A 72,089-nucleotide genomic window follows, 5' to 3' on the forward strand; every position below is an offset into this window, starting at 1 on the left:
CTCGAAGGCTATATACCACTGAAGGTAGATATAGCAGCAGAACTCACCTGTAACAAACGTAACACTTGAATACAGCAGTGTGACCTTGGTCAGAGAGAAACATCTTTGATCCAAGAAATGGTGAACAATTTAATTTATGTAGGCACTATCAACACCGGTTTCAAAGTGATTAGGACTCAATACATAGCGATTGGAAGCCAGATCACCCGCAGAATGAATATAATATTCATGTACTGATCAAAAACACTAGCATATTTCGATTCAATAAATCAAACAAAGAAATCTATTCCTGTCACACATAAAGACATGCATACATGTTTAATTTAACTTTGTTACCATTAACCCTTGAGAGATTATCATAAGCGACAAAGTATTTCCGTTAAGCGTGACTCAAATCCTACAAACGACATATGAGGATAACAATATTCGTTACATAAAAACAAAATAAAAACAATCAAACTTTGATCGGATACACTGTCAGTATAACAGTCATCATGAACTGCGATATGACCGATAATCGATAAACACATTGGTAAGCAAAATGCCTGAATCGAAATTGCTGGAGTGGCAAAATTATTCTCGAGTGTTGTCTCGATGCGTAAATCACGTACTTTTCACAAGAAACCACGTGTATTTGTTTCATCGTTCCATTGCCTAATAGTAATACTTCACCAATATCCCTAACTTATTGATTTTCTTCCATAGGCAATACGTCTGATCGCATAATATGAACGTGTTTTGATCAATGATAATTAATAGTACCTGGTTTTATCTTTGCTCCAGTAATTTTCAAAATTAGTGTAAATTGATTCATCACGGTCCAACAATGACTTTATTTCAATAACATAAGGATGGAAATGAGTTAATCAGTAAGGAGTGTGTATGATCGGTGAACAAGTGCTCGACATAGCTTGACAAGAGTACTTTTGATGAGGATCACGATTGATTTTCAAAAATCAATAATGTGGTTCCATTAAAAATCACGGTTTGCTGTAATGTAAACAACATTGCGGATGTGGGCACAGATTGCTATGGTAAATACGTTCAGGGTACAGTAGGGTTGAAGAAACAAACAAAATCCACCTTTGTCTGATGGAGATGACGTAACTAGCCATGTCACATAACCTGACTATCTGGCGCGTTGAGTGGTTACCAACGATACCCGTGACGAGATCCGGTTAGAATTGGTCTTCAGTTAACCTGTGCTTATCGGAAAAAGGCAGTGTAGAACACCGCTTATATCAACAATATATTCTGGTAAGGTTTAGGATGAAAGCAAATGAATTTTCAAACTCTTAATATGATTGTATCCTTAGTGTTCGAAATTTGTTGCTCATATCGTTCATCGTATTATGCACATAAGAGAAACCTGACTAACAAGGCTGATAGAAGTGATAGAAGATTATATGAAGGTAATCTGAATATACATGTGTAAGTATTTATCCGTATTAAGAGGAGACTGGCCTGTGAAGATCAGGGTTGGAATTAGTCTGCACCTCAACCCATGCCAGTAGTAAATGCATGACTAACGGATCAAATGGAAGCTTGCTGACTTGTTTCGACAATACGCCACCGTATCCCAATGGCGTAGATCATCGTTCATGCTGTTGATCACTTTCAACGAACAGTGAGTGAGTGAAATGCACTTGCACAGCAACATTCAAGCCATTCATTTGGTTAACAGCTAAACACAAAGAAGAAGGAGTATTTTAATCGAGCCGTTAAGAGTTTGATTACGTTTCTTTATCTACATCAGCTAAATCAGATATGTTTTAAATCAAAATTATGAACTTTAACATTCAACCAATGTATTTAAAAATATATTTTATGTTTTTAAACACACTCGTTGCAAAAATACGATATGCGTAACGGACTGATTTTAGGCAATCGATCCCTAGCTGATTAAACTGACCTGTTCCTATACTAACCCCGGTGGTATGATTTACAACATACCGCCAAGCTTAACAGGGGACTCGGTCTAAGTAACATTTCTGATGAAAGATGAAGCACACGCTCAATTTTAAGGCGAATATTTGACGAAAAACAATGCCGGGATGTACCGTCAATGGACAAATATATAGGACATGCGCCCATAAAATGTGGTCACATTGTTCGTTTTCAAACACGTATGGAGATATTTCCGCAAGGGCCTTATCTTGTGCCGCACATACAATGCATTTACCGCTAAAGATTGTACACATTAGTAAAACATTCAAATTGTCCCTTACATCAAAGCGACACACATATAAGATGAGACCCGTGCCGTTAAAATGTGCTCATATTGTCGGTTTCAAAACACGTATGGATGTTACATTTCAGAAAGGCGTCTTTTCCCCAGTACTATACCATCATATGCAGCTAAAGATTGTACATTATTAAAATAATCAACAAATTGTCCCTCTTACATTTACCTCACCCGATAGAAATGTGTTGATAGGCGAGAAATACGGCCGTATTCAGTGGTGGTAGGAACATGTTTCACCACGACACCATTGTCATTTAGGGTTTGCACACTTTGAAAAAACCTGCCATCACTTCTAGGCATTTTATCCAGTTGAGCAAATCAATATGTTTTGGTGTACGTCAACAAAACTGAGTACTGAGTGACGAAAGAGTACAGTCTCTTGCATCTTATGAATTAAATTGATTCTTCGGTTCCAGATTGCAATACGTACAGGGATGAGACTCAATAATAGAAGAGGACATTAACGATCAAAAACGATCTAAAGATTCCGGAGCCAGCACCGTTATTCCCACCTGTAGTAAGCAATAATAAAAGAGTACCTGTAGAATTGACCATGGTCTTTAGTCCTTTTACAATGAAATCACATACCCCAACACCTATCTCTTTAACACTGGCACTTCACAAACCGCTTAAAGTAACTGTACAAACTAGTGTAACATCGGGGTGACAACCCAGACAATCCAGCGATCATCAGCATGAGCGTCGATCTACGCAATTGAGATACGATGACATATGTCAACTGAGTCAGCGATCCTGACCCACCCGATCCCGTTAGTCGCCTCTAAGACACAAGCATGATTTACGACAATCATGGGTTTCAGCGATCAATTCTAACCTGAACTCGCAGGTTGACCAGTTAAGGCTGGTAATGAAAGCATACAGTAATGAAAGTGACAGAGTGATACGGGCTGGCTATTGACATGTCAGTGCTGTACAATGCGAGAGAGTGATAAGGATTAATTTTAATGCAAAATTACGTCATATTAATAATTACAAATAATATAAGTCCCATTACGGCTTGTCTAGATAGTTTTGGGTCTTCAGAAATATTTGGGCGATGGTTGTCCTGAATTAGTCACTATGACAATACTAACGACTCCCCAAGTATGTAAACACATGTACTGGGGACCTGCTAAACATTAGCCATACTTTGAAAGACAAACACAAATCAAAACAGGAGGTGAGGTGAGGTGAAATTGGGTTTAACGTCGTGCTTGAGAATATTTCGCGTTCGGGGATCGAACTCCGACGACCTTCCGCTTCGGCGGACGTCAACCACTACACCACGGAGGCGGTATCAAACAGGAGAAGACAATCTCCTACCCTGATGCTAAACGCAAATACATCCTCGTAAAGTCATCTTCACGCTTCTAATATCTTATTCCGCAGCAGTATCCATAGGCACTGAAGAACTCTGTTATATAATATTTATTTCCTCCATTCTGAAGAGTGAGTTAAAATTAAGCCACATCGGCAAGATTTCAGCCATATTGTGACTATAAAAGCTATAAATTAAATACATACGCAAAAGTTAAGTTATAAAAACAGTCCCGTCGACGAAGACAGTAAAACGAATAGATTTTCATCACAGTTAAAGAATTAAACTAGCAAGTAACCTTTCAAATCAGACAAATAGTACGGCAGACAATACAATATAAAAAACGCTGGACATCATCAGCAACTGAAGGTTGATCACCATATGTTAGGGGACCATAGGGGACTTACGGTACCTTTGCTACCCGTATTGAACCCTAGTTGAATTTTACACCAGCCCTTCAGTCAGCTGGTGATTGTAGGTATATTTAGCCATAACTTAAAAGGACAAAAATGCTTCTGTTTTAAAATATTCGGCAACCTTAATTTACCTTGAAAGTTTTGGGACTCACGTCCCCACCGGAGGACAATAATTTACAATACTTCAACTCCAATCTGTTACATCGGCAATATTTCAGGTATTACACGTGACGACAGAAAGTTTTACCCGAGGATAAACATGCTTATTCCTTATGAAAAGCTACCATGGTAGGGCGTATGGCAAGTATATCATTTTATATTTATAACTATTTTGAGATCAATTCAAAATGCTAAATCTTTTTTTTCAACACCACAATATATAATCTGGCTAAAGATCGCCATCAGTTCACTCCCCGTCCCAAAGGTGATTTACACTATCCCCTCCTTCCTGGTAAGAGAATGGATGGAGTTTCTGCGTAAATGCAACACAGGCCCTAAGATACGTAAGTCACGCTTATTGAAGCGCAAATCTGACAAACATAACACATATTTCGTTTCGTAACGATTGGCTGTTACTTTGCATGTGCCGCACCAGCTCTTTAGCAATATTCCAATCTATATGCAGGCAGCGGTCTGTAATACGCTTTAAAACAGATGTAGAAGTATCGATGTTGCGAATCCCAATTTCTCATGTTATTGTTTTGATGGCCCAATAACTACAGACTTACAACTTCAAATCTAAATTTCAACTTTAAGTAGGATGATGTGCTCTTTAAATGTCTGTGGGGTCATAGATTTGTCATCTTCTGACGACTCTTGTCAACACTTTGCTGGGTAAGGAAGTTAGCAAGCCTGGAGAACCATTGGATTTGACAGCGAGGTGTTTTTGTAGGTTTTTTTCTTCTTGCACAGACAGGATGCCGAACCAACAGAGAAATCTAAAGTCAATATGCTTGAATATGTATTTTGTAAAGAAGTAAAACAAATGGTGGAAAAAAATACAACCCTTTCTTGGCACTTTCTCTCTACACAATATCTGGTATCGTCCTCCCAGTTTAGAACCATTGATAGTGGCTTAATACTTTCGTACTCATTAACAATTTGGATTCAGTTTGGCCGGATGGTGATTTGATTTAGATATAGAATAATATATTGTTTTGACTGTTTGATTGATATCCTGAACGACTGATTGATTTGTTTATTTTATTGATTATTTTGATCATCTGAATATATCCGATTCACAGATTCAGTACGCGAAGAGGACATTAATTGCGTTTATTGTATGACGCAAACAGGACCAACAAGTACGATATTTTGAGCGGACGCTCTAACTATCACTACACCACGGAGGCGGTATCAAACAGGGAGAAGTCAATCTCCTACCCTGATGCTAAACGGTAAATACATCTCAGCAAGTCATTCACGCTTCTAATATCTTATTCCGCAGCAGTATCCATAGGCACTGAAGAACTCTGTTTATATAATATTTATTTCCTCCATTTCTGAAGAATGAGTTAAAAATTTAGTCACATCGGCAAGATTTCAGCCATATTGTGACTATAAAAGTCATAAATTAACAATTACACACGCAGTTAAGTTATAAAACAGTCCTGTCGACGAAGGACAGTAAAATGAATAGATTATCACAGTTAAAAATTAAAAACTAGCAAGTAACTTTTAAAATCAGACAAATAGTACAGAAATTACAATATAAAAACGGGCTGGACATCACCAGCCACTGATGAAGGTTGATCACCATAAACTAGGGACCATGGGGACTTACGGTACCTTTGCTACCTGCATGAACCCTAGCTGAATTCTACATCATCTCTTCAGTCACTGGTGATTGTAGGTATATTTAGCCATAACTTAAAAGGACAAAAATGCTTCGTTTTAAAATATTCAGTAACCTTAATTTACCTTGAAAGTTTTGGGACTCACGTCCCCCACCGGAGGACAATAATTTTACAATACTTCAACTCCAATCTGTTACATCGGCAATATTTCAGGCATATCGTGATGACAGAAAGTTTTACCTTGAGGATAAACATGTTTATTCCTTATGAAAAGCTGTTGTCATGGTAAGGCGTATGGCAAGTATGTTATCACATTTTATATTTATAACTATTTTGAGATCAATTCAAAATGCTAAATCTTTTTTCAACACCACAATATATAATCTGGCTAAAGATCGCCATCAGTTCCGCTCCCTGTCCCAAAGGTGGATTTACACTATCCCCTTTCATGTTATAAATAATGTGAGCTGCAATGCAAACACAGGCCCTAAGATATGTAGTCACGCTTATTGAAGCGCAAATCTGGACAAACATAACACATATTTGCTCTTTGCACGATTGGTTGCATTTTGTATAAAGCCGCACTCAGCTCTTAGCAATATTCCACCTATATGGCAGCGGTCTGTAATACGCTTAAACAGACGTAGAAGTACGATGTTGCAGAATCCCAATTCCATGTTATTGTTTTGATGGCCCAATAACTACAGACTTACAACTTCAAATTTAAATTTCAACTTTAAGTAGGATGATGTGTTCTTTTAAATGTCTGTGGGGGTCATGGGGATTTGTCATCTTCTGATGACTCTTGTCAACACTTTGCTGGCTAAGGAAGCTAGTAAGCCTGGAGAACCATTGATTTGACAGCGAGGTGGTTTTTGTAGGGTTTTTTTCTTCTTGCACAGACAGGATGCCGAACCAACAGAGAAATCTAAAAAGTCAATATGCTTTGAATATGTATTTTGTAAAGAAGTAAAACAAATGGTGGAAAAAAATACAACCTTTCTTGGCACTTTCTCTACACACATTCAGTATCGTCCTCCCAGTTTAGAACCATTGATAGTGGCTTAATACTTGTACTCATTAACAATTTGGATTCAGTTTGGCCGGATGGTGATTTCGACTTTAAACAATATATATAATCATCTCTTTAGTTTTATTTGTGTTGAATGCTAAGTAATTGTTTTGTACTAGGAAGTTGATATTGGGCATGAAGTGTGCAGCGGGGCATGGGGACATCGCACGAGGTTGACCTGTTTGGTCATTTTGACAAGGCGTCCGGCTTCGGATGTGAAGGTCCCTGGTTCGAATCAGCACGGGACTCACAATATTCAGACTATTGGGATTATATTGATTATTTACCGACCGCCGCTAGACCACCACTAGACCTATTTATTTTATGTTTTTGTTTTGGAATATAGTAAACGGATTTATAGGTCTTGCTCTCGTACAGACTCAGTAATAAGAAGAGGACATTAATTATAGTTTATTGTATGAGGGCAAACAGGGACCAACAAGTACGATATTTTAACGTCTTTTGGTATGACGCGGTCGGGGATCCATGCGGATGCTCTTATCACTACACCACGGAGGCGGTATCAAACAGGAGAAGTCAATCTCCTACCCTGATGCTAAAAGGTAAATACATCTCAGCAAGCCATTCACGCTTCTAAATATCTTATTCCGCAGCAGTGTCCATAACGCTGAAGAACTCTGTTACAGTGAGTGAGTGAGTGAGTGAGTTAAAATTTATCGTCACATCGGCCATATTTCAGCCATATTGTGACTATAACATTTTATAAATTAACAATAAACGCAATTAAGTTAAAAGAGCCTGTAGACGAAGGACAGTAAAACGAATAGATTATCACAGTTAAAGAATTAAAACTAGCAAGTAACTTTTAAAATCAGACAAATAGTACAGAAATTACAATATAAAAAACGGGCTGGAGATCACCAGCCACTGGAGGTTGATCACAAAACTAGGGACCATGGGGACTTACGGTACCTTTGCTACCTGCATGAACCCTAGCTGGATTTACATCATCTCTTCAGCCACTGGTGACTGTAGGTATATTTAGCCATAACTTTACAATGACAAAAATGCTTCGTTTTAAAATATTCAGTAACCTTTAATTTACCTTGAAAGTTTTGGGACTTACGTCCCCACCGGAGGACAATAATTTTACAATACTTCAACTCCAATCTGTTACATCGGCAATATTTCAGGCATATCGTGATGACAGAAAGTTTTACCTTGAGGATAAACATGTTTATTCCTTATGAAAAGCTGTCATGGTAAGCGTATGGCAAGTATGCTATCACATTTTATATTTATAACTATTTTGAGATCAATTCAAAATGCTAAATCTTTATTCAACACCACAATATATAATCTGGCTAAAGATCGCCATCAGTTCCGCTCCCTGTCCCAAAGGTGGATTTATACACTATCCCCTTCATGTTATAAATAATGTGAGCTGCAATGCAAACACAGGCCCTAAGATATGTAGTGTCACGCTTATTGAAGCGCAAATCTGACGTAAACATAACACATATTTGCTCTTTGCACGATTGGTTGCATTTTTGTATAAAGCCGCACTCAGCTCTTAGCAATATTCCACCTATATGGTGGCGGTCTGTAATACGCTTGAACAGACGTAGAAGTACGATGTTGCGAATCCCAATTCCATGTTATTGTTTTGATGGCTTAATAACTACAGACTTACAACTTCAAATTTAAATTTCAACTATAAGTAGGATGATGTGTTCTTTTAAATGTCTGTGGGGGTCATGGGGATTTGTCATCTTCTGATGACTCTTGTCAACACTTTGCTGGCTAAGGAAGCTAGTAAGCCTGGAGAACCATTGATTTGACAGCGAGGTGTTTTTGTAGGTTTTTTTCTTCTTGCACAGACAGGATGCCGAACCAACAGAGAAATCTAAAAGTCAATATGCTTTGAATATGTATTTTGTAAAGAAGTAAAACAAATGGTGGAAAAAAATACAACCTTTCTTGGCACTTTCTCTACACACATTCAGTATCGTCCTCCCAGTTTAGAACCATTGATAGTGGCTTAATACTTGTACTCATTAACAATTTGGATTCAGTTTGGCCGGATGGTGATTTCGACTTTAAACAATATATATAATCATCTCTTTAGTTTTATTTGTGTTGAATGCTAAGTAATTGTTTTGTACTAGGAAGTTGATATTGGGCATGAAGTGTGCAGCGGGGCATGGGGACATCGCACGAGGTTGACCTGTTTGGTCATTTTGACAAGGCGTCCGGCTTCGGATGTGAAGGTCCCTGGTTCGAATCCCAGCACGGGACTCACAATATTCAGACTATTGGGATTATATTGATTATTTACCGACCGCCGCCATATCGCTGGAATATTGGTGAGTGCGGCGTTAAACAACATACACACCAATCTTTATTTGGTTATAAAACTTAACAAATATGTTTGCTGGACATATCAAAAGAAAAGTAATGTCTAATTTAGAAAAAAAGCACAGACAAATCACTGGCATGGAGCTTAAGAACACTACCACAATTCCCAGGCTTCGTCAAAGTTGTTGCCATGGAAACTCGAAGTATATATTTAAAACTATGCAAGCCTCCACCACTAGACCTATTTATTTTATGTTGTTTTTGTTTGGAATATAGTGAACGGATTTATAGGTCTTGCTCGTACAGACTCAGTAATAAGAAGAGGACATTAATTATAGTTTCTTGTATGAGGGCAAACTGAAAACACCAAAAAGGATTTTCAGGAAATGTCTTAGTTTATATCAGTAAATCAAGGAAATTGGGAGATTTAGGTCATGATTTGTGTTTAACACCGGTTTAGATATCCCCCACCCCCTCCACACATACACACACACACACACACACACACACCTTCCCCCGCCCAATGTACACACCTACCCTCACCCCACCCCATAAATGAATGAATGAATGAATGAATGAATGAAAAGAATAAAGACAAAGAAAGAAGACAAAAATGGGTAACATTATAATACAAAATACAATAATTATAATAATGTTTAAGAAAAACAAGACCCAAATCACGAAAAAGCAACAACAGCAGTGCAACAACAGTGCAACAACAGTCTTTTTATAATTACTAGTATCTGATTTCATGTTTTACCCATTGCGCAGATTATTCAGTAAAATTGTTGTCTTCTTTGGGCGTTTAAACGTGGGAGTGAAAAAAAGAAAACACCCACTCATTCCATCTGAAGCCCCCTCCCCCAAATAAGGAAAATCAATACAATAATAAACAAGAAAAAGTATAATAATTACATTAACGTAGGTGCATATCAAATAAAGATATAATATTGGACCGCTCATATTATACCACACTTAAGCGAGTGTGTTATTGAAATAAATGTGAACACGTGTCTTTGTCAGAACAATTCCAATACATGAAAGATAAGTCATTTCTGAATGGCAGGAATATGTTATGGGACATGGATTGAGGCTGTGGGGTAGCCTTGTGGGTAAAGTGTTTGCTCGTCTCGCCAAAGAGTCGGATTCGATTCCGCACATGGGTATTATGTGTGAAGCCCTTTTCTGGTGTCCCCATCGTGATATTGCTGGAATATTGTTAAAGCGGCGTAAAATCATACTCACTTACTCACTCACTCCAATGAGAGATTAGAATAAAACGTTCGAATTAAATTTGAAATTGAAAGAACCGTTTGAGTGAGTGAGTTAGTTGAAATTTATCGTCACATCGGCAATATTTCAGCCATATCGTGACGAGAACAATGAATTGTTATACATAGCAATTAATGGTAAATTATGAAAACCTGTCAACAAAGGACAGTAAATAAATAGATTATCACAGATATGAATTTAAAACAGTTTAACTATAGATAACAATACATAGAGCATAACACATAATTTTTATTCCTAATATAGGATATTAATGATAAGGAGTGAGTGAGTGAGTTATTTTTTAACGTCACATCGGCAATATTTCAGCCATATTAATGATACGGAAACACACTCGGTTAATAATCTCTTTTTGATATAATGGCATTCTTAAAATTACTCTTAAAAAAGAAGCAAATCTTATGTGAATTTATATTAAGAGAAGCGAGCATTCGCGTAAGAATACTTAGCGGTACACCAAGGTGAAGGTCGTTCATGACGGCGGCATATCGTTGTGACTAGTTCCTAATACAGTGCAAACATTACTCATGCTTAAAATTAACATCTTTCTGTCTCAAAAGAACAACAAAATCGGGCAGGGTTTTCTTTGGAGTGTTTCTACTTTCATTGCGGGTTATCACCCCATCAATATCAGTTTCTGATACCTTACGGAATCGATTCGTCTTCTGTATTGTGATCGATAGATCGTAATCCTTGGTTGGTACCTTTCTTAGACGATTGCCTGCCAGTCGTGCCTCATAATCCGTACCTTCAGTTTGAACGAATTACTCTGGTTCATGTTTTCCAGCGGCGGTGGTGTAGCCTAGTGGTTAAAGCGTTGGCTCGTCACGCCGAAGACCTGGGTTCGAATCCCCACATGAGCACAATGTGTGAAGCCCATTTCTGGTGTCCCCCGCCGTTGCTGGAATATTGCTAAAAGCGGCGTAAAACCAAACTCAGTCAGTCAGTCAGTCATGTTTTCCAAAGTCAGAACCTCTGACGTCAATTCTTACAGAATCACCAATTTTGAGAATGAAGGCTGCCATGTTTGTTTACAGACACATTGTAAACTCGCGACGACGTCATTAATGAAATCTTAAAACGTTTAGGATTCGCATGGCGTATATGCAGTTTCGTGTGAAAGCTCGTGTAGTTCGTTGATTTCCATAGTTATCAGATTTGGATTCAAGTTTATCAGATTGCTTTATTGTACCGACAGCACCCTCCATTAGATGATAAAATATAAAACAGGCTACAGACCGCCAACAACAGACTGAAGGCAGACCACCACACCAGGGACCATGGGGACTTACATTACATTTGCTTCCTACATGGACCCTAGCTGGATTTCACCATCCCTTTAGCTATGGGCAATTTTAGATAATCTAGCCACAAAAGTGTCAGACGTGTTCAATGGAACTGAAGAGGAAAGATGGGAAAATAAACATTGAAAGAACACATAATCGAAGATTCCCAAGTAAAAAGACGATGCTTACACATTTTACAGTAGTAAAGGAATCGTGTTCTCGGACCATTCATAACATTCGATGCTGACTGGCGTGATGTTCCAGTTTCGCGAAAATCAATAACTATAATAAATGCATTCCATAAGCCATCGGCCATCGAGTTTGACCGATTTTGAACAAAAAGGCTGAAACCTTTGTGAAAGCGACGGAAAAACTAGTTCATTAGATTGGAAGAATAAACGTTTTATCACAACGGATAGAGGCATTGACTTCCTAATACAAACCTAAGGAAACACTGCCATGAAGAGAATGTGAAACATTTGTCACGCGACCGAGGCGAAAATACTCAAGAAAACCATTCATATTCCACGAAAGAAAAGAAAACAAAAGACACCTCGGTGGCATTTTTATAGGCCAAGGTATGGTTGGTTTGAATGAATGGGTTTGAGACTGTGTAGGAGCTTATTATACAAGTATAATTTTTAATCAAGATCTCTATGTCTAAATTATTGTAATTCCCATATGACATTCCTCAAACTTTATGTGCATTGGAAATTTAGCTCCAAGTGTATAGTTATGAGAAATCGCGGGCTTTTCATCAGGAAATATGGTTGTTGAAGTATTGTGGTTTGAATGTTCACGTGTTTTGTTTTTTGTGTTTTTTTTGTGTTTGATTTTGTTCTTCCTGTATTTGTGTGTTTGTGTGTGTGTGTGTGCGTGCGTGAGTGCGTGCGTGCGTGCGTGCGTGCGTGTGTTAGTGTGTGTCGGGGAGAAGGGGTGTTTAGGTAGGGGACGTCGTTCGGTGACCAGCTGCATAGTGTTTAATGCCTGTGTCCAGAGCGCCCAACCCTTGTCGTCAGAATCGACATAGGTCCCAATGAAGCTACCGGTAGATTTGATGAGCAGTAACCAATTCGAGCCCACATCGATCCTCGGGAGGTTCTGGGAAGACGATTTCGTTTATGCCTGTCCCAAGAACAGACACAGTTCCCCACGACACAAGATCGATAATACCCGATACCTGCCGTAAGAGTGAGTGAGTGAGTGAGTTTAGTTTTACGGCACACTGAGCAATATTCCAGCTATATGGCGGCGGTCTGTAAATAATCGAGTCTCTCCCAGACAATCCAGTGATCTACAGCATGAGCATCGATCTGCAGTATTCTGCACAAATGGGAACTGATGACCTGTGTCAACCAAGTCAGCGAGCCTGACCACCCGATCCCGTTAGCCGCCTCTTACAACAAGTATGGGTTACTGAAGTTCAATATTCTAACCCGGACCTTCACGGGTACCTGCTGTAAGAGCCCACATGGGAAGTCTTGAGGTTCTGGGTAGACATGATTTCTTCACACCATGGATGTCTTGGGAGACTTCTAAACCGATGCGAGCCAAAGTGTGCATATGCTATTACAATCAAAACTTGAACATTGCAGACGTAAGACAAACAAGTCATTTTCTCCATTTAAAGACTATGTGACATTAGTGAAATTAGGCTGTACATACAGCAGTGTGTACGTGCCCAGAAGGAAGCATTAACAGGAAGCATAGTGTCTGCATAAAAAACAATCACCTACCAATCAAAAGTATCGTTTTAGTGACTTGTCCTTTGTTTGTTAACATAAGACTATGCTCGTTCATGTTTTTAGTTAACATATGATACCATTAATCTTCTTAGGTTTATTCTGTTCTTTAATCTTGCATTCTCTGCTTTGATTGCAGATTGTATTATCCTAATTCCTATGTATAGGATCTGTTCTGAGATACAATGAAACATGCTAATGGGTCATTCTGTGGAAAAATTTATTTGTATTTTTTGTATTTTTGACTTCATGTAAACAATATGTTTTTGCATGATTGGTATATTGCATCAACAGTGAAGTTTGGACAAGAATTTTCCACAAAATTAAATGTGACGTTTCAACTTTTAATCAAAATGTCATAACCGCAACGCGGAAAAAATACTGATTTTGGAAAATCTTTTCATAAATTTTGCATAAAAACAGCTATGAAATGGAACGACTTGCTAGTCGTCACATATGTGACTGTTTATAAGTATATTTGTGCAATAAATTGTCATTCTTCTAAAAAAAAATTAGTTTTTAGCATTAATATAAAACTATTCACACATTGAGATGTGACGTAAAACCAAACTGAGCTCAAACTGTTCAAACGCGAACAATCATTTACGGAAGTTGCAGTCTTGAGACTGTCGACCTGCTCCATTTACAGTGAACTATGCTAGGCTATACTATGTGTATGCTTGTGATTGATGCTGAGAATTAATTATGAGAGTTGATGATGATGTGAATTAAATATGAGTTATGTGAGTGTTAATATACTATGCATGTTATGATTGTGAAATCTCCAGTGAATAAAACTGCAAATAAATGGTATATATCTTTGCTTTTCTATGTTAAATACGGTACCCTATCACGGGGCTTAACAATTTTGTGATATACGCCAAAGCCACATTCCCCCGTTGTTCATCCGTGTCCTTTGCCAGGAACGCCACACGAAGTTCAACCTGTTTTTTCCTCAAATGTGGCTTTGCCGGGCTGTAACCAGGTGGCACACACACAACACAACGCTACTCGTGGTTACAGATGACAGCCAAGTTTACTTGGTACTGTGATGACAACCAGTAAGTCGGAATGTTCATTGAAACTAACTTGGATTAGTCAATTGTATAGAAGGTGGTTCCATGTTTAACCTTGCATGAAGCACAACCACTGGAGTGTACATTTGTTTTGATAAGAGCGCAGGCAAAATGGGAACACACCGTGTGGCAATAAGTCTAACATTCAATCATGCAGTCAAGGATCGGTCAAGGATCACGGGTCATTCTGGATAATGAAATCCTTATTACATCCCAGAAATGACCCACAACAAGATAAATCGTAGTGATCCTCCAGAAATTATCTGTGTGACTGCCAACAATTTATGTGTGACAGCCACCTCTAAAACAAAACAGACCACAGGAGGTAAGCTGACCAATCAAACTGAGGCAGAAGGACAAAAGAAGCTTGTGCAGAGAGTAAGCGTATGGGTCAGAACCTTGCCTGACACAGGAGGGTGGCTATTGTTAAATGAGTAATTACATAAGTGCAGGAATACATTTAACTCAGAGGGTTTGTTATATTTAATCTGTAAAGTTCAAAGCTGGCACCTTTAAACTATCCAATCATTATATACAAATACCTATTACTGAAATTTGTAAACCATCAAGCTAATAATACCTAAAACCTGACTTAGTCAAATGTATAACACCACTATTGATGGAAATGTGTTCAGGTGCAACAATACGACAAACAGAAGAGTTGAGTGGAGACAGTGGATAAATTTCAATCTTGTCAGATGTCAGAGTCGAGAGGCGTCGGTAAGCCATAATGTATTGCAAAGCTAAAGACAAAAATATAATTGCTTAACGTTGTACTTAAATTATCCTTGACTGGTCAATCACAAGGCTCTTATTTCTATATATTCCAGCAGTATTGTAAAATAATGTTTCATGATTTAATAGCTTTCGTGCCTTCACTTTAGCCTAAAACAGATTCATATTTATACAATGTTCATGTCAGCTGTTACTGGAGTAGCTATCGAACATTTGTGAGCCTTAGACGTTTGTAAATTGCATGCCAAAGGAAAGTCTACATCTGTATTAGATATTCTCTAAACGTCAAGTAATACAACGCCATTCATGGGCAAGAACATGACTGAAAACCATTTAATACTATTCAGAATTACGAATGGCAACTGAGCTCCCGTTTGTAGTCGATCATGCGCAGACAACACTGAATTGTGGGTAATGTCGCTTTCTCACTCTATCACCCTTCTCGCGCAATGATTTCGCTTTCTCGTCTCGTGCTATCGCTTTTTCGTCTCGTGCTATCACTTTATCGTCTTGTGCTATCGCTTTCTCATCTCGCGTTATCGCTTTCTCGTCTCGAATTATCGCTTTCTCTTCTCGTGCTATCGCTTTCTCGTCTAGTGCTATCGCTTTCTCGTCTCGTGCTATCGCTTACTCGTTTTCCCGCCTAAAGAAAGCGATGGCCCTAATCAGCCACCATAGCGGAGAGGTGATTCACTTTCTCACTTTATCGCTCTATCGCTTTCTCGCGCAATGATATCGCTTTCTCGTCTCGTGCTATCGCTTTCTTATCTCGCGTTATTGCTTTATCGTCTCGCGTTATCGCTTTCTCTTCTCGTGCTATCGCTTTCTCGTCTTGTGCTATTGCTTTCTCGTCTCGTGCTATGGCTTACTCGCTTTCCCGCCTTCGGCATCTAAGATTCCGGAGAGGAATTGTGTCCCTTGAGCGTCCAAAAGTCATGAGTGAGTGAAAATGTAAAGTCTTATCGGCAGTATCGCCAGTAACGACTCATAGGTTGGGTTTTACAAGCTGGTGAGTTTCACTTACATTTCAAACAAATTGGAACTTCCGTTTCATTTGCAGCTCAGTTTATTACATATACATCACATTCAGAGAGTTTTGAAGTATGTGACACTATAAATGAGCCGTATGTAGACAATCCTATCATAATTATCAGTTCTCGCTGTTTGGTTATAGGTGGAGGAATTAGAAATGAGGCATGGGAACTTAATCATTTATGTTTATGTCACTTTGTTGTATTTCAGGGTGATCAAAATACAGCTGTAGTTCCTGTAAATTAATAAAGACGATGAAATTTATTAACTGAAGATCTTCACCTACATGAACCTAAATCGCTCCTACCCAAAGATAGAGGAGACGCACGTGGCAGTAAAGCACCTTGGTACCTCAATGTAGTAACAGAACCATTCCACAGTCAATGGTGTAATCTTGGGCATCTTCATATCAGAGAAACTAAACTATACCACTTTCGAAATCTCCACCCAAGGTCTAGAAGTCCTGGCAATAAAAACAAAACTTAATAATAAAGAATTTACCATTATAAATGTATATAGAAGACCCACACATAAAATCACTATTAACGATTTAGAAATACTCTCCAAATTCATAAGCCCATATACCATTATCCTCGGAGATTTCAACGCACATCACCCACTGTGGGGCGCAAGACCTTTAACCGATATTATTGGGACCCGACTATCCGACTGGCTAGATAAATACAACTTATCCTCACTAAACGACAACCAACCCACAAGATACCCACTCTCCCACCTATAATCACCTACAGCCATAGATATCACATTTACCACACCTAAACTAACACAATATTGTACATTGGAGGTCCACAATGACACCTGGGGCAGTGACCACTGCCCCATAAAAATCACAATTACATCACACATACCCTCCACAACAACAAATACCACCAATAATACACAATCACCCCCCGCTGAACTTAAGTTCAACCTAAAAAAAGCAGACTGGCACAAATTTACCACACTTTGCAAACAACTAGACACAAACAACATTTATAGCGAAGACATAGACACATTCAACAGCAACTACACAAACGCCATTATAAACATCACAAAAAATGCATACCCACTATTCGGATCAACACCGCACTAAAAACACTCCCCTGGTGGAGCACAGATATCATAAATGCCAGAAATGCAAGAAAAAAGGCCCTTAATCAATCAAAAAGGGCCCGCTCAAAATAATATTTGGCAAAAAAAGTACGAAATAATACTAAACAACTTAAAAATCCAACATTGGCGAAAATTCTGTTCAACCCTCAGGCTACACAAAGCTAACATTCGGCAAATGTGGAATAAATTTAAAGCCATAAAGTCATTCCCCAAAAAATCATTTCACCACACCTTCCAGACATCACCACAAACAAAGAAGATAAGGCTAACGCCATTGCTGCCCACTTCTCGGCCACTGGTAGCTCCACCAACTACCCACCACAATTCCAAAACACCACAATTCCATTACACTTACACTCTTTAATCACATCTGGACATCAGGCAACATACCTACTTCATGGAAAACAACCAGGGTGGTACCAATCCTCAAACCCAGCAAACCAAATAACGATCCAGATTCATTCCGCCCCATCTCTCTCACTTACCACTTATGTAACACCCTCGAAACCATTGTAAACAACAGGCTAAAACACCAAATCCCAAATAAAATCCTTATAAAAGAGGACCAGAGTGGCTTCACTCCAAACCGACAAAATTTAGATCACATTTTACATTTGGAACAAGATATCAAAGTAGCACAGGCGCAGAAACAATACACAATGGCCATTTTCATAGATTTCAGTAAAGCATTCAACATGGTTTGGCACAACAGCCTCCTACAAAAACTCCAAAAACATGCCATACACGATGGAATTCTAAATTTCATTCACTCTTTCTTAAACGACAGACAAATAACAATCAAATCCCACAACACCATTTCGGATCCCTATCCTATAGAAAATGGAACCCCTCAGGGTAGCATATTATCCCCAACTTTATTCAATTTTATGATTAATGATATATTTCCAGAAAAAATGGCCTGAAATCTCAACTGCCAAATTTGCCGATGACATTTCATTTTGAACCTCTTCCAGCTCAGTAAAACAGGCATCCATTAAAATTCAAAGAATGTTAAACTATATTCAAAATTGGGCCCAAAAATGGGGGTTCAACATAAATGTAAAAAAAAACCCGTGGGCATATTATTCAGAACTCAACGAATGCAAAATTATACACCCAAACTACACTTGAAAAACCAAGAAATTGAGTTAAAAAAAAGAAGTCAAATTCCTAGGAGTAACTTTTGACCACCATATGACATGGACACCCAACATTCATGACTTGGTCAACTCATGTCAAAAAGATTTAAACTTAATGCGAGCCATCAGCAGCACAAACTGGGGTGCCGACAATCACACACTCATCAACATATATAAAACGCTCATACTGTCGAAAATGGACTATGCTGCTCGGGTCCTCCATAACCTCACCTCCAAATAACCTTCAAAAATTAAATTCAGTTCAATTCGAGGCCCTCAAACTTGCCACGGGCACGAGGAGTGGTACCTCCCTTAATACACTTCTCCTCATCACAGGCACTTCTTCAATCACCCATAGAATCAACCAAACCACACTCACTTACTGGGCTTGGGCCAAACACAAACCTATCTTCAAACTAATCACAAGCACATACAACAACACTTAAAAATCTACACTCAAAAAGTTTAAATGCAACCCAGCTAAAGCTCCTTGCCTCACCAACCTCAACAGTCTGCTACATGCACAACAGCTAAACACTATACAATACACACCTCCCATTACAAGCTACATCCACGACAAACCACCACTAAATACAGACACCACCCTAGCCTCCACTCTACCAAACTTGCCAAACAACACTGACATTCACACAAAACTAAACATAATAAACAACCACATCAGCACATATTACCCATCCCACACCCACATTTACACAGACGCATCCATAAACACAAACAACAAAACAGTCATAGGTATCCATGTACAGCAAAATCCCCCTTTATCAACAAACCTGCACCATACTAACCATACCACCATCAATACTGCAGAACTAACCGCAATCCTCACTGCACTGCACCTAATACCCACTCTTCAACAATCCAACTTCCTCATACTCTCCGACTCGCTCAGCTCCATCAGACAATTACACAGTATGCACTCAAAATCACGCCCGGATCTAATCCACAACATCACCATCCAAACCGATTCACTTAAACGCTCACATAAAAACATAACATTCCTATGGATACCCAGCCACACTAACATACCAGGAAATAACACTGCAGACACAGTTGCAAAGCTTGCCACCACACACAACTCACCTAGTATCAACTGCCACACATCCAAAACAGAAATCAAACAACTCATTAAATCAAACATAACCGAAACAAACTTCCAACACAACATAAACATCAACAAATCAACATGGGTTAAAAACATCATCAAAAGACCTATTAAGAAAATTCCTACATTCTCTAACATCAAAAACATTGACACGTGCATAACCCGACTAATTACAGGCATCATAAATCTCAACTACCCATTATACAAACAAAATAGACACCCCGATAAATTATGCACCCACTGCAACACACCAGAGGACATGAACCACATATTTACACAATGCCACCTACAACAAACAAACATTTGGCAACTACACAGCACCATACCTCCAAAATACCATAACAATATACAGCTCCTACTTAATCGGCATAATCCCCCCAGCATATTCAAAGCCCTAGCCACTTTCATTCAAAATTCTTACATTATGCAAAAAATTTAGACCCTCCCAAACAAATTACAAAACTTGGTTTAAAATCATTCTGAGCACCTATATTTAGAAAAGGGATCCAAATTCACATTCCATAGCGCGGATGTCCTCTCCGACGTCTGCGCGCCGCACCTCAAAACAGCCATTTCGATCCCCTTCACCTCTCCCGGCTACGGCTTACCCTTACAACTCCAGCTCCAGCCTTACAGCATACATTGTCTTCTCCGACGTCCGCGACCCTAGCAATCACTCCATTTCGATCCAGTCTCAACAATCAATCTCCCACCTCTCCCCTCAGGCACGGCCACCCACCCAATCTTCTTTACCAAGCAAACTCGCCCCCCCCCCCTTCTTTAAACCCTATTTGTTTTTTTATAGGCCCATTTATCTATACCGCAATACGGCTTAACTGTATTATCTATATAAAGTCCACCAATGCTATACCTATTTCTCATTAAACCCCCACACACCATCCCCCACCTTAGGCCCCCGTTTTCTCATAACCTATCACTTAGTTACCACTCCTTCCCTCCAATTAACCACAAACCACCTCTTGTTTTCGCTTCCTTTCCCTTTATATATTCGGCTTTTTTTATTTTTATCTTATGTTTTAACGTTTCTATTATAAATTCAGTAAGGTTAACGTCCCTACATTTACATTTTTGGGGGCATGGTGTATTATTCCTTATTACCACCTATTCATATTTATTGTTAAAAAAGGGGTTCGAATCCCCACATGGGTACAGTGTATGAAGCCCATTTCTGGTGTCCCCCGCCGTGATATTGCTGGAATATTGGTAAAAGCGGCGTAAAACTCAGTCAGTCAGTTATTGTTAAAACCCACCTGCCCAGTCGGCGAAATTGGCTCCCGCCAGAAGCCGACATAAAATCATCAAATTCGTCGTCGTGTACATAGTTGAATTGAAACAGATAATGTACACAAGAAATATTATTGATTACTTTATCAAGTGATGGTAGGCATTGGGAATGTAATATCCTTCATCTCTGTTGAGGGCGGATCCTATCTTCTTGATGTGTACTGCTTCCAAAAGTTTACGAATTTTGTAGTCTGACTGGTTCTTTTCTATGGTTTTATTTGAGTTATGATATTGTGTGACAAATGTGTGGGAAGTGAGGGACCTATGACAAATAAGACATTGTGAGGAGTATCTTTTCATGGTGATAGTGGCCAGCACTAAGACAATCAACCACATCCAAACCATCATCCTAAAATAAAATCACTGAGTGAGTGTGTGAACTGAAATATATGTCGCCTAAGAGCACTATTCATGTCTTAGGTTCATTGTTGATGGTTTTGTGACGCCATATTTTATGCCATTTGTTCAATTCCTACTTAATAGAATGGTGAGTTACACTTACATTTCAATCAAATTGGAACTTGCGTTTCTTTTGCAGCTCAGTTTTGCATCTAAGATTCCGGAGAGGAATTGTGTCCCTTGAGCGTCCAAAAGTCATGAGTGAGTGAATTAAAATGTAAAGTCTTATCGGCAGTATCGGCAGTAACGACTCATAGGTTGGGTTTTACAAGCTGGTGAGTTACACTTACATTTCAAACAAATTGGAACTTGCGTTTCTTTTGCAGCTCAGTTTATTACATATACATCACATTCAGAGAGTTTTGAAGTATGTGACACTATAAATGAGCCGTATGTAGACAATCCTATCATAATTATCAGTTCTCGCTGTTTGGTTATAGGTGAAGGAATTAGAAATGAGGTATGGGAACTTAACCATTTATGATTATGTCACTTTATTGTATTTCAGGGTCATCAAAATACAGCTGTAGTTCCTGTAAATTAATAAAGACAATGAAATTTATTAACTGAAGATCTTCACCTTCATGAACCTAAATCGCTCCTACCCAAAGATAGAGGATACGAACGTGACAGTAAAGCACCTTGGTACCTCAATGTAGTAACAGAACCATTCCACAGTCAATGGTGTAATCTAAGCAAATAAAACGATGCAGTCAAACGTTCGTCTAATCAAAGCTGAAATTAGTACGCAGTTAAACGCTTGTCTAGCCATATATAGTTAACTTCTTTGGATGGCATTTAGAATTTGGTGTGCTGAACAACGGGGAAAGTTATATGGATATACAACTTCTTCATTATAATGTAAGCGACGTTTTGGTCCGCCAATTTCAAACCCGTTCTGCCAACAAAATATCTATTAAAACCCATCTTTTCCCCAAGTTTTCTTCTAACAAAAGTTAGATAATAGACATGTTATACCAACAACTGATTTCCTACAATATATTGTTACACTAAGCCGCCATTTTGACTGTATGTAATAATTGATGTATGTGATATGTACTCTAAAACCACCATTGGTGGTCTATTGAGAATAAAAGTAAAGTAAAGGTTACAGCTGGACGTGGTCGCAAAGGTTTTGAAAAGCTGATTGGTGACACGTGTATCCAATTAACCTTTCGTAACATTTTCGTTGCCAGAGGAGGACTTGAAACTCGTTCAATACATGGAACTATCTACCTGCATCATCTTGTTTATAATTTGGTCAACTCATGTCAAAACGATTCAAATCGAATGAGAGCAACAGGTGACATTCACTGGGATGCAGACAAATAAACCCTCTTACACATCTACAAAACATTTATCATTTTCACACTGGAGTGAGGCGCTCCTGTCCTTCTCTATCCCCTACCAACCATGATATACTAAACTCCTTACAATATAAAGCACCCACCCCACCCCCCAAAAAAGCCATAGGTGCAAAGACTATAGTCCGTTTGGCTCAAAAGCGGACAGATGAATTGCAATCTTACTCGAAAACTAATAAACATTAAATACTCAATGAAACGCTGATCATAATCAAAACATCATTCCCACTCAGTGAGGTTTTTGCAGAATTTTTGTCCTAAAAATAAAAGAGTTGTTTAACAAACCATCATTCAAATATTGACACAGTTCACTTGTTACAAATACAAGCATACTAGTTTCTCAGGGACAGCCAGGTGTTCGAGAACGGATGGAGACGGCACAGCACAGGTTAATGAATAAATAATTGTGTCTGTGAACGTGCTTCTCGAACACCTGGCTGTCCCTTTCTCTGCACTCCTCCCTCGAAACAAACAGTGAACTAATGTCATTGTTATTTTAATGATAGATTGTTAAACAACTTTTTATAAAACAGGACTTTTAGGATTAAAGAGGATTTAACGTCATTCTGTATTTGCTAAAGACGTACAGTGATAAACAAACAGTGATAAGAGCAGTCATAAGAGCAGTGATTTGCTAACACAGTTCGCAGACGATACAACTATAATCTTAGACGGGTCTGAACGTTCTTTTCAAACAACATTAGAAGTGCTTAAACAATACGCATCCCTCTCTGGTCTTAAGATAAACATTGATAAAACTAAAGTATTGTGGATAGGTTCTAAACAATTCTCAAGTACACAGTATTGCAGAGACTATAATCTGGACTGGACGCAAAGACCTTTCAAACTGCTAGGTATCATATTTCAACATAATAAGGCAGAAATGGTGGAAAGAAACTATAAAGATAAACTAAAGAAAATGGATAGATTAATGAAACTTTGGTCACTTAGAGATCTCACACCATTCGGCAGAATAACTATCCTGAAAAGCCTAATATTGCCCACACTTAATCATCTATTTTCCTCACTACCAAACCCCAAAATGAATACAATTCAAATGATCCAGAAAAAGATCTTCGCATTTATTTGAGAGGCAAACCAGACAAAATAAAAAAGATCTCTGATAATCAGAAACTATAAAGAAGGCGGCTTGAAAGTTCCAGATATACTCGAAACTATAAAATCTCAAAAGTATCATGGATAAGAAGGCTGTTTACAATAAATTCTAAATTCAACAATATCTTAAATAACATGGTAAAAAATACAAACCCAATAGAAATGGGCTCAAATTACTTGAAAACACACATCATCCCAAAACTTAAAAACCTTTTCTGGAAAGATGTTCTGGATGCTTGGGCTGATTTACAAGAACGGTATCCTTACACGAAATCCGACTTTTGCAAACAGTATATTTGGGCAAATAACAATATAAAAATTGGAAACAAATCTATACTATATGAACACTACTTAAAAGCAAATGTAAAATTTATAAATGACGTACTAAAAGATGATGAATCCTTTCTGTCTTTCACTGAGTTAAAAGAGATGTATAGAGTAGAGACAAATTTCTTAGAATATGCGGGATTAGTATCTTCAATGAAACAATATTCAAAGCAAGAAGCTACGCTATTGACAAAGAAAAGACATTTACCCTTTATTCCCCCGAATGTAAAAATACTCTATGAAAATAAGAGAGGCTGCAATATTTTCTAAACAACGCTACTAAACAAGGCTTTAAATCTATTCCAAGTTTAGGATATCAATGTAAATGGGAAAACGACCTTCATCACAGTTTTCCACCTGACTTATGGAATACCTATCACTTTATACCATTCAGAGCTGTTCATAACACTAATGAAAGATGGTTTCAATATCGTATTGTCCACAGAATTCTCACAACCAATAAAGACTTATACAACTATAATATATTAGAATCACCACTATGTACATTTTGCAAGGCTGAAAAAGAAACAATAGTTCATTTGATGTTTGAATGCAGATACGTAAATAGGCTGTGGCAAGACCTTTTAAATTGGATTGAAGATAAAACAGACACTACTATACACCTGGATCCGAAAACAATCCTTTTGGGCTTTCATGAAAAACGTAACGATGTTCTGAACTTGATATTTATCATAACAAAGGAATATATATATTCCAGAAAACTAGCAAATATACGTCCAACCCTTGAAAGTCTCAAAGCCAAATTAAACCACAGTTACAATCACCACAAATATAATGCATACTCTGTATGCAAATATAGCAAGTTCACGACTTTCTGGTCATCATGCCACAACTTATTTACATAACCTACTCGATCTCACTTATGCTTGTTACTTATTGTGCTGTGTATTTGAAATAATGTTGTGTATGAATGATAAAACTGTACCAATGGGTAAAAAAGAAATAAAGTGAAAAAAAAAAAAGATAACAAGGGAAGCCAGTACTTAATTAGCGCTAAATTGGTAGGATGGATGGACAAATGGAAGCCAGGGATTGTTAATCCCGGCATGAATAATGTGATAACAATGGTGGCATTTAACAAGGGAAATTAATCCAGGTCTAATTAGTCATGTAACAATAAATTAAATTATTATTATCCTTTTTACAGACGTTTTAAGAGCACTCAGTTATTTCAACGAAAACACACTCGGTTTCTTGAGTTATTGTTTCGACAAGTGAAAGGATTAATTTAAAAAATGCCACAGAATTTGAAAGCATGTTCATTTTGTTTCTATACGACTATACCAAATGACAATAAAGCCTCCTGTTGGATTAAATCATACGCAGGCAAGACGTCATGTGCAGACAGGGCAGAATTATATGAAATATCGCTCTATCGCTTTCTCGCTACCTCGCTTTATCGCTTTCTCGCCTAGTTATATCGCTTTCTCGCTGTATCGCTTTCTCGTCTCCAATATCGCTTTCTCGTCTCATGCTATCACGTTCTCATCTCGCGTTATCGCTTTGTTGTCTTGTGTTATCGCTTTCTCATCTCGTGTTCTTGCTTTCTCATCTCGTGATATCGCTTTCTCGCTTTCTCGCCTCCGAATTTTAAGGCGAGAAAGCGATGGCCCTAATCAGCCACTATACTAATCAGCCACCATACTCCCCGTCCATCAGAAGGATATGAAACTGAACTTAAGAATAACATTCTAAGTCTCGACATTATGATACTCAATGTTGAGATACAATACACCGATTTGGATTGTTTTTGAATATCATTATTTTCAAGCTTGATTCAGAAGACTGCAACTTGTATCAAGGGCCTGCATTAGCAACAGCTCCACTTCACTTATGTAGATTAGAGATAAACATTTTAATGTTCGTTTGTCGTCAGAGAATACAGCAATATGCACAGCAAATTTCCCATGACGTTTTAAACGCCTTTATTGTGTCTCCGAGGATGCTCCCAGGGTATATCGTTACCAAATATCATCACACATAGCCTTCAGAGGCACTTAAGACTTTCTCGTTTCATCCATTAACAATGACCTGTTTCCTTCACCATTTACCTGCAAAGGTTAAGAAGACATTGTATGAAAGATTTGTGTCTTCAGTTAGGAGTATAATATCATATATTCATGAAACTTATAGAAAGCCTTTTGGTCTCCTTTGCTATACACTGTGAATATCATTATGATGTATCATCGCGGGTAGCGAACAGAGCCGCTGAATGCTCTGACGGTTTCTGGAAGATTGGTCTCATTCCTACAAGAGGAACCATGTTTGAAACGGAGTTAACAGTAGCTACGTATATGTCCACAGTGGATGTTCAAGATGTATCTAACAATGTATGTTTTGATAAGGTGGATCAAGTAGGAAATATTAAACATGAGCAAGCTATTGTTGGAAACACCTTTAATACCTTCAAGGACCTTGGTCTTCTTGGATGCGTAAAGCAGTGCCTTGTCAGAGAGAAATGTCAGTCCTTCAACTACAACTTTAACAGGTTCACCTGTGAGCTGAGTACCATCAACAGCAATACGACCGACGCTGTTCTGTCGTCTGACAAGGGAAGTGCATACAGTGACATCGAGTCATGGCCAAGACGGATCGCTGGTTCATGCCAGAACCACACATGTGCTGGCAGTTCTGTGTGTCTGGAAAGCAGGAAAGGTTCACCCTACTGTAAAGTAGAGTGCCCAGATCCCCCAGCTGTAAGAAATGGTCACATCCTCTCTCAAAGCACCTGCCATGAAGTTGGTTGTGTGATCGAGTATAACTGCTCTGGTGGCTATGTTCAATCGCAGGCTGCTGTTTGTGGACACAATGGCTCCTGGTCAACGTTTGAGTGTGTGCAAGGATGTGGCAATCCACCATTGGTGAACAATGCAGTCTTGGATGTAAGTGGAAACTCCTTCATTGTTGGAACAGTGCTGAACTACACATGCAAGCAGCAATTGATCGGTTTAGGAAAGGTACAGTGCAGACCTGATTGCACATGGTCGCAAATGGAATGCATTCCTATTGTAAGTAGCTGTGTTGAGTTGAAAGCATGCAACTCAAGATACACGGACGGCGACTATTGGTTGGTCCCGAAAGCCTTTGTTGACAAACCAGCAAAGATATACTGTCACAACATGAAACGAGAAGCACGAGAATTTATCTCACTTCCATAGGAGAACTACGTTGACTACTCGGACACAACTTGTGAATCCTCTATCGGATACGGATTCTGTGTGGGATGCAAATCTGTAAAGTATGACAAGTTTCAAATAACGAACGTATCCAGCATGCAATCAAACCAGGACGGCCTCAGAGATTGTACTTTTACCAACATATCAAGATCTTGCATCCAAATACAGTTTGCATCTGCTTTTTACTGTCACGCAATGTGTGGTAGCCCTGATTCGAGACTGTTTGTTATTGATACAAGGGACACCGGGCTGATGATTGAACCAAACCAAAAATGGTCTGTTCCTTCGACAAAAGGACATGCGAGGTTGGGAAATGTGACGAAAACATTTTCGGGACGTGTTATTCATGGGCGCTGTCGTGTACGATGCCAATGGTGTTTCCCAGACAAAAACACGCTGACGTTTGTGCTGGATCCGGATTATTTGCCAGATGTTATTACTGCAACTGTCCCAAAATGTGGCTAACTGTACATTGATACCAACGTGACCCAATTTTGTCAACACTGGACACATTTCTAAAACATAGTAAAGAGTCTGAAAGTTTTAAAGCGGTACACATCGTTAAAACTGGAAGCATAAATAGACCATAATGGTAAAGAGTAACTTATTATTAACTTGCGTCTTATATCGTTTTACTGTCACTGGATGTGATCGTACCATGGCGTTGAAATTTAAAGAATGCAGTGTCAGCCTCAAAGCACTAATCACACGTTTCCGTACATATCAACATAAAAATAATTGGAACTTGCGTTTGTTTGATTCAAATCCACTTGAAAAAGGAAACTAACGTAAAGAATTATCCGTAGCAAAATACATTTTATTTAAAACAACATTTATTTACATACTTTAACTTTCAGTCATCATGTGAAGACAATTCTATAGAATGAATGCAGTATCTGTGCATTTGTTCGTATCTATCATGCTATTATCCTTTCACAAACATACAATCCCAATCTCCTCAACATCTTAATATCACTATCTATCATGCTGTTGTGCCCTATAGAAACCATTCATAGCCACGAAAGCTAACTTCGCGGCGTTTCTCAGTTGAATGAGCGTAGCCACGGCAGTACCCGCAATACAATATTATGGCTGAATGCTGATAGCGCGCTTCACTCAGATGCACACACAAATTACAAGATAAAGAGTGTCCACGTTTATCCTGCTTAATTTGGGCACATATGAAAATATAAATAAAGCTATTTCCTCATTTTCAGGTCTATTCTTCATATAAATTTTCTTTAATTAAATTATTATTCCGACTTAAACCTGTTGTACGTTTTCATCACAATAACAGAGTCCCGAGGGGTTAGTGCCAGAACACCTTAAGTAAATAATTCTGTCAAATTTAGTTAAGAGTATTAATGCATTCACATACTGATATGTTACTCATGCAAAAAAGCCCATAGCAATCAGGGGCTTAATTAGGTGTTTATGCATTAGAGTTCAAACAACTTATCAATTATCTCTCCTTTTGGTATAGACCAGGTTATGCTATGTTAATATACACCGTTCAGTCCTGCTCAACTGCTGTAGCCACGCTTGACATTCTCATGCCATAAACCCTTAACTGGCAGCAGTCGCCTCTGGCAGACTGTGTGGTGTCCATCAAGAATTTCCTTTACCGGTTAAAAACAACTGATATGCTGAAGAAGGAATTTTCTGGCTCTTTAGACTTACAGCTGATAAGGACCTCTCTCCGGGGGTCAGATGGTCTTAATTACTGTTATTCTGTTGTGGCCATATATAAGCGTGCCTCTCCCAGCTGTTTACAGGGTTTGTTTCACACTAGCCAAGGTTAGTTTATTTTTGAACCTTGGGAGGGAGCTATTTTCTAAAGTGTGTTTATATTAGGAACATTTACAGTACGGAAATCCCACTAAGACATTACAGGTAAGTCTTATCTGTAAATAGTAAATAAGTACTTGTTAAATATAACACATATAAGTGTGAGTAATATACTTGTATTTCACTTAGGAGATTTGCTGACTGTATAAAGTTGTTTAGCAGCACTAATTAAAATTGAAACTTAATTGCTTTGATTATTCAGTGTTATTGTTATCAAATTCAGTGTGATATTAGCCAGTTCCTTAGTTTAGTACTCTGGTTTTAGGTCTGTGCAAGATGTCTGAATTATGGTCCGACGCAGATGAAGATGAATTATTACAATCTGGCTTTGCCACAGCCACAAGTTGGTCACTTACCCACTAATATGTCAGTCAATTCTGATTATATTCAGCATAGACCAAACCCATGTGGGGTGTGGATGGATACCCACAGCACAACCTGATGAAACTATCGGATATGCCAATACAAGTATGACGCAAATGATGAAGAGGGATGAGTCAGTGGATATACCAGCACCGGGTGATACCACTGAGGATAATCAAACCCAATTTGTATCAATACAGCGTGATGTGCTCTTGATTTACAAAAGAAAGATGGATACTACACCCAGATATTTACTTCAACCAGTGTGCAATACCGAGGTGTACAGAGTGATGCGCCTGCAGACATACTTTGTACAGAGTGATGATACAACCAGACACAATGGTACGGAGGATGCATATAGACATTCAAGTGCGGTGTGATGCGCCAATAGACATACCAGGGCAGAGTAATGCGCCTATAGACATACAAGTGCAGTCTGATGCGCCTTTTGACATACCAGAACAGAGTGATGCACCAAAAGACATACAGGTACAGGGTGATACCTCTAGATATGCCAGAACAGAGTAATGCACCTATAGACATACAAGTACAGTCTGATGTGGCTTTGACGTACTAGAACAGAGCGATGCGCCTATAGACATACAAAGTGCAGTGTGTGATGCGCCTATAGACATACCAGAACAGAAGTGATGCGCCTATAAGACATGCAAAGTACAGTCTGATGTGCCCTTTGACATACCAGAACGGGGAGTGATGCGCCTATGGACATACAGGTACAGTCTGATGCGCCTATGGACATACAGGGTACAGGGGTGATGCACCTCTAGATATACCAGAGACGGAGGGTGATGCGCCTATAGACATACTAAGGTACAGTCTGATGCGCCTATAGACATACAGAGTACAGTCTGATGCGCCAATAGACATACAGGTACAGGGGTGCACCTCAGATATACCAGAACAGAGTGATGCACCTCTAGACATACAAGTTGCAGTCTGATGCGCCTATAGACATGCCCAGAACAAGTGATGCGCCAATGAACATACAGGTACAGGTGATGCGCCGATAGACATACCAGAACAGAGTGATGCGCCTATTGACATACCAGTACAGACTGATGCCTATAGGCATACCAGCTGGCACAGTGATGCGCCTACAGACTCGTGGTAGAGTACAGTGTTGCTTGGACGCGGAGGAACATCATCTCTGAGGGATAGTGACAGTGACTTTGACGAGGTTCAAGATAATGAACTATTGTCAGCATTAAAGAAGTAGGAAAAGACGGTCCCTGACAACGATCCAGCATCATCGTCCGGGGTGAGGAGAATATGATCCAGATGAAACCGCACTCGATTCATCGGACTCAGAGTTTTACTCCAGTTCAGAATCTTCAAATGAACCTGTGATCAAAAGCAAAACTTGTTAAACTTAAAGACAAAGAAACCACTTGACAAAGCGAGCCTGGATACTTCCAGGAGACCGCATCTTTATCAGCTGCATCAAACAAAAGTCGACAGGTACAAAACTATTCTGCTTTCAAATGCGTGAGATTCATGAAAGAAGATTGTTACAACTTGCTCAGTCTAACGGATACATTATACAACAGGTGCCTCGCGATGGAGACTGCTTCTTTACTGCGTCAGCGGCTCCATCTATCAGGGAAGTATGAAGGCCACTCAATTGAGAAAACAACTTTGTGATCATTTAGAAGAAAGGATGAATGAATACATTGACTTTTTCCTATCAAGGAGGACAGTAATCTAGAGAAAATGGCAGGATTATTTGCTGAAAGTAGAAAAACTGCGTGAGGCTGGCTACTTCTCCAACAGAGTTGTAGATTTCCTCCCTCTGTCACTAATGGCAAACTGGTCTGGCCAATGTGTTCCGAATATTTTTGCAGCAAAGCATCAATCCCTCTCATAGACATTACGCCAACAGCCCAAGGAATTGAAGAAAACCCGAATTGTCTTGGCATATACATCGATTACAGGACTTCCCGACCACTATGATGCCTGTATGACTCCAGCAATGCCATCTACGTCATCAACACACATTTGCACGACAGTACTGCACTGACGTCAGCAACATCCCAGGGCACTTCATTCGCCAATTCTTACAACTCCAGTACAGATTCCTGTTACATTCAATTATGAGAACGATGTTACATCACGATGTACTCCACACCAAACGATACTGATATTCCAGCACCCACTTCTAACATCCCCAAACCACCAACACCAAGAAGTCAGCGGCTTTCAACACACCTCAAAAGAAGACATTATTCAGGAAACGTCGAGCAACTCCTGAAACCTGGATTAAAAATAAAAGAAAACATTTTAAGACTGTCTGGACAAGAATATGTAAATCAGGAAGGGAAAACTATGAGGGGCTAGATCTGTACAGAAAGCCGACTGTTTCCCAAATGTCGGTACAAATGTTCTGAAAACATCTCTGAGAAGAAACCCGTAAAAATATTTTTGAAACCTTTTTGGAAATTATCCTCATACCCAAGACAGAAAGAACTTCATTTGTTCAAAATACAACAGAAAAAAAACTCGCTTACCTGGATGAAGAAAGAAAATGTGGTACAGAAAAAACGCCAGAAGTTCACCAGACGTACTCCTTTCAACTTGATGGAGAACGACACAATGTCTGTAAAACATTTTTTCAGAGAAAAACTTTGGATGTTGGTGAATCCTATATCAATCATGCTCTACAAAATAAGAACCAGGGATGTTTGCTTGGGACTGGAAAAAGGGACACCACAGGCTCCATAACAAGACTGCCACCGGTACACTAAAAATGGTTCGAGCACATAGAATCATTCCCAACAGTTGATGCTCACTACACCCGGCGAGATACGGACAGGAAGTTTTTTGGGATCGACATTAAATATAAAAAAATGTATGAACTGTACAAAGACAAGTGCACCAGTGAGGCTACCAAAAGCAGTGTCATCATCACTTTACAGGAAGGTGTTCACCGAGGAGTATAACTATTCCTTTCATACTTGTAAAAAGGACCAATGTTCTGTGTTGCCAGAAGGTACTACAGAAAGGAGAGTGGAGTCAGTTCAGCAAGGGCTTGAACAGGATTACACACAACACCACCAATAGAAAAATGAGAGCCCGTGAAGAAAAGATAAAGGAACAAAGCCCTTACTCTGGAAGGACAAAATCCAATTTTTGGCCCGGCAGCATTTGATCTGGAGGCTGTTTTGTATACCCCATGCTCACTTGTCAGTGAACTTTTCTACATGAGAAATTGAACTATTTACAATTTTACAGTGTACGATTTAGGTCACAAAAAGGAGGCACATGCTTTGTATGGTCGGAAGTGGATGCCAAGAGGGGATCATGTGAAGTTGCATCTTGTCTGCAAATTCAGCTGAAAGAGCTACCCATAACCGTCAAGCATGTAGTTCTGTATTCAGATACCTGTTCAGGACAGAACAAGAAACCAGTATATCGCGGCCTCCTATTACGTGCTGTGACCACTATTGAACACATCGAGTACAATTGATACAAATTTGTTCTGGGGCCAGAGCCACACACGGATGGAGTGCGATGCAATTCATTCTACCATTGATTTTTGCCAAAAAGAATACTGGCATCTATGTGCCAAGCCAGTGGGACTGTTATAAGAATGGCCAGAAGAAAAGGACCCGCATACATTGTCGATCCCAATACAGTTCACCGATGTGATGGACTTTAAGAAATATATGCCCATGGTAGACTGAAAAACACCAAAATTGATACAGATGGTGGTCGTGTGAACTGGTTGTCAATGTGCTGGATGCGCTACATTAAAGGCAACCCAGAAAACATCTTCTTCCAGACTGAGCACAGCAATGAGCCATTTCAGAGAACTGAAAGTGTCTACAGGCAGCCGCCGGGAAGACCTCAAGTATCTGTGGACCTCTGACGAAAGTACTCAGGAAAACAGAAGCAATTTCCTCAGCCAAAGAAAAAAGATCTCATGTCACTCTGTCGGTCGGGTATTATGCCCAGAGAATTATCCACAATTATTGTACAAAGAACTCCTGACGAGATGCTGACAAACTGGGAATGCCTCCCCTTTCCTGACGCCTTGGAGCGGGGATACCCGGACACTGATACAGACTAAAGAAAGCTGCGACACTGAAAAAGCAGTCGTTTGCTTTGTGTGCTAATCCCCATAGTGTTGGTTATAATATGATTTATGTGGACATGGGTGAGGTTAGTGTAATTATCATACTGTCATGGTTTGGTTTTATATGTTTCTTGGTCACTTTCATTTCAAATGGTGTGTCATGTTTCCAGAACAAGGTTATGTTGTATTATTTCCTGACTCCTGTTTTGCTGTAAAAGTGTTCTGCTATATATTTCCCTCTTTTGCCAAATTTAACTCCACGCGTATAGCTTGCACAATATTTCACACAAATCACCTTTTTTCCGCAGAACGACATAGTTATGCAAACCTTTTCCTATAAGACATTTAACAAGTTTAAGGAATGGCAGTGTAATGAAATAGTGTTAAGAGGTGGATATCAATATTAATTCTCAATTCAAAGAAGTGGCATTTTAAATTTTAGAGAGTCATCAAATCATTAACGAAACGAAATGCTACTCATTTATATTATATCTAACATGTCACATATCTAACTTGCATGACATATCTGTTGCCATCAAATGCCTAATGCAATTATTCAGTGTTCTATCTAATCCGTGTGATAGTAATCTTGATTCACTTATAACAGACTAAATTTTTAGTATCAAAGGTCTTTATCCTACATCTATGTCATAGTCTAGTGTCATAGATTCTATTAAGTTTTATCATCAAAACAGTGTTCCACAGGAGATATTAAGCTTGTGTGCGATCAGACGAAATCTCCTAGGACATATCGTTTTGAGTAAATTTTGCACAATGCCCTGACAATGCTATGACGTCATGAACTTGATGCCGTCACATTGCTATGACATCGCTGCACTGCGAGTTCAGTGGCAGTACTGTGTTCAGAGATGACCATTTTTTCATTGAAAGCTAATGAAAGTGATTTTTGAAGATAAATATAATCTCACCCTCATAGATGTTCTGATATCAAATATATCAACACTCGTTGATCAAAATAAACATATCGTCAAGCCTCGGACATTTGTTGCTTTATCAACTCGTGAGTGATATATTTGATATCATCTACTCGACAATATACTCTATATCCAAAGCGGCTTAAATTATTACTCAGAGCGTTACATTATCCCTAATTTGACTTAATACGCAATGGGCTTTTCTGTGGTTGCGTGTATGTGTGTATGTTGTGACTGTGCGTGATTTTTCTTCTATTCTATTTTAATTTGAAACTATACTGTTTATGAATTTCTGTTTTACATGTAGTTATAATATTGAAATAGTTAAAAATACTGAAATACAATGTCTTATAGTAATATGTTTTATTCTTCAATAAAGAAGTACACGGTAATGATGCATTGTGGAATTATGTTGAAAGTATTGTGACGCTGTTGTCATGAATATATCTAAAGAAAGTCTTGAAGGTGGTTTAAGCAATTACTGATGTCTTCAGTGATAACAACATGTGAAGATACAATCTCACAGAAGCACAATTTAAAAAGGCTAGCTATAAGTAAAATGCATTCAATAACAGAAAGGCAGTTAGTGCTGGTTAATGGTTCCGGCCACCAGCTGAGGTGTGGGATACTGCCTAACAGAAAGCGGCTTTAACGTGGGATATATGGTTACAGGGCTTAGAGGAAACAGTGGTTGGCGGCTGTGATGATATGGGTGATCTTGAGATCAGGTGTCATTGCTTTTAGTTGGCTTCCGCATTGATACAATTGTTGGGGCAAAGATAATGCTCCCCGAGTTAGTGGAAACTGCGACACAGGAAATCGTATCCGCAAACTATGCCACAATCCCTGTTTAAAGATAACCAGTTCTTGACTCGGGGACGAGACATATTCTCAACATATTCTTAACTGCCATACACTGTGTTTGTAATTTAACTGGTTCTCGCTCTCATGTTTACAGAGCCCAGAGTGTTTTACATTTAAGCCAGAACAAGCTAAAGTTTATTTTCGTCATACCTATTTAATTAGGCTGATTATATTTATGGTTGTATAGTAACATGAATGCACCAACATACTCTGTCACCTAGTCACAAAACAGTAAAAAAGAATTTAGTATTTTTTTTTTTATAACTGTCCAAACATTTGAGTGCTGTTTCTCGAAATGTGCCTGTGTGGTTATAAGTGGTTCTGGCTCTAACCCCTCGAGACTACTGTCAAGAAAATTTAAGTTTAGGATAGTTTGAGCAGTTCAGACACGTAGTCTATGTAAGCGATGTCCCCGATGATATTGTTCACAAGGGAGACCTTCAGGGCTCGGAGTCGGGAGTCCAGTTCCTGTAGTGCCCTGCAACTGTTGTAGCTTCACTTCTGTCAGCGACTGTTCCCTCTTCAGAAGACGGACGACTTCGTAGATGTTTGGGTGTTTCTTCAGTGCCACCTTGTTGATTTTGTGGTGCCCCTCTAGATGGTTATATTAGTCCTATGTCTGTTGTTGCCGAAGTGGTTCTACATGGAAGGCGCCCATGATCCCTAGATCCAGGTGGTGGTCATGTTGTTCACGAATCTGGTCGCCTTCTCCCCAGGATGTCTGTTGCTGAAGATCTCTGCCTAAAAATCGTCCACCTTGTCAAGTGACACAGGTGGTAGTGTGGTAGCTCTCAGGACCATCTTTTTAACTCCAGGATCAGAGGATTACTTCACGGCTAGGCCGACCTTGTGCATGTTTCTCCAGATACACTGTGTTTAATGGAAGAAACAACCTCTGATGTAGGAGTCCGGTAACACGTTTTGGACGGCATGTTGGGTAGCTCTCTCAAAGTCCAGTTGAACTGTGATCGATGACAGGTACGGCCCATCAGTGTGTGCCATCTCTTGAAAATACTTCAGGATCCTGAAGGTCCATGTAGCTTCCCTCCGTCCTGTTCGGCAGCAAGCAAGCAAGGTTAGCAAGCGGTGGCGTCTTGTGACAGTGCTGATACAGGATGGTCTTGAGAGACGTGAAGGATGGAATCACCTGTAGAAGGCCATCAGGGATTACGATGTGTTCCTCCTTCAGGTTGGCGATCTCGTCGTAGATCTGGGGCATGAGTGGACTTCGGTCTTGGTGCATCGATTAAGTTTGCCTTCAAACAATCAATCAAGTTTATTTCGTAACAAGGCCTTAGGTCCACGTGCAATACAAATAAGCATGTGTAATTATAAGATAGTGGCATTTGACAATCAGGTTTATGTGTATAAAGAACGCAATGACAATGCTTCCTTAATGTAAGAAGAACAGTTTGTTAGTGTTGAAAACTTTGTACAGGATAATGTGTTTAGAAAGTATTGCTGATCTATGTAATTTGGTAATGCTTTAAAATACGTAAATTTTACATTCAAATAGGAAATGAAATTCAGTTTCTACAAAATTATCATTACAAATATTACATAGTCTTTGGTGCCTCGGAACTCCATCAGATCTACCGGTATTTTTATATATTGGAAGTGCACCGATTCGTAACATTGTTATTCGACGCCTCGCATCTTTAGATTTCAATAAAGTTAAATATGGCTCAATGCAAAATACACTTTTGATACTGGAATAGACATCAAGCGATGAACATTTGTGCATTTCTGAAAATATGAATTGCTTCTGACAATCATCAACTCTTATATGAAAATCTTTCAAAAATTGTTCCTCGTTGCCAACTCCTTGAGCTTCCCACACAAAACCAAAACCATAATTGAACAAAGTATTTCGGACAAAATATACCCACGTTTTCCTACCAACTTTGTCTAAATTGTGCAGCATAATATAGCACTGCTTTGGATTTCTATCCTTTGGTAAGCGTAAACGTTTGAACCAATGCTTCATAACATGTAATAAACTATCAACATAAATATAATTTCTACCACATTCCGCCAATACAGCAGCGTTACAGCATGTATAACTTACGCCCAACACATACTTACAAAATCTGACGTGAAACTGTTCAATAACATGCCATTTCGAAAACCCATATTTCCAGAAGCGTACAAAATTATCGGCTTTATCTGAACGTCAAAGATTTTGAACAAAATAGTGGAGAAATATTTTTAAGTCTCCTACCAAAGGAAACCTTAACTGAGCACAAGGCGTTATTCGCTTTATTTACCAGATTTTGAACCGATTTAGACCATAAACATCTATTTGAAAACAATAAACCAAAATAATTATAATATGTAGAAACGTTTAGCTTATGATCATCAAAGTACCATGATTCATACCTCCTTAATTTACCACCATTTCTAAACACTAGCACCTCTGTTTTCTCAAAATTAACAGACAAGCCCCATTTTTGCCAAAGGAGGCTGTAGTAATACATTGATCTTTCCTCTGTAGACTAATGGCAGAATCTGCAAACAAACATAAATCATCTGCATACAGTAGCATATACAATTCCATAAACTCTGGATCAATAAATACGCCCCTGTCACCACAAGTAATTATTTCCATTATACAACTGGTTAACAAACGAAGCAAATGAGAAGGGACTTAAAATAAAATTATTGCAACAGACCCACTCAAAGAATCAAAATATTCCGAAATATTTAAATTGTTTAGCTTAACACTAGCCTTTGTCTTTGAATACATATCTCTAATGATATTGAACATAGGACCATGGACACTATTAGATAACAGAACAAACCAAAGAAGATCTCTATTAACTGAATCAAACGCCTTACGAAAATCAACAAATAAACAATAAAATCTACCTCCTGTTTTTGACAAATATTTCTGTATAACACTTTGGAGTGTAAAAATGTTATCGACCGTAGAATAGCCCTTACAGAAGCCACCTTGACACTCAGATCTAACACGTCAACAACCTCTTTCAAACGCCTGTTCAAAATGGAAGTAAAATCTTGCCACAAATATCCATAAGAGAGATACCACGATAATTATTTACTTCATGAATGCTTCCTTTTTTATGCAATGGAAATATAATACTAAGTGACCACTGATCTGGAAATTTACCTGACCTAAAAACGCCATTAAACAAAGTACATAAATATGACTGCAAAACAATTTTGTTAACTTTAAACAACTCAGGTGGAATACCATCTGGACCAGGACTTTTATTAGGTCGTAAACTACCAAGAGCAAACTCTACCTATTCAATACTTATGTCCCTATTCACAATATTATTTATATCATCATTATTACAGATTCCACAGACTGATTCTTGCACATCATGATTTACAATAAAATCCTTTGTAAATGCTAAAAATCTTCATCAATATGAATATCTTCAATATTTAATACATCTTTAAAATATTCAACCCATGACAAACAGTCAATTGTTGCTACAGAATTACATGAAGCGCTGCTAAAATGTCTCAGATGAGACCAAAAGGATTTGACCCTTTTACCAGAAAAAAAATCTGATAATATAGAGTTGGTTATTGCTATTGTATATTCCTCCTTCTTGTGATGACAAAGCTCTCTGAATTTGTTTCGAACTTTATGAATCTCTTGAAGGTAAGAAAAATCCCCAGACAGGCGAAATCTATCGAAAAGTTCATATTTATCTTGTTTTAAATTTCCACAGTCTTGATCAAACCATTGCTGTTTATGATTATCCCGTCTCCTGACAGAGTTCGAGTCCATTCCACAAGAAGATGCAGGTTTTTTTTGGATAATGTCAGTCAGCAGTTTTGCACCTAGAGATGGATTATCCATATTAATCTCATGAAAGACATCAAGAGGCAGTGAGTTTAAGTTTACTTTTAAGGTTGAGTCAAACTTGTCTGCATGGGGAGGTCTCCATTTATATTTCTCAATCGCAATTGTATCATATCGCTCCGAGTCGTCAATCCTCTGGAAGAAACACTTCAGCTGACAAACAATAGGTAAATGATCAGATTCTACTGATGTACACACACTAAAATCACTAATTGAGTTGAATAGATTAGTAGAACATAATGCATAGTCAACTAGACTATGTCCTTTGTTTGCAATACATGTAAATGCTCCATGCGGATCACTCTTGGATCTGCCATTGAGAATGTGTATCCCATAACTGCAACATAGATTAATAAGTTCCTTGCCATAATTATTTATCTCGAGTCCCTTGAGGAACGTGGAGTGTCGAATGTATCAACGATGTCATTAACACCATCTAACTTTGGAATAAGGTCTGCTTTATCAGGAATGATATAATCTGCTAGGCAACCTGTCCTGGCATTAAGGTCGCCACAAATGATGATATGTGTGTCATTATGGTGACATTTCAGATCTAAAATATCGCTGTCCAGGTATTCAACACCCTTCTTATTTCTAGTATCAGTCACAACAGATGAATATAAACAAATCCTAGGATGACATCTCTGTCGAGACAGAAAAATGTTGCATCCAAAATAAGAAAAATGCAATCACTGTATGTTGTCATAACCTTTTTCACACCTTCATACAAATAATCCTTAATCATAAGAAGCACTCCACCTCTATTGTTGTAATCTCTCAAGTTGTAATGATTACTGAAATTTGGAAAATTGTTCTGTACGAGCTCTCTGTTTACATTACTCCATACCTCTAGAAATCCAATGATATCAAATTGTGAACAGTGTTTAACAAAGTCAGGCTTGGACAGTTTAGACTGTAGTCCCTGTATGTTCCATGTGAAAAGGGAGATAACTTCAGCGTGGTGAGCCCGGCCCCTGTCCTAGGTCAGTGTGGAGTCTTCGTCGCGACGACTGCTACCTCTCCTGGAGAACACAGCTTTATCCTCCTGTTTGTTCCAGCTCACAACTTGTCCGTCATCAAAGATTAGTTTGTCAAATCTAAGTTTTGATCTTCGACCCTCTTCTCTTTCAGAATCCATGATAGTTTTCAGGTTTTTTCGTATGAGTCGAACTCTAAGCGAAAAGTCCTCTGAGATGTAAATACCTGTATCCTTGATATTTGTAATCCAGCAGCTTAATGATAATGGATTTACCAGGATTAACACGGTGCGCTCTCTCAATAGTGATAGAAGAGTCGTCAATGTCCATCTTCTCACGCAACACCTTCTGCACTGAATCTTCACAGTCACTCCAGGTTTCATTAGATTTAGACTTAGCAATACTAAGGATAAGGAGATTGTTTCTCCTACCTTGGTTTTCCAGGTAGTCTAACTTGTCTGAGAGATCTGAAACGTTGGTTTTTAACGTACAATTTTCTTCTTCAAGTTTAGCACATTTTCTAGATAAATCGTCCATCGACACCTTAATTCTACCAACAGAATCTGAGAGTTCATCAAATCGTCCAGAGAGATCCTTTTGCACATTATCAACTTTGCTATTTATCTTGTGTAATTCCTCAATGAGTCTCTCGAACTCAGACTTGCTACCAGGGTCACTATTGGTTGCTTCTGCTAGTTTAAGTTGTTTCAGACGCGTATCTGGGCCTGGGCTCAACACCAGCACGTAAGAGTAGACCAGTAATCAAGGTCATTTACAGAGTATTCGAAGCCAGTGTTGTTGTTGTTGTTGTTGTTATTAGCTGTTGATATTGTACGAGCGCTTCCTCCGAACTACCCGGACGTGACCGAATGACGAATTGAGAAACACAACATTTCATGCTCACTTGTCAAATTATATAGTTGCATGGGTGTATATCCACATTCAGAATGTTCAGTTAATACGACATGAAATGCAGTACATGAGTTTGCAAGACAGTTACCTAGAGTGCAGACCGTCGATAGAACCACGAAGCACAATAACAGCCTGTACGCCATGCCTGTCATGGTGGTCCATTTTGATTACGGGTTGTAGGAACAGACTTTGTCGACTTGTTTTAGGCCTCTAGAGTGGCGGAATACCCGTGTCCTGGCCCTCCACTGTTCTAGGGTGTCTCCCATCTTCTTTGAACCGGTTTTCAACGTACAACGTTGTTTATTATGTGTTTTATACACAAAATTGTCACAGACATTTCACACTCACGTCTACTGCTGCATGGCAACACGGTTGGTCTTGAAAGCTTCCATTTCGAAGATGAAGTTCGGATCCGGATGATTGTGGTTGTGCTCCGCTGAAGTCTGTCACGAAACAGGCTGAACACCCACCCTCTGTGCACTTCCAGTAACCCGTCACTCCGTTCTGTCGGTTCAGGCGAAACGTGTTTCCAGCAAAGTAAACTCATTAAGCCCCAGAGACACTTCACTACTCAACAACCTGGAACCCCTCGCTGATTGTCTAGTCGTACAAACAAGCTCTGATTGTTTAACTGTATCGTAAATATACAAGTTAAAAGAAAGCAGGTGTGAATACATATCATGTATTGCAACGTTTTATGTAATTTTATTGCAAGTTTCTCTTGTAGACCTTTGGCCGCTTGTACATTTATATTTTATCAACATATGTATGTATTCTTTGTATGTAAGAGATGAGACATACATAAACAAATTCTTTCTCTTTTATCATTGTGTGAGGTTTAATTTTACAAAACATCTGTGATAATGACATACTGTAATTTACTTACATGCTTTATAATCTTCTACGATAATAGCGTTTTTGCCGATACATTTCTAGTGTATACTGAATATTTCAAGGAAAGTACTATTACGCTAGTCTGTGACTAACATAGAGCACATTCATAACTTTGTTTCATCTAGATTTAATGCAAAAAACATACTTTATCATACGAACATACATATAAAATTTGTATAATACAGATTCCTTGTATAGACATAAAACAAAGAGTCACGTGATAAGGCGTCATCAAATTTCCCCAATAGAACGTGCGGTATCTCAATTGTTCAATATAGTGGCTGATCATTTGTTGTCTGTGACCAATCGTATCATGAGATACCTGTCACAGAGTAAGGGACAGGTGATGGGGCGTGGACGAAATTTCTGAAGACCGTGTTTGGTCACTCAACAGCTGGATAGAGATTGATTATTGGCTATACCTTTGACCAGTCGATATGCTGGGTTTCGGTTTTAGCAACTCAAACTATCATGTAACAGTTTGTGTACTGTAAACATACAAAATCATAACGATCTATGAAATATACACATAAAAGAAATTGGAGTAGATAGATCTCCGAGATCGAAAACACATTTTAGTGTTTTTCGATAAATAAAACAATCATTAAATCCAACCATTGAGTAGAGATAGTATATATTTTCATATACATTTTACGCACACAGCTATTACATAAAACATAATGGTTTGCTGTACATGTAAATATAATTTTCACCTTGATACGAATGAATATCCAAATTAAAGTACACGTATTATATACTAGCCACATAAAGAAACTGTGCATTGTCAAAATATTACCCCAGTTGATATGTACGATAACAATGTCAAAGCACATATAAACTTTAATGGATGGATCATGAGAACAGAACATTTCAACTGAAAAGTCAATCACAATGACGTCACGACTCCACAAGCGGGACAGGGGTCAAACGACCATGTCACAAGCTCAATAACGGGTATGTCCACCATCGGCATTGAGAACAGCAGTGCATCGACGACGCATAGAGCCTATCAAACGTGCAAGGAAGGCTTGTGGGATGTCATGCCAGATTCTCTCAAGTTCTGTTGCAAGGTCAAGGACGTTATCTGGCGGATGAGGAAGACGGCGTAGACGTCGATCCATCTCGTCCCAAACATGCTCTATCGGGGAGAGATCCGGTGAATTTGCAGGCCAAGGCAGTAAGTTAAGGTTGTGGTGTTGCAAGAAATCCATAGCAACCCTTGCCGTATGAGGGCGGGCATTGTCCTGTTGGAAGATTAACCCAGGGCCATGACGTTGCAGAAAAGGAATTGCCACAGGTCGAAGAATCTTATCCCTGTAGCCCACACCAGTTAAGAACAATCACCAATCACCAAAGGCGTGCTGTTATTCCAACCCAAGTCATCACGGAACCACCACCAAAGCAATTCCTCGACAAGAAACAGGCCTGTGCATAACGTTCTCCTACGCATCTATAGGCACGTTGATGCTATGCTATGCGTTTCAATAGCCGTTGAATTTTTTGAACGATCGCAAGGGCAGGGGGTTGAGCTTTCCAAAGTGACAGTATTGTGTGACATTCATTTGCTCTGTTTCTCTTTCCCGGAATGCACGTGCAACAACGTATTGCACGTCTCAATGACGAACCCACTGACGTCAAGGAACGTAGCACGTGCATGCATGTTGGATACATGTCACTAATCTCTGAGTTTAAATCCTCATGTGTCTTGGCCATACTTGATATACTCATGAATACCTATTAAAAGGTGAGGATCCGCCGTTTTGCATGAAAGAATCACGGTCAAGCATGTCCTGCTTGACTGTTTTGAATATTCCAACTCAAGGGATAACTATTTCAAATCACGGAAGATGAAGGATCTTTTTGATTATATCAGTTCTCATTTAGTTATTGCATTTTTAAAAGAATTAGATTTGTTGAATGAATTGTCAATAGATAAATATGTTACAATTGGTAGTTTAGATGAGCAGCTGAGATTGTTAGTGGCTGAGATTGTTAGTGGCTGTATCACAGGGGGGTTGAAGCATTGTAAAATTATTGTCCTCCTGTGGGGGTATGTAAGTCCCAAAACATTCAAAGTAAATTTAAACATACCATTATTTTTAAGCGTAGAATATGTGTTATTTTGACTTTATGGTTAAATTGTCTAAACTTGCTGACGGCTGAAGGGATGGTGTAAATCCAACTAGGGTCCATGCAGGAAGCAAATGTACTGTAAGTCCCCATGGTCTCTAGTATGGTGATCTACCTTCAGTCGTCAGCAATCTATAGCTACAGCCTGTTTTTATATTGTATTGTCATTTATAGTTCCAATATTTTAGATTTAATTGCTAGTTTTAAATCTATATCTGTGATACACTAGTAGTTTTACTGTTCTTCGTCAACAGGTTTTTTAATTTCTATCTTTATTCACCTTTAATATAATTATAAAATGTTCTCGTCACGATATGGCTGAAATATTGTCGATGTGACGATAAATATTAACTCACTCACTCCTTATGTGTCTACACAGGTTTGATAAATTTAGATTTTAAATTTTTGTATGCACAGTTTCTTTGTGTGCCTAGTATAGAATTCAAAATGTGACACGATACTGAATTATCATAATGTATAAACTTGCAGTTGAATCCCCCCCAATATTTATGAAGATGGGCGTGGCTATATTTATACCGATTGTAAACGAAGCTCATAAGATTACAGATGTGCATGTACGCATACACATTACAAAGAGGGGCGTGACTCCATAAAGCAAGTTGTCCAATGATATAACATCGCATCTGTTTATATTACACTTGTCACGGGACAAACCTTTCAACAAGGGCGTAAATACAAATGCATTCTACCGGAGGCTGTTATTTCAAGGTCGAAAGAGGTGTTCAATTATCTCATTACTGTAATCTGATTGAATGATTATACGCATGTGTATCGATACCGTAACTGATATACTAACATGTTTTTATTGACGATGCATCAATAGACTGAGTTCATTGATACACGTGATAATTATACCAGACTTGATAATTACAGAGATCAAATACAATTGTTTTACACAATGCTCATGTAAATTGCATAGAAAACTGACAATTCAAATCAACATGAAACTTGCAACAGCTTGAACAAAAATGCTTGAAATACCTCTGTATGGTTTACTTGTAATAACTTATGATATTACTTCTGTCTATGTCTAAGAATTTTTTGAATTACCAACTTACTGTGTTTTGTAACAAACGTAGTAAATTATTTTATTGTTGTAACAACACTGACATGTATATATATTCGAAGCAACGGCGCGACGTATCACTTTACATTCGATTAGTTAACATTATCAACTTTATATTATGGAAAATAACTCGTTACAATTAAGTAAGCTTTAAATTAGTAAGTTAAAATATGTCTAATCTATTCGAGCTTGGGAGTATAATTATTTGTGCTTATACATTATGTTTCATTGTATGAAACATGACAACGTAATAATATCTAAAACGTAAATTCAAACTATTCTATTGTGTTTGAATTCTTTGTATGTCCTTGACATTTCGTATATTGTTTCCTATTTATTAGGAAGTTGAAGAAAATATTATCTTCAGTAACCTCTAAACCATTCCATCTAATTCAATCAATGTGCATAAGAAGTATTTTAGTATCCATTCCCAATGAAGAGTACCAGGCACTTACCTCTGTAAAAACATCATAATCCCCTTTCTTGCCGACATGTGTTCTTTTGCCAAACGCTGTATACGACTACGATAGTGATTAGCAATTGCTATCAAAACACTTTAAATACTTCTTCTGATTGACACTACAGGTGCTACTAAATTGTTTGAAATAATAGGTACAGTGCGATATTTAAAAGTACGACACACACGTGCGTCTCTCGCTGAAGGAACTTACCCCATCCATGGATCTCTTTACTCCCGACATGGGTTACACTTTCCGCTTACTGTTCATCGTATCTTTAGCCTTGGCGGTACTCCCCTATAGACCCGTGAAGGTCCGGGTTAGAATTGATCTTCAGTAACCCGTGCTTGTCGTAAGAGTGAGTGAGTGAGTTATTAAAAGTCTGCCGACGAAGGACAGAAAAACAACTAGAGTATCACAGATATACATTTAAAACTAGTACTTAAGTCTAAAACATTCTAACTATTGGGGACAACACAATATAAAAGGCTATAGATCGCCAACAACTGAAGGTAGATCACCATACTAGGGACCATGGGGACTTAGAGTACCTTTGCTACCTGCATGGACCCTAGTTGGATTTACACCATCCCTCCAGCCGTTGGCGATTGTAGGAAGAGTTTAGCCGAATTTTAAAAGAACAAATATACTACGTTTAAAAATCAGGTAAGCATAACTTTAACTTTGAAAGTTTTGGGACTTACGTATCCTCTCAGGAGGACAATAATTTTACGCTACTTCAACCCCCTTCGAGGATACAGCCACTAACAATCACAGTTGCTAATTTATACTACCACGTTTAAAATACCATTTATCTATTTACAAATCATTTAACAAATCTATTTATTTTTTTAAAAATGCAATAATTAAATGAGAACTGACATTATTAAAAGATCCTTCATAGTTTTTACTTTGAAATAGTTATCCCTTGTGATGGAATATTCAATGCAGTCAAGCAAGACATGCTTGACTGTGATCCTTTCATCACAAGGGATACAAAACGGAGGATCTTCGCCTTTCAATAAATATTCGTGAGTATATCTAGTATGGCCAATGCGACATCGTCGCATAATGACCTCTTCAAATCTGGACTGACAACCCAAGTAGGTGTAACCAATATAAGGTTTTATTGCATGTAATTTATTGATACCTACCTGGGTGTCCCACTTCTTCTGCATCAGATCACGGATGTAGGTTCTAATGCTAAGCTTTGTAATCAGAGTATGGGATAAGAAGTGGTGTCACAGACTTGTTGAGTGCTGCCTTAGCAGCAAGATCAGCCATTGTGTTCCCAGAAATGCCAACATGGCTGGGTAACCAACAAAAGACGATGTCGCATTGGCCAGTAGCAAGTTCATTATACAATTCAATAATTTCTATTAAAAGTGGATGTTTACAAGAAAGGTTTTTAATGGCCTGAAGGCACGAAAGAGAATCGGAAAAGATTATATATTGTTTATATTTACGGTGTTTATTGATATATTTAAGAGCTGTTAATATAGCGTGAGCTTCTGCTGTGAAAATAGAACTGTTATTTGGTAATCGAGAAGATATTGTTCTGGATCCAATGACAGTGGCACAAGCAACCGCGCCACCGTCCTTGGACCCATCTGTAAATAAGGATTTATATGTATTATATTTATTTCTTAATTGACTAAATTCTTGTTTATACTGTAATTCATTTGTTTCTGATTTTTTAAATGTGGTTAATGTTAGGTCAACTTGTGGCCTCACCAATTGCCAAGGCGGAGAAAAAAGAAGACGGGAAGGAGATATAGTTTCAAGATCAATGCAGGTTTAAATGCAGGTTTAAATCTGTGCCCAGGAGGCGGAACAAGAGAAGATTTCTGGTTGTATAAATCCACATAAAGAGGATGAAAGACACAGTTATATGCAGGGTTTGATTCGCTGGAATATAGTTTTGTAATATACTGACGTAAAGATAGTTTTTTATACGGCGTTGTGAAAGAGATGGCTCATCTGCCTCAAAGTAGAGACTGTCAACAGGAAAAGTTCGGAAAGAACCAAGACAAAGTCTTAGACCTTGGTGGTGGACAGAATCTAAAAGTTTTAGGTTGCTTTTGCAGGCTCCACCATATACGATGGAGCCATAATCAAGTTTTGAACGAACGGACCAGTGATCGATATAGATGGAGGAGGGTAGCTTGATCCCCTCCCCACTTAGAATTGGAAACGACTTTCAACAAGTCAAGTGCCTTCAGGCATTTAGTTTTAGCGGACTTGATATGTGGAAGAAAAGTTAGATGTGAGTCAAAAATTAGTCCCAAGAACTTGGCTTCCTTAACAACTTTGATGGGAGAGCCATTTAGAAACAGTTCAGGGTCTTTATGCGGTTCATATTTTCTACAAAAATGTATACAAGTAGTTTTAGATTGAGAAATTTTAAAACCTTTTTCAAGACACCATTGATCTATTTTGTTTAAACACAACTGCATTTGCCGTTTCATAGTATGCATATTTTTACCACGACAAGAAATATTAAAATCATCCACAAATAACGATTCATCAATTGAATCGTTTAAAACTTTTGATAAACTATTTATCTTTATACTAAAGAGTGTGACAGACAAAATACTGCCTTGTGGAACACCCTGATCTTGATTGTAATGATCAGACAGGATAGAACCCACGTGGACTTGAAATTGTCTGTCATTTAAAAAGTTGGCTATAAATTGAGGCAAACGGCCTCGCAATCCAAAGCCATGTAAATCTTTTAAAATGCTATATTTCCACGTATTGTCATATGCTTTTTCAAGATAAAAAAAGATAGACACAACGTGTTGTTTATTAATTAGAGCGGTTTTAACAAATGATTCCAAACGCACTAAGTGATCGACAGTACTTCTGTTTTTAAGGAACCCGCATTGTATATCTGTTATTAGGTTATTGGTTTCCAAGTACCAAACAAGTCGATTATTTATCATGCTTTCCATGGTTTTGCAAACACAGCTAGTTAGTGAAATTGGCCTATAATTGGAAGGATCAGTATGATCACGTCCAGGTTTAGGTATTGGTATTACTATAGCGTCACGCCATGAAGGAGGAAATTTAACTGATGCTCAAATATCATCAAAAATATTCAAAAGACTTTGCAGACAGGATTCTGGTAAGTGCTTCAGGAGTTGATAATGTATGTTATCAGCCCCTGTAGCAGTATCGTGAGCTTGTTCAAGAGCAGTATGGAGTTTATGAATAGAAAATAGTTCATTACAGTCTTCCCCATTATCTTACTTGAAATTAACGTTTTTCTTTTCTTGTTGTTTTTGATATGGTTGGAATTTAGGCACATAATTAGAAGAGGAAGAGTGTTTAGCAAGAGTTTCATCCAGTTTATTCGCAATATCTGATTTATCAGTAAGTAATTGATCTCCATGTTTAAGATGGCTGACGCTAGATTGAGTACCTTTACCTTTAATTTTCCGTACCATCTTCCATACTTTGGACATGGGCGTTCGAGAATTTATTTTGGATACATAATTTTGCCAAGATTGGTGTTTATTCTGTTTAAAGGTACGTCGCGCTTTAGCATTTTGAAATTTAAATTTATTTAAATTATGCACGTTAGGGTGGCGACGGAAATAATGTTCTGCTTTTTTCCGTGCTTTCCGAGGTTGTTTGCACTCATCATTGAACCATGGTTTTCGAATGTGTGGAATTGCAGAGGACTTTGGAATACACTCCTCAGCTATGGTAGTCAGTTCATGAGAAAAATATTTGATAGCACCAGGAACATCAATAAAACGCTCAGGTCTAAGTTTGTCATCACACAGCGTTTCATATAAAGGCCAGTTAGCCTTTTTAAAATTCCATCTTGAGGATGGAGGAGCATCAGATGGGGTTACACGTTTCAGGATAGTAGAAAAATGGTCACTTCCACAAAGGTCATCATGGACTGACCATTCAAATTCATTTAGTAATTTGGAGTCAGTTATTGACAAATCAAGGGCTAAATATATGTGAGTGAGTGAGTATGGTTTTACGCCGCTTTTAGCAATATTCCAGCGAATCTCGCCGGTGGACACCAGAAATGGTTGAATAGGATCCTGTACCAGGATGTAAATATGTATCTGTACCATCATTGTATATACATAAATTATTATTTGAAATAAAATCCTCCAGAGTTTTAACTTTAGTGTTTGTGGTCGCACTGCCCCAGAGTGGGTTGTGGCCATTCAAATCTTCCATGAGTACACATGGTTTGGGAAGTTCATCATAGAGTGTTTGAAGATCAACCTGCATAAGAGTTGATGATGTCGGAATGTACAACAGAGTAAGTGTAACGTTCAAGGTAAGTCGCACCATGTCTTACAAGAATGGATGATCCTCCAGTGGCCCTACCGCCTGCTGGAGAATAATGATGATATGCGTTGAACTGACGAAAGTTTAAAGAATCTGTCTGCTTCAACTACGTTTCTTGTAAACAGATCGCTGACGGTTGAAAATCCTGGTCCAGTAGATGTAATTCATGTAGATTAGTTTAAAGGCCTCTACAATTCCACTGTATAATGTTCGAAAAAACTATTTCTTCAGGGGTGTATTGGGGATCTACCCCTTTCCTTTCTAGAGGGCGACACGCTATGTGCCCTGTTGGGGATGTTTTCGGACACATCCGGAGACATCCATGTCCTCCAACGATCCAATTTTTTTGGAAAGCTGGATTTTGTTTGTAGATCCTTTTGAGGCTCTGCCACTTTGGCATTTTTGTGAAGATTCACTTCTTGATTTCACTTTGGGTTTTGTGATGTCTTTCACATTTGTTTGAGAATCAGATCTGGATTGAGATTGAGTTGACTTAGATAAGGATGCATCCTGAACACGGGTTGACACTGGAAGTACTTCTGCAGTTTGAGTGGATATTTCAGGTGACAGAATCTGAGGGGAAGCAGTTTTAATCCATGTCAAATTGGTTTGACAGCTTGCAGATGTTTTGGTTACCGTGGCTGTATCAGAAGGAGGTCTACATACGGAAGCATAAGTTTCTGTTAGTCCAGATGTTTGGACTAGTTTTTGGGCTTCCGTAAAACGAATGTCTTGCGTAATTTATATTTTATTGATTTCTATTTGCTGTTTCCAAATGGGGCAGTCTTTTGAGAAAGATGAGTGATTTCCTTGGCATTTGGTGCATTTCTTAAAAATTGCTGTTACAGTCATCCGTCGTGTGAGTGTTCTCACCACAGTGACATGTATTGACACCATGGCCGTATCTTTGGCATTTAAGGCATCTTGGATTTGGAATCCAAGATTTTGAATATAAGTATCCACACTGATGTTACAGTAGCCAGCCTTTATTGATTTTGGAGCAGTAGGACACGAAAAGGGAAACAGGTACTTGTTTGTTTGAAGGGTTTTCTACGAGTTGTGAATCGCTTAACATAAGTGACACCTTGATCCTTCATCTCTTACACAATATCGAATTCTGTCATGTCAGGAAACAAGAGATCACGGTCTCGCACTATTCCTTTACTGGTGTTAATTTTCTGTGTGCTGAGACCAATACAGGAATGTTAACAAACGATTCAGTTGCCATTAGGTTCGAGACTTGCTGTCTTTTACTACATTCAACAAGTAGAGCACCCGATCCTTAGCTACCGCAAAGGGTTTAATTTCAATTGCGTCTTATCCAGTGTCTCGATTGCGATAAAGCGTGGCCAGTAGTCAATTGCTTTTGTGGATCTGTGTTCAGTTTCATCAGGATCAATGTCAAATGGACGTTGTTGTTTTTTGTTACGGGTTTGGTAATCCATGGTTATTGTTTATATGGTTCATCATCCGAGCTCCCCACCCACCACGAAGTATCATAAAGACAATGCTAATAACAAGTGGATTTCCTACTTGTAGCACCAAGGATACCCGGATGATATACTCCAGCAGAAAAACTAAAAGATTAACTTTTCCACCAGATTGGCCCATGAGCCACCGCCTTCCGGGCATAAGACTCTAGGCAAAGTTCATGATAAATATATCACAAAGTCAAATGCTGTTCTATGAACAGGGGCGCGAAGACCAAAATTTAAACAATTCCAAATCAAAATTATGTGCATTTACATAAAATCCATGCACAGGGCCAGGCATGACCAGCCGATTGATAGAACCTGGCCCATTCTCCCACCCGTCTAGGTGAAGTAAGGGGCGAAGTGGTGTGTTGGGCAAAGGAACGCTATTCCTGGAACCAGTGCCCTGAACCACCAGACTCCCGTCCTCCACCGACACAGGGGCGCAACCCACGGCAAACAGGTTAGTGGACCAAATATACCCCTGGGTCCACAACGGGGGGTTGAAGAGCGCTTAGCGTTACCCAGCACCCACCACGAGGAGGTGGCTCTTCACGGGTGCCGCTTGTCGTAAGAGGCGACTGTTGGGATCGGGTTGTCAGGCTCGCTGACTTGGTTGACACACGTCATCGGTTCCTAATTGCGCTGATTGATGCTCATGCTGGTGATGACTGGATTGTCTGGTCCAGACTCGATTATTTACAGGCCGCCGCCATATAGCTGGAATATTGCTGAGTGCGGCGTAAAAGTAAACTCACTAACTCACTACTCTCTCGTATACCCTTTAAAAAGTACCTCTCCCGGGATGGTGTCCTCCCACGATTATGGCCTATTCGTCGAATTTTGATTAATCAGTCGACTCATGCCTGAGTGGATCTATGCTAATAGGGCGATTCTCGGCGTGCAACAGGCCGTGGAAACACACTGGAATAAGCTCAGTTCAACGCTTTAACCATTAGGCTACCCCACTGCCCCGGAGTCATGTGAAGCGACTGCACCATCAGTTAGGTTGTGTGATGCAATGAAACCTGCAAACTACGATGTGTACTTGCGAACCAAGATAATGTACACTATCCAAAGAATGGTTAGCTACAACGAAAATGGATACTGAGGCACTATTCAGACGGCGGAACAATGCATCTGTTGTCTCAACCCACCTATGAATATCTTATATTGTAATTATCATGTAAAACATCTGTCTCTCAGCTAAGGACGTGTGCATCTTAAGATTTATAGAAATTTCATTTTTAAGAGATGTTTTAGTCTAATTATATGAATGTCAAGCTGTGAACAATCACATGTCACTGAAATGTGCAAATACATTAATGAAAACAACCGATTTGCGTTAATATGGTCAACGTCTCCGCAAGGTCTGTGATTATTCTTAATGGTAGTAATTTTGCCACAACCAAATATTAAGTTTCCAAGCATCTGTCCCAACTAACTGTGAGCTTTGAGTAGTTTAGAAAGTTCAAATAAAATTCATGAACACAATGAAATACAAAATTCTTGAAAATCAACGTGCTGTTCCTTGTTCCTAAAAATGAAGACATATCTATGAATACCTGACTGACTTTAAAAGTAATATCAATGTTTCAGTAATTCAAATGATTTCAGCAAATTTGTATAATTTTGTATCTTAAATTTCAGGGATTATGTATAATTACCGAAATTTTCAGTAAATATACATAATTCCTGAGTGAATCAGACATTATACATAATTACTGAAATTATCAGGAATTATACATATTTACTGTTTATACATATTTCCTGTAACATATATATGTTACAGTGAATGTGTAATACCAGGGATTATGTATAATACCTGAATTTTTCAGTGATTATGTATAATGTCTGACTCACTCAGCAGCAAAAAAACGTAAGTACGAATTCAAACTTAGATAGGCACTGTAATCAGATCATTACAGAAATGGACATAATAAGCGGATCAAAACATTTTTTGTGTACAATATCTTGACACATCGATGAATAACTCAGCACAATGCCAAGACATTATGTCAACGTTTGCAGTCCATTCAGACCCTAGACTTCAGTATCTAGTGTGACCACCACGAGCGGCAATAACTGCAGCACACCGTCTATGCATGAAGTGCACCAATAGATTGATGAAGGCCATTGGCACCTGGAACCACACTCTGAGAAAGGCCTGAGCTCGGCCTTGGTATGACATTATTCAGTCTCTCTGAATTCCATCCCAAAGATGTTCAGTTGGGTTTAAATCAGGACAAAGGGCTGGCCACTGCATAATGTTGACACCGTTCTGCTGTAGGAAGTCCCGTGTAGCTCTGGCAGTATGGGCCCGGGCGTTATCATGCTGGAAAACGTTGTTCCGGTGACGTGCGAAATGTGGTATGACGTGGGGTCTGAGAGCTTGGTGGATGAATCACACTGCTGTGATGCCGCCTCCTCTCCCTGGACCAAGGTTCTGGAACACCACAAGACCCACTCTGGTTCAGGCCTAATCCACCCCATACCATGATGCTTGCATCTCCCCATGAGTCTCTTTCCATAACACAATCATTGGTCTGAGTAACGCTTGCCACGTCGTCGCCATATTCTTGTTCTTCCATCTGCAGTTGATACGCAGTACCGACTCTCATCTGTGAACAGAACAGTTCTCCATTGCCTGTATCGCCAGTTTTGGTGTTGTTGGGCAAGCTGTTGACGTTCACGCTAATGACGAGGGGTGAGGATGGGTCCACGGTAAGGTCTACGGCAATGGAGGTTCGTGCTGTTAAGATGTCGGCGTACTGTATCAGTACTGATCGGTTTCCGTGTATTCCTACTGTCAGGCGTGCTGTTTCGGATGCCTGCGTGAAGGGATTCTGTACATGCTGTCGCACAACATGGTCACCCTTGGTCTGCCAGTACGTGGGCGATCATGTGTGGTGTTGGTGGCCCGGAAACGTTGCTGCAGTCGGTAGATGGTCCCAACGTTGGACCTGGAAGTGTTTGGCAACGGCTTGTGCAGTGTGGCCAGCTTCAAGTCTTCCTAGCGCCTGGTTCCTCTGAGCTGTCGTGAGTCGCGGCATCCTGCTGACGTTGTAATGTGAATGTTCCAGTTGCAGTGGAGAACACCGAACCATCTCCGAGATCAGGTTGCGTTTTTGAGACCATTTCCTGGGTTCCATTCTGAGCTTGGCAAGGAATGTCTTTGCTGAGGTAAAGTTGGAGATGTTGTCAAAAATATGCAATCAAAACATTAAATGAGTTCACAGTTATCCGATTCTGCGAATGAAAAATCCAAACGGACGTTTCTTTTGCTGCTTAGGATACATGATCACTGAACTGTCCAGGGATTATACATAATCACTGAAAAGTATACTAGAATGTTAGACATATTCCCTGACTTTTGTATTGAGCAGGATAGAGATGTTTCTTTGCTACAATGATATCAACGTAATAGATGTACATAATGTGCATAAGGAAAAGTATGATGAACATGTTTGGAGAACATCAATTCAGTTTATATTTTGACGAGACAGTGATGAGTGGCACCTTGAATTAATTTTACACCAGCCTTGTAGCATTTGCATCTATTTGTCTGGCACTTCTTGATTCCAGCACAATTGCACTTAACAAAGCCCTGTCCACCACAGGCTGACCCAAACTGGACTGCTAAGCGTAAGGAGACCAGTCTTTCAGTAGACATATTCTCTAAGGTGTACGGAGCAGTGGCGCACACATCAAATTAAAATTACGAGAATGTTTTCCAGATAAAAAAACAGCTTTGACAGCATTTGTGTATATGCCACTGTCATTAATGGGATCAGCTCTAATAGTAATAGTAATAGTCCGCTATTATGGCGCTCATATCCAGGCACATTACCTGCTCACGGCGCTACGTACATTACTATCCCAGGTCATAGAACACTATCGTACTTTGATTGGGATGGGATTGGAACTGTAACGGGTACCCATTTTACAGCTGGGTGAACTGAGACAATGTGGATCTAAGTATCTTGTCCAAGGATGTTACCCTAATGTGCCCACCTCGGGAACAGAACATAGGTGCCTCCACCGGGAATCGAACCCGGGCCTTCAGCGTGATACGGATGCGATTGGAACTGTAACGCTGTCACCAACGTGAACTTCTGACAGATCAACTTTACTTCTTTCCACCATTCTCTCGGCTTTTTGCAACTGAGAGTCTACTGCCCTCTTCCTCTGGATACCGATCTGCTGACGTCTCTTGGCAACAAGGAGTTATGCTGATGATGTCGGATCTGGAACGGCGGCTACAGTTGGTGGATCTATAACGGCTGCTTCAGCAGGTGGATATGGTACTGGCATATCTGCTACAACAGGTGGATCTGGATCTGGCATGGCTGCTTCTGCTCCGGGGATCTGGAACAGCTACAGTAACTGGTGGCGCATCTGGTGCTGGCTGGTTTGAAGGAGGTGTCATGGCGATTATGGCATTGATAAGATCTTCTTCCGTCTTCAGTGTTAAAACATCACCTTATCTGGGAGCTTGGAGGAATTTATTCCAGTGAGTGCATCTGATTCAGTACAGGCAGCAAATCGTGTTTGCTTGATTCCGCTGACGTAGCTGGAACTGAACAATGTTGGGTCCCATGGTCCAGTGGTATTGTTGTCAGACATCCAGGCTGTTAACGTGTCCTTCACATCACAGTTGACAGGCTCAACGGAACCTTGGGATTGGGGGTGACGTGGTTTACCATGTATGATCTTGGTGCTAGGCCACATCTGTGACACCTCCTCAATGACAGCAGCAGTAAATTCTGAACCATTGTCACTCTGCAAGATGTCAACCAACTGATACGCTACTTCTTGGAGGTCAACGGTCTCTACACACAAAAACTTTGTGAGATGGTCCTGATAACGCATAATCCATTTGAACTGACCTTGACACATGGATTGCATGTCAATCAAATCGACTTGTGCACGTTCGTGGTAACTTCTTTAAGTATATTGTCTCTACCACCAGCAATTTACTTATGGTCTTTTGATATTTATGTCTTGGAATCAATACTCGCTTGTTGGTGTTGTACAGTTCATACAGGTGACGTCTGAAACTCTCTCTCAGACTCCATTTTGGATATGAACGGGTGTTCTGAGTTTCTAAATGAGCTCAGTTCTAAAATGCGGGTGTTGCTCATCAGCATACAGATAGTTTTACAGAATGAGCTTACAATCACCTCCAGTAATCTAAGGAGAATTTATAACAACAATTACCAATTCAAACAAAATTGTTTACGAGCTCAGAAAGCTATTCATGGGACCGTGTGTTTCGATTATCTGACGGTCTTTCTTCGGTGTGCATACACCCATACAAGCGCGAACCGTCCAGGACAGATGCAGGTTTGACAGATGAAGGTGCAAAGAGTATAGTTACAAGGACGCTGAAGTTCCGAATTCCAAATGTGTTAATACCCGTGAAGGTCCGGGTTAGAATTGGCCTTCAGTAACCCATGCTTGTTGGTTGACACATGTTATCGGTTCCCCACTGACGAAGATCGATGTTCATGCTGTTGATCACTGGAATATCTGGTCCAGATTCGACTATTTACAGGCCGCCGCCATACAGCTGGCATATTGCTGAGTGCAGCGTAAAACTAAACTCACTCACTCGCTCACCAAATGCGTTGATGAAATGCATGAGTTCAAATACCAAATACGAATACCGAATGCCGAGTGTCGAATGTGCAAAAATACCGAATATGAAAAAATTCAGATTCGAGATTCTAGAAAAAAATATTCAGATTTGGGAATCAAATCCCGAAACCCGAATGTTGAGAAAACTCAGATTTGAGGTTCAAATATGGGAAACTGTAGTTTGGTTGTTTATGTTTTTAAGTTCCCCAGGTATACAACGAGTACCTAGTACATTAGAAGAGGGATGAAATTTAAGAGTTCAAATACTGAACGCCGAGTGTCGAATGTGCAAAAATACCGAATCTGAAAAACAATCAGATTCGGGACTCTAATCCCAAATATGGAACAAATATTCAGATTCGGGATTCGAATCCCCAATCCTCCATCCCGAATCCGTTACTAACATCATGTTGCTGTAAAGTTAACATATATGTATAGCTGTCCTGGAATAGTTAGAATGTTAATACACTGTCACTCTTTTAAATGCCAAAACGGATACTACTAGCATCTGGTTTAATTTAGTATTTACTCCAAATGCCATCCCCCCAAAATATTTTAACTAAAAGACGCACAAACATGCACTACTGGCTGCTGAACAGTTATCGCCATATTTGAGCGGTATTTACAAAATTACTCATTCATTGAATTAATGAAACAGAATTAATTATGATACTTAATTAGCTATTCGCTGATGTGTGCCCGTTCACTGCCGCCGATCATGTTTTATATGACGTGCCGGAAGTGAATCATGGCAGTATAAATAGATGTTTTCTAACAACTAACTGTAACAGTTATCGCCATTTCAGAATTTCTCATGCCTTTCGTGAAATAATATATATTTACATCATACAGTAACCTGGAATAATTGATTCAGTGACTATTTGTGTGTTCCTTTCACAGTAGACTAATAGGGAATGAAACAATTAATGACTTGTGAACTTGAACTTGTCATTATATAGATCTGGTGATATCCCCCAGACTAAGTTAAAAAAAAGTTATAGGGTTCATTACTTTATCTTTAATTTTTCTCTTGTGTTACTTACCGTGAACATTTTTCTTTTGCTGTCCTTTATTGGTGTTAAATACCGCAGGACAAAAATATCGGAATTGACCGGAACTGCGCACGCGTGAAACTAATATATTGGCGATTACTGGTCGCTAGCCAGTACTGATTTTTGCCCTCAGTATATATTTTTTATAGAATACATTTATAATTATTCGCAAAAGCTATTAATCAAATAAGCTTTTATAGACAATAAAGTCTGGTCATATGAGTAACATGAGCACCTAGCACATCGTCAGTTATATTAAATCATTTATTCTCTCCATTGAAAATGACGTGACATTGATAAACTGAAGCTGTACATTATATATGTACTTGTCAAGACGGAAACATTTCAGATAGTGTCTGCATGATTAATCAAATCATCAAAATTCCTTGTACCGATTATATATGTGAATTTTGAGAATTATCAGCAAACAGAAAAAAATGGCACTTATGGAAAATTATAGTAAAATGACGTGATACGTATCTTATTTCTATTTTTCAATACCAAATTACAAGACTTAATGAAACAAATGCGTTCAAAGAAGGCATATTGTTCCGTCTCAGACATGTACGCACAAATCTCCCGGTTTTAATGTTTAACCACAGTCCTTTATTCCACGGAGAACAGACAAGTGGAACTACATATAATACAATTTTCAAGACTCAATAGGGCTCATGTATACTTTTGTAATCTCAAATCGGAACACAATTTCATGATGTCAAAATATTTTAGCCTAATGAAACAGGTCAGCAGGAAGATAACGAGGGTAAGCTTTTCCCCTTTCTCAAATGTCCAATCCACAAGCTTGACACAGATGTTTTCAATGAGGAGTGTTTCCTCAGGTGATCTTTGCTTTCAAGCTTGTCGTGAACTTCTATTCATAGGTGGTGAGATGAGTGAAATGGGGTTTAACGTTGAACGTAAGCATATTTAGCTCCTATGACGACGTACATGCGTGTGTATGTGTGGCTGCTTATAGTGAGTGAGTGAGTGAGTGAGTTTAGTTTTACGCCGCACTCAGCAATATCCCAGCTATATGGCGGCGGTCTGTAAATAATCGAGTCTGAACCAGACAATCCAGTGATCAACAGCATGAGCATCGATCTGCGCAATCGGGAACCGATGACATGTGTCAACCAAGTCAGCGAAACTGACCACCCGATCCCGTTAGTCGCCTTTTATGGCAAGCGCATAGGTTGCTGAAGACCTATTCTACCCCGGATCTTCACGGGTCTGTGGCTGCTTATACTAGCCCAGACTTAAGCTGGTTTTATAGTGATAGCTCACTGAGATACCATGCCACAGTCAAGCATTAATATCCCACTCAGACACATTATACTGACTAGTTGTAATGTGTTGATGATGTGGAAGTCACTGATAATAGGAAGATGTATTTCGGCACCATTTATCCTGGTTCTGGACATGAGGTTTTACACTGATGGCATATAAAAGCGATAACTAGTATATACCTAGCATCAATAGCGAAACAAAATAATATAAATATAATACAGTAGTAATGTAGTACTGAGACCTAAAATAACGTTTCACAATTTAAGAGTGAGCGAGTGAGTTATTATTTAACGCAACATCGGCAATATTTCAGCCATATCGTGACGAGAACATATGTGACATTGAAATGGAAGATATGTATATTATAAAAACCTGTCGACGAAGGACAGTAAAACAACTAGAATATCACAATTACAACTAAAACTAGTGTAGAAAGTTAAAACGGACGGCTCTATTTGGACAGTACAATAGATAGATAGATCGTCTTTATTTCCTCCAAAATTGAAGATATGCATGATTTAGCAGATATTACATTTTACAAGGTACAAGTGTATGAAAGTTATACAATACAAAAACATTTAAAGATATGTATATATGGGGGGATGTAAATCTAGTAACATGTGATGAAAAACCGTTTCCATTCATGAACAGCTTTACTCGTGATTTTCATACATTGAATCCATAGATCAGTATCAAGATCTCTAATGTTGTCATTTGGCACTCCTCCAAATAGGAAACTAATCAGTGCATCATCATCATCATTCCAAACACTTACAAAGGTTGTAACATCCAATAGATCAATGAGGGAGCTAAGTAGTCGCTCTCTGTTACATTCCGTTTGTGGACATAAGAGATCACCATACTAGGGACCATGGGGACTTACAGTACCTTTGCTACCTGCATGGACCCTAGTTGGATTTACACCATCCCTTCAGCTGTTGACGAGTGGAAGAAATATTAACCAAAATAACATGAATACTACGTTTAAAAATCCTGGTAAGTTTGAATTGACTATGAAAGTTTTGGGACTTACGTACCCTCTCAGGAGGACAATAATTTTACGCTACTTCAAGCCCCTTTGAGGATACAGCCACTAACAATCTAAGCTGATAATCTGAACTACCAATTATAAAACTTTATCTATTTACAAAACTTATATCAAAAATTCATTTAACAAATCTATCTCTTTTAAAAAATCAATGATTAAATGATAATTAACATTATTAAAAAGGTCCTTATAGTTTGAAATTGAAATATTTATCCCTTATGATGGAGAATTCAACTGACTGACTGACTGACTGACTGAGTTTTACGCCGCTTTTAGCAATATTCCAGCAACATTACGGCGGGGGACACCAGAAATGGGCTTCACATCCCTTGTGATGGAATATTCAACACAGTCAAGCAGGACGTGCTTGACCGTGGTTCTCTCATCACAAGGGATACAAAACGGAGGATCATCACCTTTGAATAGGTATGCATGAGTATATCTTGTGTAGCCAATACGACATCGTCGTATGATAACCTCTTCAAATCTGGAAACAACCCAAGTAAGTGCAACCGATAGTTGGTTTTATTGCATGTAATTTGTTAATACCTACTTGGGTGTCCCACTTCTTCTGCATCAGATCACGGATGTAGGTTCTAATGCCATCTTTGTAGTCAGAGTATGGGATAAGAAGTGGTGTCACAGATTTGTTGAGTGCTGCCTTGGCAGCAAGATCAGTCATTGTGTTCTCAGAAATGCCAACATGGCTGGGTAACCAACAGAGGACGATGTCGCATTGGCCAGTAGCAAGCTCATTATACAATTCAATAATTTCTAATAAAAGTGGATGTTTATAAGAAATATTTTTAATAGCCCGAAGACACGAAAGAGAATCGGAAAAGATTATGTATTGTTTATATTTACGGTGTTTATTAATATATTTAAGAGCTGTATATATGGCGTTAGCTTCTGTTGTGAAAATAGAGCTATTATCCGGTAATCGAGAAGATATTGTTCTGGATCCAAAGAAGATGACTCTGACTGCTTTTCGGACGTACTAGGAAGTGACAAAAGCCGTGGATTGTCGCCTTTGACCCAAGTCAAGTTTGTTTGACAGCTTGTGGATGATGTATATACTTTAGGGCTTGATTTAGTTTGTGTTTTGGTTATTGAAGCATAACTTTCTGTAAGTTCAGATCTCTTTACAAGTTTTTTGACATCAGAAAAACTGATGTTTTCGATATATTTGATCTTGTTAATCTGCATATGTTCTTTCCAAATCGGACACTCTTTTGAGAAAGATAAATGTTCTCCTGAACAGTTGGTGCATTTGTTTAAGGTACTTGTAGAATTCTCAGTTGTGTGTGTCTTCACAACGGACAATGTGTAAGTGTTTACACCATGGCCATACTTCTGGCATTTAAAGCATCTGAGCGGATTAGGAATGTAGGTGTCAACATTGATACTGCAGTAACCTGCCTTCAGTGATTGGGAGCACTTGGTGACGGAAAGGAAAACAGATTATTGGTCTGAACAGTTTCATTGTTTTTACGGGTTTAAAAGCGATTTACGTAGAGTACACCTTGATCTTTCATTTCAGTAACGAAGTCAAGTTCTGACATGTCAGAAAACAATCGATGACGATCTCTGATGATACCTTTGCTTGTGTTTCATGTCTTGTGAGCAGAGACAGTGACTGGAATGCCGACGAACGATTCAGTGCTGAACATATTGGTTGATTGCTGCCGTTTCCTGCACTCAACCAGTAATGCACCTGAACGTAACCGTTTAATATTCTTAACTTTGCCGGCGATACCTTCAATACCCTTGGAAACCACGAAAGGGTTCAACTATAATGGTGTTTTGTCGACAGTTTCGATCACAAGAAAGCGTGGCTAAAAGTCAATTGATTTGGACCGTCTAAGTTCATCATCATCAGGATCATTTTCAAGATGTTTTGTTTTTGTGGTGGGGGTTTCATAAGCCATGGTTAGTGTAGAGATTTCATCATCCGAGCTCCCCACCCACCAAAGAGTATCACAAAGACAATGCTAAAAACAAGCGGATCTCTGACTTGCAGCACCTAGGATACCCAGATGATATACTCCAGCAGAAAATTTAATGATTAATGATTCCACCAGATTGGCCCATGAGCCACCGCCTTCTGGGCATACGACTCTAGGTAAAAACATACATGAAATTGTGCAGTTGAACTTTTGAGTTCCAAAAATCGCCAAGACTTTAAACGTATCATTGTATAATTCTCAAAATTTGGTGCAACAGTACATAGACGTAGCACAGAGCTTGGCGTGACCAGCCAATTGATAGAACCGGGCCAGTTCTACCACCTGTCTAGGTGAAGTAAGGGGCGAAGTGGTTTGTTGGGCAGAGGAACACTGTTCCTGGAACCAGTGCCCTGAACCACCAGACTCCCGTCTTCCACCGACACAGCGGCGCAACCCAAACGGGTTGGTGGACCAAATATACCCCCGGGTCAACAACGGGGGGTTGAAGAGCGCTTAGCGTTACCCAGCACCCACTACGAGGAGGTGGCTCTTTACGGGTGCCACACAATTTAAGAGCTTCTGTGCTTCACTTAAGGCTAAGAACAGATACATATTTCTAGTGTTCGTGTCGTGTGGACCCTTACCCGTGAAGATCCGGGTTAAAATTGATTTTCAGTAACCCAGTGCTTGTTAGAGGCGACTCACAGGATCAGTTGGTCAGGCTCACTGACTTGGTTGGCACATGTCATCGGTTCTCAAATGCGTAGATCGATACTCATGCTATTGATCACTGGATTGTCTTGTCCAGACTCGATTATTTTCAGACCATCGCCATATAGCTGGAATATTGCTGTGTGCTGCGTAAAACTAAACTCACTCACTCACTCTGGTCCCCTAGATGCCTGATTCACCTCTGACCGTCTGACAGAAGGGTTTTACAATGCACTTCAGAATATCATCCTAAGTCTGAATATTAAGGTACACATTGTTTAGAGACAATATAGGATCGGATTGTTTTTACATAGAATTGGCAGTTAGCAAAGTTTAAGCTTGATTCTGGAGACTGCAACTTGTATCAAGTGCCTGCAATAGCAACGATGGATATTCTACATCACTTATGCAGATTAGTGATAATTTTCTCTTTTGTCTTCAGAGAATACAGCAACATATCCACCAACTTTTACCTGAAATTCTAAACACCTTTATTTTTTCTCAATTGATGTTTCCGAGGTATATCGTTACCAAATATCATCACTCATAACTTCCAGGGGCACTTAAGACTTTCACTGTTATGCATTAGCAATGATCTAAATTATTCTCCATATACCTGCAAAGGTTATTAAGACAATGACGGAAACGTTTGTGGTATCGCATCTTAATCTTGGAGTAGAATAATATATGTACTTGAACCTATAGAAACCTTTTGGTTCTGTTTTCTTATACACTGTGAATATCATCCTGTCATTTGTCATAGCGAGTAGCGTACATATGTACTGACGTTTCTGGAAGATTTGTCTCATTCCTACAAGTGGAACCATGTTTGATACGAAATTTACAGTAGCTGCTTTCTTAACGCTGACGTATATGTCCACGGTGGATGTCCGAGTTATATCTAACAATGTCTGTTTTGATGAAGGTAATCAAGTAGGAAATATCAAACATGAAAAAGTTATTGTTGGAAACACCTTTAATACCTTCAAGGACCTTGGTCTTCTTGGGTGCGTAAAGCAGTGCCTTGTCAGAGAGAAATGTCAGTCCTTCAACTACAACTTTAACAGGTTCACCTGTGAGCTGAATGTCATCAACAGCAGTATGACCGATGCTGTCGTGTCATCTGACAAGGGAAGTGCATACAGTGACATCGAGTCTTGGCCAAGACGGATCGCTGGTTCATGCCAGAACCACACATGTGCTGGCAGCTCTGTGTGTCTGGAAAGCAGGAAAGCTTCACCCTACTGTACAGTAGAGTGCCCAGATCCCCCAGCTGTAAGAAATGGTCACATCCTCTCTCAAAGCACCTGCCATGAAGTTGGTTGTGTCATAGAGTATAACTGCTCTGATGGCTATGTTCAATCGCAGGCTGCTGTTTGTGGACGCGAAGGCTCTTGGTCAACGTTTGAGTGTGTGGAAGGATGTGGTTATCCACCATTGGTAAACAATGCAGTCTTGGATGAAAGTGGAAACTCCTTCATTGTGGGAACAGTGCTAAACTACACATGCAAGGAACGATTGGTCGGTTTAGGAAATGTGCAGTGCAGACCTGATCTCACATGGTCGCAAATGGAATGCATTCCTATCGTAAGAAGTTGTGTTGAGTTGAAAACATGCAATTCAAGATACACGGACGGCGAGTATTGGTTGGTCCCGAAAGCATTTGTTGACAGTCCAGCAAAGATATACTGTTACAATATGAAACGAGAACCACGAGAATTTATTACACTTCCACAGGAGAACTACGCTGACTACTCGGACACAGCTTGCGAATGCAAAATCAGCAGAACATTGTGTGTGGGATGTAAATCTGTACAGTATGAAAAGTTCCAAATAACGGACGTATCGAGTATGCAATCAAATCGTGATGGCCTCAGAGATTGTACTTTTACCAACACATCAAGATGTTGCCTCCAAATACAGTTTGCATCTGCTTTTGACTGTCACGCATTGTGTGGTAGCCCTGATTCGAGACTGTTTGTTATTGATACAAGGGACACCGGGCTGATAATTGATCCAAGGCAAAGATGGTCTGTTGCTTCGACAAGAGGAATTCTGAGTTTGGAAAATGTGACGAAAACATTTTCGGGACGTGTTATCCAAGGACGCTGTCGTGCACGATGCCAGTGGTGTTTCCCAGACAAAGACACTCTGACGTTTGTGCTGGATCCGGATTATTTGCCAGATGTTAATACGGCAACTGTCCCAAAATGTGTCTAACTGTACATTGATACCAAACGTGACCCTTGCATTTCAACACTGGACACAAATTAGAAACGTAACAACAGTCTCAAATCTTTAAAGCGGTAGTAATCGTTAAAACTGGAAGCATAAATAGAACATAAGGGTAAAGGGTACCTTATTCTTAAGCTGCGTCTATATAAAATAAACTTAATTATACCGTTTTACTGTTATTGTATGTGATCCTACCATGGCGTTGAAATTGCAAAGAATGAATTGTCAGCCTCAAGGCACTAATAACAAGTTTCCGTACATATCAACATAAAGATCGTAGGAACTTGCGTTTGTTTGATTCATATCCACTTGAAAAAGAAAACTAACGTGAAGAATTATCAGAGCGAAAATGATTATAGATGACTTCTTCTCTGGCTTGTTGAGTTTAAGTTCTTCAATGATGTCTGGTTAAACAGTCTTCTTGTTTTTCCTTCGTTGTACTTTGACAAAATATCTTGTATTAATTTTCATATCTTTTCAAATGGGAACTTAAAAACCAACTGTAAAGCAATCTGCATATTACAATTTTACAATCTTGATTACCGAAGCTGGCTTGCACACTAAGCTCACAACTGACAATCACCAGCCAACTCATCATGAGTGAGTAGTGATTCACCTATCAATTAACAACCTATGCGCTGTGCATTGTGACATTGAATGTCGGTACGAACTTTAAACATTATTTTGTTCACTGTATTTCACTCTCATACCATCGATGGGGAAATAAAGAAATATCTACTCAAATCAGTCAGTTGTAGTCAGTAACACCACTACAGTTACACTACTGACTTAGGCAATAAGCGGGGGAAAAAACTTCAGTCTGTAAACTTACTGTCTAGTCGTTAACTTACTGTCTAGTCGTTTTAGTCAGTAAGGCTACTGACTAGGCAGTACCTTATTGACTACGCCGTAACGCTACTGACGGAGTTTCTTTATTGACGCTAACAGTACATATATGATAAAAAAATAACATTTTTTACATACTTTAACTTTAAACTCTCAAGCCACTGCAAATATATAGAATGAATGATTGCAGTATCTTTGCATTTGTTCGTATCTATCACGCTATTATCCATTCAGAAACATACAATTTCAATCTCCGCAAAATCTTAATATCAATATTGATCATCCTGCCGTGCCTTATACAAACGGATCATAGCCTCGAAAGCTAATTTCGCAGCTTTTCTCAGTTTAATGAGCGTAGCATTGGCGGTACATGCAATGCAATGGTATGGCTGAATGAACGTAGGAGGCACACGCATATAAACCCGTTGTAGGTATCCATTACAATGACAGACTAGTGTCAATGTACTTCAAGTTCAGGACAGTTTGAGCAGTTTGGACACGTGGTCTGTGTAGGCCATGTCCGCGATGATGTTGTTCACATGGTCGACTTTCAGGGTTCGAGTCGGGGAGTCTATGTTCCTGTAGCGCCTAACCCGTGAATGTCCGGGTTAGAATATTGATCTTCAGAAACCCATGCTTGTCGAAACCCATGATGTAGGTTCCCTCTGTCCTGTTCGGCAGTAAGCAGAAGACAAGAAGAAAAATGTGTCCATGGTCCTCAGTCTGTAAACTTACTGTCTAGACGTTTAAGTCATTAAGGCTACTGACTAGGCAGTACCTTATTGACTACGCCGTAACGCTACTGACGGAGTTTCCTTATTGACGCTAACAGTACATATATGATAAAAGAACCCATTATTTATATACTTTAACTTTCAACTTTCAAGCCACTGCAAATATATAGAATGAATGATTGCAGTATCTGTGCATTTCTTCGTATCTATCACGCTATTATCTCCTCAAAATTTTAATATCAATGTTGATCATCCTGTTGTGCCTTATACAAACGGATCATAGCCACGAAAGCTAATTTCGCAGCTTTTCTCAGTTTAATTAGCGTAGCCACGGCGGTACATGCAATGCAATGGTATGGCTGAATGAACGTAGCCACGGCGGTACATGCAATGCAATGGTATGGCTGAATGAACGTAGCGCTTACCTTGGAGGCACACGCATATTACAAGGAAAGCAGGATTAACGTGAACTCTCTTTAATTTGGGCACATATGAAAATAAAAATAATGTTATTTCCACATTTTCAGGTCTATTCTTCACATACATTTTCTTTAATTCAACACTAAATTATCATTCCCATTTCAGCACTATATAAGCCCGTTGTAGGTTTCCATTACAATAACAGACTAGTATCAATGTACTTAAAGTTCAGGACAGTTTGAGCAGTTTGGACACGTGGTCTGTGTAGGCCATGTCCCCGATGATGTTGATCACATGGTCGACTTTCAGGGTTCGGATTCAGGGAGTCTATGTTCCTGTAGCGCCTAACCCGTGAATGTCCGGGTTAGAATATTGATCTTCAGTAACCCATGCTTGTCGTAAGAGGCGACTAACGGGATCAGGCGGTCAGGCTAGCTGACTTGGTTGACACATGTCATCGGTTCCCAATTGCGCAGATCGATGCTCATGCTTTTGATCACTGGACTGTCTGGTCCAGACTCGATTATTTACCGACCACTGCCATATAGCTGGAATATTGCTGAGTGCGGTGGAAAACTAAACTCACTCACTCAATTATGCCAGATGGCGGTGGCTCAATGCCCAGTCTGGTGATGTTGACCTCCGAATTCAGGATGTATTCTATTTCTTGTCATAGACATTTAATTTGGTATACACATACTGCTATGTGCCTCATACAGACTTGAATATAACATCCCTGCTTCCCTGGTGTTAGCATCTTGGAAATCCGGTGAAAACTGACACTGTCCTTGTTGACACTCCGTGGTTGGTGAGGAGCAGGGGCGCTGAATCATGTCCTTTCACCATGTCACAAGTAAGAACGAGAGTTTATAAATTGATAAAGTTGATGCTGCAAATCTAATTCATTAAATGAGCGTCACACTGCCCTTGAGCAACCCAAAGAGACAGCAACAAGGCTGATAATATTCACTTTCATCTCTTGAAGCATTTTCCTGATTCATGTCTAGAAACACTACTGGATACATTTGACCATTTGACTTCAGGGAATTTTCCACCTTTGGCATAACGCCATTGTAGTTTATCCCAAAGCCTCCTAATTATAGTCTGTAAAACCTTGGAACGAATGGTAAGTAATACATTAATTTCATATCTGAAAACTGATTGCAAATATTCACTGTTGCGAAAAACCGAAGTGTTATTGATCATTTAGTACGACTGGAATCCTTTGTTGAAGTGCTATTTTCTTTGATTGTGAGAAAGCCTATGCTACTTCCTGGAAGCACGGCATTTAGGGTTAAGCAACGGATTTTCATGGTTTTGGTTTGTGAGGTCGTTTGCCCCAGTTTATCAGACAGGCAACAGTCCGATCATTACAATCAGGATCAATTGTGTTATACAAGGCAACATTTTGTCTGTGACATTATGTAGTATTAAAGTAAGTATTCTTCCAAAGGTTTTAACTGATTAAGTTGGCCGGTCACTTTTCGGGGACGATTTAATGTTTCTTGTCATCGTACAAATATGCATACAATAGAGAGGACACTCAAAAAATGCTTTCAAGATTGTAAATAAAAAATATAATATATTCTTACATTCCGCAGAAAATATTGGCCGCATAAAAACCTGAACTATATTTTTAAATGGCATACCCATTAAAGTTGTAAAGGAGGCCAAGTTCTTTGGAGTATTTTTACTCCCATTAAACATTTTTACCGCACATTAACTAGAGGCACTTGATTTGTTGAAGTCATTTCCAGTTCAGAGAGGGGGGGGGGGATGATGATGATGATTAACTACCTTCCTACTCTCATATAGAAACTCTAAACTATCTAAACATACGGCAAAAGTCATATTAAACATATTACACAACTCACCCAATGTCACCTGCACATATTATATATAGAAGATTACTATTTTTCGTAACAAATACCATGTTTACCTCATCAAGCAAGACAGAAATTTTATATTTTTGTGATTATGCAATGTAGACTCATATGTGTGATATTTCACATTTTACAGTTTTTCTGCTGGAACAAGTTTCAAATATTTATATGACAGAAAGTAAATTTGATTTATAACGGCGAGTAAAATTGTTTGGGTCAGTAACAAAATTTTGGGTCAGTAGGGAAATCGGAACCCCAAGATTTATTTTTTAGGCCTTAACCCCGATGTGCTACCCTCCATAGGAAATAAATTACAAAATTTACCGGTTGCAGTTGTTGCATTCTTGAAAAAGCTGTTTATTTTTTTGCCCGCATTCTTAAGGTTTTTCCATTTCTCTGCTTCGTTGTTGCTGTCCATTTGAATTGATGGTGTCTGTGATTTTCTAAAGCATAAAGTTGTTAACAATTGGATTAATATCACCTCCTTGATTTGAAAATAACTAAATAATTTTTGTTTGGCATTCTTCAATTGGAGTAGGGAAAATGAAAATGATTTAAATTGATGAAAAAACTAATTTTTCAGTGCGTTTAATGATTTCTCTGTTGATTATTTCAAGTCAGAGGGAACAAAGGTAAAAAGGTTGCCCAAAAATGTTTATAATAACATCTTTAAAGCTTAGTAATTGTGTACCATTATTCATGAGTATGTGTATTATTAATTGAAGCAAAGCCCTTTATTGGATTCCAAAACAGAATGTACAGAATATTTCTGTAAATAAACAATCTTACAAACAGCATACGTCATATTATAAGAAAGGCATTGTCTTTGTTTCATATCAACTATTTTTGAAAATATCAATTCGGAGATAGAAAGAGGGTAAAAATACCCACCTATTCAAAACACTCAAGGGAATACATCAAGCAAATAAGGATGAAATACATTATTTCCTTTGCATATTTTGGGCATACTTCAATACATTATTACCCCGACATTGCTCAGCTGGCTGGATTCATAGAGACTGCTGCGGAGGAGGCGAATGATCCTGTGTTTGGAACAATCAACTTCTCTAGAGATGTCAAAATGAATCCAAAGAGGAATTCAAAGAGGAATTCTGCTTCTAACTTTAATATTCAAACCAAAGCTGGCTACAAAGGATATGGAGGGCAAACACAGTTTGGAAGAAACAAAATACCGGCTTGCAAGTATTGTACTGGTGACCATGCCATATACACTTGTACACAGTTCAAACAGATGAGTCCAGAAAAACGGCATGAGTTTGTTACTGAGAAGCTTTTGTGCTATAACTGTTTCTCCTATCAACATATGTCATACAATTGTTTACATCCAAGCAAATGTGGCGTGGATGGATGTAAACGTAAGCATTCAAGACTTTTGCACTTTAAAGGAAGCCAGTGTAGTCGGTCTAATGATGCTGAAAAGAAATATCAGGAAATGTCTACACAAACAACAGTCCAGTCTCTTCACAATTCAGTGTGTGGGGTTAATGGGGCCGGGATGGGTAGGATAGCTCTTCCCATTGTACTAGTTATAATCAAAGTCATCAGGACTTATGCCTTACATGACCCGGGAAGCACAAATACTTTCTGTACACAGGACATAGTTAAACAACTTGGCCTTCAAGGTAGAAGAACAACTTTATCACTGACCACACTGACTAGTGATAACTCAAAATCTGACACAAGTATAGTAAATTTAGATGTTGCTGACTTGAGTGGTAAGCACTGGATAAGGATGCATCATGTTTTCGTGATTCCTGAAATTCCAGTTTTTCCAATAAGTATGTCATCTCAAAGAGACTTAGACAAATGCCCACATTTGAAAGATATCAGTCTGCATGAACTGGAAGGGGCTAAGACAGAACTTCCTATTGGACAAGATAATCCCTCAGCGCTGGCACCATTCGACATTTGTAGAGGAGGTTTGGATGAACCCTATACTTCAAGAACGACGTTAGGCTGGGTGATAAATGGAGCTTGGCAGCCGTTGTGCAGTAACATCTCATTATGTCCAAGCTGTGCAAAAAGATTGTGAGTTACAGTCTTTAGTGGAGAGGTTTTGGAAAGTGGATTCACATGGAGTGGATAGTGAAGTTACTATGTCTGTTAATGATCAGAAAGTTGTTAACATGTGGGACCAAAGTGTGGAAATTGATCATGGACATTACAAGATGGACATTCCATTCAAGTCTGATATACCAGAGTTGACGAACTATTATGCCATTGCGGAAGCAATATTGGAATCTCTGTATAGGAGACTTTCAAAGGACCAGAACTTGACTGGAAGATATCAAGACGGAATAAGAGACCTATTGCAAAGTGGATATGCAGAAAAGGTGCCTGATAATGAAATCATTACAGGGGATAGGCCGGTTTGATACATTCCTCATGCTGCAGTAGTTACTCCATAAAAACCTGACAAGCTAACAATTGTGTTTGATTGTTCCGCACAGTGTGCAGGTACAAGTTTAAGTACTGAAGTCCTACAGGAACCTGATCTTACCAACAAACTGATTGGTGTGCTTCTTAGATTTCGGCAACACAAGGTGGCTTTTATGGGAGACATAGAAGCTATGTTTCATCAAGTGAAGGTTAGTGAGAAGCATAAGGATGCACTGAGATTTTTGTGGTGGCCTAATATGAACAGGACTAAACCACCTCAGGTGTA

This window comes from Haliotis rubra, unplaced genomic scaffold (assembly GCF_003918875.1).
Source record: "Haliotis rubra isolate DU_JTF1 unplaced genomic scaffold, ASM391887v1 Scf1321, whole genome shotgun sequence".
In the NCBI taxonomy this organism is placed as follows: domain Eukaryota; kingdom Metazoa; phylum Mollusca; class Gastropoda; order Lepetellida; family Haliotidae; genus Haliotis; species Haliotis rubra.